The 72,089-nt window shown below is 35.1% G+C and overlaps 1 protein-coding gene across 7 annotated transcripts; it reads right to left on the reverse strand.

Moving 5' to 3' along the window:
* Positions 1-10,412: 10,412 nt before the first annotated feature.
* east (enhanced adult sensory threshold) lies at positions 10,413-36,990 on the reverse strand. 7 transcript variants are annotated; one of them, XM_073975946.1, is made up of 9 exons: positions 36,625-36,761; positions 35,036-35,656; positions 15,837-19,196; positions 15,386-15,713; positions 15,081-15,298; positions 14,780-15,008; positions 14,183-14,416; positions 13,515-14,118; positions 10,413-13,450 (listed from the first exon to the last, which is right to left on the reverse strand). In XM_073975946.1, exons 3-9 carry the CDS (start codon positions 19,068-19,070, stop codon positions 10,516-10,518), a joined length of 7,782 nt encoding a protein of 2,593 aa, XP_073832047.1. In that variant the 5' UTR covers positions 19,071-19,196; positions 35,036-35,656; positions 36,625-36,761; the 3' UTR covers positions 10,413-10,515. The 7 variants fall into 7 exon arrangements, with proteins under 7 accessions (XP_073832047.1, XP_073832041.1, XP_073832042.1 ...); XM_073975940.1 differs by lacking the exon at positions 36,625-36,761 and adding an exon at positions 36,899-36,990 and having other exon boundaries at positions 15,081-15,713; XM_073975941.1 differs by having other exon boundaries at positions 15,081-15,713; positions 36,695-36,807.
* Positions 36,991-72,089: the final 35,099 nt, after the last annotated feature.

Here is a 72,089-nt window from a genome sequence, read left to right on the forward strand (position 1 = left end):
TCTTGCGAAAGGATATTTCAGTTGCCGAAAAGATCATTTTGTGGCAACTGCTCTTTTCTCACAATTTCATAGAAAATAAAAGTTAAATTAACGATTTTTTTTTTAAATGGCCAAAAGCAAAATTTCCAAAAATTCATTTGTTGTAATAGAAAACTCTTGACTACGTCGCCACAACAAAATACAATAAAGTTAAGGGTTTATGGATAGCAACTCAACTGTAGTTGCGTTGCCAGAAAAGCAAATCGCACAATTAAAATAAGTGAAATGACATAAATTTTTGTCAAATTCTTTCAATATCGGTGTTTTGAACCTTCAGCTTTTAATCAATTCAACTGTAGTTGCGTTGCCAGAAGAGAAGATCATACAATAAAAATAAGTGAACCGACAGAAGTTTGTATCAAATTCATTCAATATCAGTGTTTTGAACCTGCAGATATTAATTTCATTGTAAAAAAAGTATGAGTTTCACTGCAGAAATGGAAGTTTCTATTATTAAATTTGCTGTCGGCAACGTAACTGCAGTTGGGTTGCCATCCATAATCGACCCCTTTATTTATCTAAAAGTTTCCTATTTTCTATATTTTAACTCCTCCAATTGATTGATATATTGATCAACTCGCTTTCAAATTACTGGCGAAAATTTTCTCACAAATTGCGAAATTTTTCCGCTTTCGAACATTGTTTGGAATAAGGTGAAAGACGGAATGCCAAAATTTACTGTGAAATGTTGTCCAGAATAAGGCGAAAAAATTCACGGGGAATTTTCGTTCAGAATAAGGCCGAATAATCGACCCCTAAATGAGAATTCCCTTTCTTGTGTTTACCAAACTAACGAAAAATCGTGTTGTTTGGAAACCGAAGTTGGTGGCTTTCCATAATGCAAATTATGGCTACGACTGATAATACAACTGAAGTTTGGTTGCAATACATAATCGAGGCATAAGTTTTGCATAACTTTGATCGCATGCTTACAGCACTTCTTGCTTTGAGCAATGCTTATGGGAGATTCATCTTTTTCCTGTGGGTATTCACGCATTTGAGAGCTTTTTCGTAGTCATAACAGATCAGATAGTTCTTCGCAATTATCAGCCCATGAGTAAGAAATTAATGAACAGATTTTACGCAACCTGTTCCCGTTTTCAGGTATCAGAATAAACAGCTAGAATGGCATGAGAGTTCCAGAAACGTATGTCGTCTCTCCAGCTTCCTATCTCCTTCATCTTCAGTTTTACCATTGTTAAAGGCTGCTTTCAGTTAAGCCTTATTGCTCATAAAATCCTGCAGAAACAAATTCTCGGTGTTTGGCGCGAAGAACCTAATGAACTTGGGTGTAGGCTAACCTTTATCTTCGAACATTTGCCGCAGTCGGATTGATACCGGCAAAAAGTATGCAACAATCGGATGACTTCCGAAACGTCAGTTGCTTTGTAATCGTGCATGAAACTAGAGGTTCTTAGATCGAGTTCCATACTAGAGTAATTTTATGCAATTGCGATCTAAGAACTCCTAGTTTCATTCTTGGATACAAAGCAACTGACGTTTCGGAAGTCGGCCTTCATCACTATTGATGGATTCCTGACTAACATGAAGTTGAATTTCATTGCTCTCAGTGGAAAGTTGGGAGCTTATAACAAAGCGTCTTGCAACGTCAGTTCTGTTTCTCTCGTTGATTGTTATCCCCCACTGACTATCTGTACTGCTGTCGAATGAACAATCGGGTATCGATGTGTTGGTAAGGACACAGTCGCTTCCATTACCCTCTTTCGCTTAGAGGGTTAATGGGGAAGTTCAATGTTTTGCTCCATATGGTTTTAAGGTCTATAGCAAAGTCCGTCCTTTGGCAGTGGACGGAATACATTTAAAGCATCCAATGGAGTGATTTTCAGCCACTGATTAGTTCGGCATTCAATGAAACAAAAAATTTCCCACGACTTCACTTTCACGACATTTATGAAAAAAGAAATTTAAAATTCCTAAAGATTTGAATAGAAAATAAATCTTAGTTTTTTTTTTGTTTTGATTTAAAATGAAAATATGTATTTTATTCTTTCATAATTTCATAAATTATTATTGTTAAACTAAGAAAATATGTTTCATTTTGGATTGATTTATTCTTTTTGTTTTTTGCTTTCCTTGAAACATAAACAACTAAAACTTGTTAAATATAAAATATATATGTATATGTATGTGTGGTGAATTTATTTTCTTTGTTCAATATATGTATGTAAATATGTATGTGTATGTTGTATTAACAAGAAAAAATTATTATTATAAAAACCTAAAATATATTGAAATAATAATTGTTTTATGTAATATTTATATAAATAAAATTGTAATGAAAACTTAAGCAAAAGAGTAGTAGGAGAAGTAAAAGGAAGAAGAAGATTAAACAAGTAACACTATGTAAAATATGTTTATATAATGTGATTTAATTCTATTCGATATACTATGAATAAGTATATCATGTATACATGTTACAGTTGTTGTTGTATAGAAATTAGTTATTTTTTCTTATTGTAATATTTAATAATAATAGATTAAATCATTGTATGATTTGTTCAAAGGTTTGTTGTTTTTTTTTTCTTTCATTTTGTTTGTTTTCTGTTTTAAATAAAGTAAATACATAAGTATATGTTAAATATATGTTGTTTTCATACTTAACCACTAATGACTATACTATGGAGGCCTTTTCTGTAACCTGCTAACATTGTTTTCAAAATATATGTATAATAACTATAAATATATGTATATATATGTATGTAGGTAAATTTACCAGTGTTTTTTTTAACATTTTACCACAAAACTTAGTTTGTTAGGTTAGGTATGTTTAAATGTTTGTTTTTTTACGCAGCCAAAACTATATAATTTATTTTTCCTTAAACAGATTGAAAAATTTCGAAAAAATCTCAATATTTTAATTTTGTTTGTGATTCACTTTTTTGTTTGTTTTTGTTGCTGTAATGTTAGGCACTGTTATTCCTTAAATTTAAGTTTTCTTAAAACCTTGTTGTTGTTTTGCTTTTGCAAGTTAATCTAAAAATTTAAGTATTGCTTATTTCTACAGGTTCATTTTAGATGAGGTTTTGTAATTAACAATGTTTTTTGTTTTTCTTTTGTTTCTGAATAATTCACTACATTTGTGTGAATTAAAGGTAATATTCTTTTGTGGTGAGCCTTATAAAATCAACTTGTTTGAAAATTATAAATAATATATTTAAATGTTAAAATAAACAAATATATAATTGGATGTGTTTTGCTTGCAGTTTGTTATTATGATTATTCCATCCTTTTTATGGGGTGTTAGTATTTCTTTTGCAAAGTTTAAAACTTAACCAAAAAGTCTTTTTTTATTTCCTGAAATGAAGAAAAAATGTTCATTAGTTAATGCAAATTTATATATTTAGAAGCAAATATTTATATCCCACATAGTGGGAGGGTATTATAAGTTGGTTTTGGACAAAAAGTTTGTAACGCATCGAAATAATGGTCGTAGACCCATACTTATATATACCAAAATGAATATCTCGACGAGCCGAGTCGATCTGTAATCACGCTACCGGTCGCAATTTTGATCGGATCGTCACGAAATTTTGGATGTTGATGGGGCTCCCGGGGGGAAGAAGCTTATTGATTTTGGTGATGGTCGGATAATAATATTCAGGGGTCGGAATGGGCAAAAAACATATTTGGAGAAAGAGTCAACTTTTTTTCCAAAGCGACTATAAGGGTATACCAAAAGCAAAACCTGACAATTAAAGTAGAAATATCACCTTTCTAACGATGTAAATTAGGTTGTCGTATGTGGTCAAACAACGAATATATCGAAATAGTCGCTAATGAAACCCAACTTCTTTGGTTGGAGACCTTCCAAAAGCAAAGCCTGACTATGAAAGTAGAACATCCCATCTTTACAATGATGTAAAGTTGTTGTTGTAGCAGCATTTAAACCTACGTAGAAGCATAGGTTTTATCCATCCGGTACGAAAGAACCCGCTGCCGTGGGATTGATGACGTAAAGTAAGTTGGCGTAGGTGGCCAAATAACGGAGATATCACAATAGTCGGTAATACATACCATTTTTCATTTTTTTTTTTTAAATTACACTGCAGGTCGCAATTTTAATTGGATCGTCATGAAATATTTGTGGTTAATGGGGGTCACTTTTCATTTTAATTTTAATTATAATGACGAGTATTACTGCTTTGGTTGGGGACCTTCCAAAAGCTATGACTATGAAAGTAGAAAATCCCATCTTTGTAATGATGCAAAGTCAAAAATTGAAAAATGACGATTTGACGATTTTTGCTCAAAAAATTACGATAGACTAATATGGCAATATTTGGGTTCGTTTTTGTTATGACAACAACAAAAATGTTTTTGAAAGCAATTTTAAAAGTTTATCTGTGATAAGTCCCACATATCCTTAAAGAATTCCACATTTTGTGAACAAAGATGAAAAGCAAAAATTGGATTCAGAATTTCGTCAACTAAGTTTTTTTTTTAAGTTTGATTAAATTTGTGAAAATAATGAAACGGATTCATTTCGTTTTAAGAATGCAATATTTGATTTGAAACGTGTTGATGTTTTATATATTTTTTTCCTATAATAACTAATTTGTACGGAAGATAATGGTATTAGCCCATTCCTCAACAAATGTTGTGCGTGTTTCCAACCAAGTAAATCTTAGTAAAACGAAATGTCGAAATTCCCTCAATAAGGATTCAATGGAGGGTGTACTTTATACCAAAGATTATTTGAAACTTAACAAAATAAATTGTTATGACACATTAATTCAAACCGACTTGTTGAAAATGATAAACTCAAATATTTATTTACAAAATGAATAATTTAATTAAAGTTGAAGTTTATTGAGACTTATATAACAATTAAAGAATTCGAAACGTTACAATGAAGAACTTAAAACTATTACGTATTATTTTAATAAAAATAAATGGTTATCAACTCGTAATTTAATTAAAGACGAAATGACTAATCAAATATTTATGTAAAAAATAAATTTTGTTTTTTCAAAATAGTCTGGCTTAATCCCATTGTTGTTGTTTTAATATTTTAAAACAACTATTTTATTAGTGGAAAAGATTTGGCATTGTTCGCCAAGGGGTAAGGCAGGGAATACTATAGTTTCGATCCACGCCACTGGATCTCATCAGTTCCCTTGTTTCTTGTTTGTGGATATTCTCCACCGAAATTATTTTTCAATAACTTCTTCAACAAGAAACTTTTTATACCCAAACATCAATCGTCAGCTCGAAGTATAAAGGTAAGCAAAGAAAAAAGTTCAATGAGAAGTTTTTCCTTGGCAACCTCATACAACTCCGACGAAGGTGTCTGCGAAAACAATTCAAACCTCTTCCACTTGTATGTGTCGTCGAATTTTGACGAATGCACACACCAAAATTTTGGTTGGTCTGCTTTACAGCAAAAACAACACACGTCGTGCCAGTGTCTTCAATTTGAAGCATTGTGGCGTTTTTTTTATTGGGATAGCGTTTGCAATTTTGTTTTTTCAAAATAGTCTGGCTTAATCCCATTGTTGTTGTTTTAATATTTTAAAACAACTATTTTATTAGTGGAAAAGATTTGGCATTGTTCGCCAAGGGGTAAGGCAGGGAATACTATAGTTTATAGTGCCAAATCTTTTCCACTAATAAAATAGTTGTTTTAAAATATTAAAACAACAACAATGGGATTAAGCCAGACTATTTTGAAAAAACAAAATTGCAAACGCTATCCCAATAAAAAAAAAAAAAAACGCCACAATGCTTCAAATTGAAGACACTGGCACGACGTGTGTTGTTTTTGCTGTAAAGCAGACCAACCAAAATTTTGGTGTGTGCATTCGTCAAAATTCGACGACACATACAAGTGGAAGAGGTTTGAATTGTTTTCGCAGACACCTTCGTCGGAGTTGTATGAGGTTGCCAAGGAAAAACTTCTCATTGAACTTTTTTCTTTGCTTACCTTTATACTTCGAGCTGACGATTGATGTTTGGGTATAAAAAGTTTCTTGTTGAAGAAGTTATTGAAAAATAATTTCGGTGGAGAATATCCACAAACAAGAAACAAGGGAACTGATGAGATCCAGTGGCGTGGATCGAAACTATAGTATTCCCTGCCTTACCCCTTGGCGAACAATGCCAAATCTTTTCCACTAATAAAATAGTTGTTTTAAAATATTAAAACAACAACAATGGGATTAAGCCAGACTATTTTGAAAAAACAAAATTGCAAACGCTATCCCAATAAAAAAACGCCACAATGCTTCAAAGTAAAAAATAAATAAATTTCTTGACTAACTTAAAACGTGTTTAATAAATTGAACATCTATTTTATGTTTCTTTTAATAAAAAATATATTTAAATATATCTAAATGTGCGTTTTTTAATTTTTTGATATTTTTTGACGATTTTATAAAATAGGTTTGACGATTGTCATTTTGACGATTTTCCATAAAAATAATATGGCAGCCCTGATTGAGTTTGGTGACGCTAGGATAATATTCAAGAGTCGGAAAGGGCAAAAAACTTATGTGGACAAAAATTCAAAGTTTTATTCTTATGCGAATATTTCCCCTTTATTATCACGCAAAATAAGTTGGCACTCATCGCACTTTTCCATTTTTTTATTTGAATTGTTCTGACGAGTACCTCAGCTTTGGTTTGACGCTTTTCAACAATGAAGACATTCTGAGCTATGAAATTTTCCGAATTGCGTTACCAAAATTGGTGAAATGCTTGTGATGTTGAAAAAAGACGCTGGGATATCCCAATTTCCAATTTATGGAACTTTATTTCCATGTCAGATATTTCTGCTTTAGCTGGCCGTATTCCAAGGAGAGAGCTTGGTAATGAACCTAAACCATCTGAGCTTTAAATTAATACAAAATGTGGCATTTATGGTAAAATATCAGAGTTACTGCAAAAGGCGCTAAGCTATCAAAATTTTAATGTTTGTTTTTACTTTTAATGAAAAATGCCTCTACTTCTATTTGGTGTATTAAAGACATGTAAAATGTTAATCAAGAAGACCAGCAAAGCTTTCATCGAATAAGATGGAAAAGGAAGATTGGCCTAATTGCACTTTATTCCTGTAAGAACTCCATAGGTCTCAAACCGCATTTAATACAATTGCTGTATAGGACAATGGTCTGTCCTACCTTGACCAATGGTGACAAGTCCTAAGTAATACTTCGAACCTGCCTAGGTTAGCTACTATGCAAATTATTGAAACATTAAAAAAAAAGTTTTTTAATTTGGCAGCACTGAAGAATCGTTTTCCCACCTTGTGATTGAGATTGCAAAATTGCAAGGAGACAATGCAAATGAATGAATCCATTGTGCTATGGAACTGTCACAATCATCAAAGTATCTTGGCGCATGTTGTTAATTAAATATATTGAAATATGAATGTTGAAATAAAACAATACCCTCAGTGACTTAATGAAAAGAGAGTTAAGAGAACTATTCGAAGTCTAAAATGTATCCGCAAACATGTCTCAATCTGCGCTTACGCCTAAATGCTTGAACTTTTGTGGGGGAGGAACCGGAAGAAGTGTACCTTTATAGTCCATCTTCAAATCTCACATAAGTTTAAAAAAACAAATAGAAGACTCTATTTTTGAGATCCACATTTTCAGCTTTACGGCAATGGACTTACCCACGATAAAATCATATTGTCGTAATATGAGCCGCTATGAATACCTGCTGTAAAAATTTCAAAACTATCCTAGACATGTCCCTAAAGTGCACATTTGCGAAAATTTTTATTTATTTAAAATGTTTATTATAATAACAATTTATACATAATTACAAAGCACTAGCAACTACCGGCTTAGCGAAACATTTTGAAATTTTGTGTGCGAGGTACCCGAAGGAGTGGACCGAGAAAAGGAAAATAGTTCTCAATTCCGCACAGAATTGTCGTTCGTGAATGGTTGATTTTTATTTATTGCGATGGGTAACGCACTTAAGTCTAATACAGAAAATCTTTCTTTAAAACTGCGACTACTTTTATTCAAGTTTCCTGAATGTTTTGTAAAGGCCTTAAAATGTTATCTAAGGACCCGTCCCCCATTCGTCAATCATAAGAAAGCTGATTGGCCAGGTTGCAGAGAGTTCACCAATCACCGCTTCAGAGAACTGCCCAATCCTTGTGATGTTCGGGTAGCGGAAAGGACGTTCCGAGACATCATCACTGCTACACCCGCTCGCCATATCCCTGCTGGCAGAATACCTGAAGTAAGACCAAACTTCTCAGCAGAGGCGACGGGATTATCAAATGAACGTGATGAGCTTCGCCGAACCAAACCCAATGACCCCAGAGTCAGGGAGCTGACACTGGAAGTTAACAGGCTGGTCGGCGAGCATAAGCGGAACAAGTGGTTAAATCATCTAAAGAGTTGCAACATTGGAGCCTGTATAGGTGAATTGTGGGCAACTCTCGAACCCTGGAAGAAGGGAAGATAGGACCTCAGTCACGTTTGGCGACGTTACGTTGACTTACCCGAAGAGTTGCGCAAGTTATTTCAATCGACAGTTTGTCGAGCACCCCGAGAGTGACAGGGCGAACAGAAGAGTATTACTTCGCATCAGATCTCTTCCTGCCGAGGAGGAACCACCACAGTTTACAATGGATGATGTTGCCAATGCCATCAGGAACGCTAAGTCATCCAAAGCGTTGGGCCCTGATGGAATCTTCATGGTACTGCTGAAGCAGCTGGATGAGCCAGGAGTGGAGTATCTCACTAAAGTTCTCAACTTGTCGCTATCCACCCTCACTGTTCCCGAAGTCTGGAAAATGGGCAGGGTGGTCCCACTACGGTAGCCCGGCAAGGATGCCAGCAAAAGTGAATCGTACAGACCGTATTCGCTTTTGTCGCCCGTAGCAAAGACCCTTGAGGCCTTAGTCCTCCCCAGTATCAGAAATAGCTATCAAGTTGCCGATCATCAGCATGGATTCCGTAAACAGCACAGCACGACAACTGCGCTGCACTCCATTACCACACATATTTCTCAAGGACTCAACCAGAGACGGCCGTGCGATAGAACAGTGATGGTGGCGCTTGACTTATCAAAAGCCTTTGATACAGTCAGGCCCTCCACGCTGTTTGAGGGCATTGAGCAGACAACCCTCCGGCCAAGCTTGAAACGTTGAATAGTCAATTATATGTGTGGACGCCAGTCGTACGTGGAATTCAGAAACAAGAAGTCCAAACCCCGTAGAGTGTAACAGGGAGTTTCCCAAGGTTGGGTGATATCTCCGGAACTGTTTAACCTCTACCTCTCCTGTATTCCGCCCACTCCAGACGGCATCGAGATCGTAACGTATGCGGATGATTGCACGATCCTGGCGTCGGGTACCTATCCTGATGACTTCTGTGTGAGACTGAACAACTATTTAACCGATCTTACCACCTTTTTCCATTCGAGGAATATGCAAAATCAACAGCCACTCTGTTCACCACATGGACAGCACAGTTTGGAAGATAATTGAATATCGTGGTCGACGGTAGCAGAATTCCGAACACAAACTGCCCCAAAATGTTAGGGGTCACATTCGACACTACTTTCACGTCGTGCGCGCTCGCCACAGCTATCTGCGACAAACTGAAAAGTAGGAACAAGGCCCTCAAGTCCCTAGCCGGCAGCACTTGGGGTGCAGATAAAGATCCCTTGTTGACCACATATAACGCGATAGGTCGGTCTGTGGTAAGCTATGCGGCGCCAGTCTGGTCCCCGAGATTATGTGATACGAATTGAAAAAAGATTCAAACTTGCCAGAATGCCGCCCTGAGAACAGCAACAGGGCGCCTCCTCAAATCTTCAGTGGACCATCTACATGAGGAGGCAAAGATTCTTCCAGCAAAGCAACACAATGAGATGCTTTCGTTGCAGTACCTGCTTGGATGTTACCGTGTTAGCCATCCCAATCACCATCTTGTGGGTAGGCCCGACACATTCAGGCAGATCAGGAAGGATATCCATTCTCTAGAGGGAGAGGTCCAACGATACAGGAGAGAATCCCTAGATCAACTAGCATATCGAGCAGGTTTAAATAGTATTCACACGAATGCAGTTGCCAAGGCCTTAAGCAAGATTGAACAAAAGAACGAACATACAAACATATTAACAAACACTGTTACAACAACAACAAGATGAAGCTGATGACATAGAAATTATATATCATCCCACCGTAAAGTTTTGCTGTGGACATTTTTCAGATAATAATTCATATAAGACGAATCTCAAAGAATTTTTTTGATAGTTCAACGGGTCCTATTTGCAAAATACTATTAGCATTGTTTTCATAAAAATAGATGCTTAGTAATCAAATATAAATAAAGCTAATCATAACAGATGATTAAAAATATGTTTTTGAGATACTTACTTCGTTTTACGACAATGGTTCTTGCAAGTCCTTATTTTCCCTTTTTGCTGTTTCCTGTCATATCTTCTACGACGCTTCTTTACTGCCCAATAACAATTTAATAATCATCACTCCTTTAATGAGGTGCCAGCAACATTGGCATTCGCTCCAGCCGTAGCCTGATTCATTAGCTTATGCTGTGGTATAACTGTAAGTGATTTTGGAATTTTTGATAGCAACAACTGTTGTTGTTGCTGCTGCTGTTGTTGTTGATGCTGTTTCATGATGTGATTAGAAGCAGCTAGTGAGGCGGGGTTACTGGGATGGTTTGGTTTAGCTAATAGTTGGGGGAGCTTTGGAATCATATTGGATGGGCCACCATTGCCACTGCCAGAATTATTAACACCTCCCCCACCACCGGCGACACCATTAAGCAAAAGCTGATTGGAATCTGGGAAATTATTCCACAACCAGGAAGTATTGTTCATGGTATTGGAGGCAGGGTTAATGTTACCAGTATTTGTTGCATTTGTTATGGCATTGGCTAACAATGGCATAATGGGGGCAGAGAAGTTGGCATTACTATTGATGGAGGCTTGCAAGGGTGGTATAGTTGAGATGGTGCTGGTGGGAGGCTGTTTTTGGGTCATAGATTGAAAGCGTGCAGCATTTTGTTGATTGTTAGCTTGACTGGTGTTGGCAACAGCGGCTGCAGCAACTTTCATAAAAGCTTGTTGCTGTTGTAACAATTGTAATTGTAACAATTGCTGTTGAGTCACTTGTTGTTGATGTTGTTGCTGCTGTTGCTGATGTTGATGCTGTTGTTGTTGTCTTTGTTGATTCAACGACGCAGTAGCTGAATTGAAATTCTTGTTCATGTTTTGCAGGTTTTTATTCTGTAAATGCTGTTGCATTTGTTGCTGTTGTTGTTGATGCAATTGCTGTTGTTGATGTTGTTGCTGCTGCTGTTGTTGATGCTGCTGATGTTGTTGTTGCTGCTGTTGTTGGTGCTGCTGCTGCTGTTGTTGTTGTTGCTGCTGCCTTGCTTCTTGCCTCTTTTTAGTTGCCTTCAACATTTGATCTCGCAACAATTTCTCTCGTCTTAAGATGCACATACGATTATAGTCGAATATGGATATAAGAAAAGGTTTACCTCCAGACTGCACTTGAACCAAAGCTGGCAATCTCCGGCCATCTGCTGTCTGGTAGAGTGGTCCATTTTTAAGCATGCTCAAATTCTCTTCTACCGGCATCAATGTAGGACGCCATGTTTTACTTTGCAACCGTTCTTGAGGTGTCAATGTATCGGGCAATACAACCACATTTGGTGGTGGCCTTGAAGATCCAGATTTATTTAATTGAGGCCGTTTATTTGTATTGTTGTTGTTATTATTACTTGGTCCAGGATTGGTGTTAGATGCCGACGGAGCAGGAACTGGTGCAGGTGGTGCAGCAGGCGCATTAACGGTTGCAGGAGCCGCTGTGGGTCCAGCAGATCGTCTTTGAAGGCTGACCAATTCAGGTGGAGAGCTAAGTAAAGATACTGTATTCTTATTTGCAGACGAAGTGTCCATCTGATTGCCCAATAATTTGTTAGCTACGTCTAATATCTTTTGTTGTTTTGATTCCATTGGTTGTGGAGGTGGTGGTGGGGCGGGGACATGAGATGAAGAATTGCTTATACTACCAGATTTGTTGGCTTGCTGGGAAGCAGATGATGTAGATGAATTGCTAATGGGTAAAATCTCAACGGCCTTATTAATGCCCAGCAAATTGCATTTCAAAATACTCCGACTATTACTAGGACCAGAATTTGCCGTGGAAGCTGCTAAGGCTACAGCTGCTGCAGCATTTGCTGCAGCTAGATTTGCTGTATTTGAATTCCCGCTATTGCTACTGTTGTTTCCTGATAGGCTGTCTTTAAGCAATGATTTCTGTGGTGATGGTGTAGGTGTCCGTTTATTACTTGATCCATCCTTTGGTCGTGCTGTAATTGTTACAGCATTGGTACTCAACTGTTTGGTGAGCTTGTCAACTGATAGACTTCTTGAACGAGAAAGCTGTTTATCTGGACTATTGTTAGCGCTGCACTGTAGCGAAGAAGAGGACTTTGACAGTTTTGAAACCTCTGTTATTTCAACATCATCATCGTCGTCATCTTCTTCGTTTATTTCAAAGGTGGGAATTTGTGGTTCAGGTTCTTTAGGTTTGTTACTTGTTCCCTTGATATTATTCGTAGAGGAATTATCCGTTGGAACAGCCTGTTGCAGTCCACCACAATGCCCCTTATCATAAGACGTCAGCCTTTGACGAACAGTTTGCGTATAAACGCTGGCATTGTTGGAGGCGCTGGCGGATAAAATCAAGTCACCATTTCGGAAATATTTCTCCAATAGAATCAAATGACGTAGAAAAGAGCTTTGATTGCCATAAGGCTTTTGCAACTCTTCCCAAAGTCGCCTTGTTGGCTCATCGTACTGCAAAAATGTTTGTACTCTGGTCCAGCCCTCGGGAGTTCTTTGACTGGTGCTACTGCCAAAGGGAACTTTGAATTGTAGACCTAAATCTTCTTCTCCTGGGAATAGTTCTCGCATTGAAATATTGGGATTTGCCCTCAAAACATTGGATATATCAGGGGAAGAGGATGAATTGTTGTTTGTGCCAACCGATTTGTCTGTGGGCAAGGCATTACTCTGCAGGATAGCTTTCAATTTAGACATTTCACTTGGTGAATTTTCAGCAGTATTTGATGCCGATGAATTGGAGGAGTCCATTAATGCGTTCTCAAATTCACGATCCATTGCTTCACTATTATTCTCACGAATACTGGCATTGCCTTTCGCCGATTCATTCTCACCGGAATGCGAAGAATTCAGCGGCGACAAGGGATCCTTTTGATTTAAGGAGCAATCATCTTCAGGCAGGGGAGATTTTTCATCTTTTTGCGGCGGTTGCTGCAATTCATTGTTTCCATTATTAGAAGAGGGACCATTACTATTTTCATCCTCATCAGCATCAGAGGCATCGTTGCTGCCATCATGGATGTTATGGAATTGTAACAGACTGAAAGGGAACACAATGTTTTAATTTTGATACGAGTTTCAAACAAATAGTATGCAATACTAACCGTTTACGGTAATTTTTTATAAATTCAGCCTTCTGCGATTTTGTTGAATCTGGAGGTTTCATAAGCAGGTTGGCAAAATAACGACATAATTTGCAAACTGCTGTACCAATGCCCAATTGAACGGGAATGCCCATTTCCGTCAAAGCCTTTTCCAGACGATCAGTATCCGAGGTGATGTGATACATGTGATTTTTGCCCAAACGACGTTTACATAAAACACAACCCGAACATTGTATAACAGTATCGTAATGTGTTTGACACAGCCAAATACAAGCCGAGTTTGTGGGAACTTCGAATTTCAGCAAAAACTTCTTAACGCTCTTACGTATGCATTTGCGACGCAAGGAATGAGCGGCTGGGTTTGAACATCCTGTAACCAAGCAACTATGTGAAGCGGCTGAGGCATAATGATCACCACCAGCAACTTCAGATTCATTTTGATCATAGTCCTGCGGATTGTCATTCGATTTCAAACCATTTGATGTTGATTCCAAGCCACCGGGAGCCGAAAGTCGTTTCTTATATGATGGTACATTTGCTCGACGATCCACATGACGGAAACAGGCATCACAAAGGCAATTGTCGACAGTAAGTTTTTCTTCATCTTAAAAAAATTGTGAAGTTTAAGAAAAAAATCTTTATGAATTTTATTTCTTTTGTATACATACTTGCCAATATTTTCTGTTGCCTTTCCATAGACTTGATTTGACCAACATGGCATGGTGTGTCGTAAAGACCAAATTTGCCACTACAATAAAAACACTGATCTTCACACAAACGTCCGGGATGAAATTTAAAGGACGATGCTTTCTCAGGTATGAGTATTTTTTCCTTGTCATCCTTTTTGGTGGAAATACCCGTTGTTGTGGACTGATGATCGTGTGATTCTGAATGGGAAGAATCTATATTGAGAAACGTATACCATGGAATTATAAACAAACACACACATAGATATTTACAAAACGAAGAGAAACACAGGATTTTGAAAACTACAGAGATTTAACCCAAAGAATACACCAAATGCGAAATAATAAAAATTAAATGAAAGAAATTTTATGTTGAATTTGTATTCATTCTCAACATATTCTTTGCACAACTTTGTTAGTGAAACCAAACAAAAAATTCGGATAAATGAACACAATCTTAGGACTCAACACCAAATTAGAGAAAAAAATATGCAACATAAGCTAGTACATGTACATAAATGGTAGTATTACATTATCACCCCAGGGTTATGCTTGAAACAAACACACTAAAATACACACCCATTTTTTGTGAATGGGCACTAAAACTGTTATGCTGATGATGGTTGGAGTGACGGTAATTGTATGATTTTCTAGCGTACGTAGAATTAGTATTGGAGAAGGAATTGCAACTAGTATTGTTAGTAGTAGTTTTACTGTTATTGTTAATTTGATTTAAAGCTAATCTAGTATTAGAGGTAGTAGTACAGGTTGTGGTTTTTGAATGTAATTTGTGAAGCGCACCTTCAGTCTGTAAATAAAGAAAGAACAAAATAAAAACACATTAAATGATTTCTTAAAAGAATGTCATCTTGGATATTACCTCATTTTGAATAGTATAATAGTTATCCTCGCCATGACCTTCACGGTCATGCTGGGAACGATCGCTATAACCGGAGCCATGACCTCGTCCCCGACTCTTTTGGAATGTCATTTTTAGTGATTGGCGTCTCTGTTGTTGTTCTTTGCTGGCGGCCGACGAAGACGATGAACCACCGGCGGCATTGGACTTTCGACCATTATTGCCACTAGTAGAACCACCTGTTGAATTACGATTAAGTTTGATGATTGTTTTCAATGTACCAGTATACTCGTGATGGGTTGATGCAGCATGAGATGAATTTTTACCATTTCTTTTGTTACTGTTCTGTTGTTGGCTAGCAGCTTTGTTGGCTTCGACAGCGGCTGCTGAACTTTGTATAACCTCGAGACGACGTTTTTCGGCAGCCTTGTGAGTCACCAAACCCAGGTTTTGTAAATGCAATTCTTTCTTCCTCAATGATTCTTCATCATCATTTTCGAAATCTAATGTCATCCAGGAATTGGTTGATTGGCCGGATTTCATGGATGTGGTATCGTCATCCTTTGAAATAGACATGGACTTAACATCTGTCGTTTCAGTGACATTACTAGTGTTGAGTGGTCCATCATCTGGCAGAATTGATTCAATGTGAACCTATAATTATAAAATCGTAGGTGAGACTCTATAGCACTTGACATACATAATAGTATTGTTTTCACAATGCTTCAATATGTTCCCCAAATTCTTCTCCATAACATATGAAGCAGAAAGACTTACCTCAGCTTCTATTTTTGGCTTATCTTCCGATTTTATCGGCAAAATCTTATCATCCTTCAAAGGTTCAGTCTTTTCAGTTGTATTCAATTTTTCTTCAATCTTACTAAACTCTTCAGCTTCGTCGAGTTTTTCCATTTTCTCCTCTTCCCCAACATCTTCGTTTATTTTATCATTCTCATTTATTTTGATATCGTCTAATAGCAATGAAGTACCCTCATCATCAAGTTTTAATTCCAAATCGGCGATATCTTCTACATCGTTGCAATTGATTTTATCATCATCAGCGGTGATTTTAATATCATTTATGACATCGTCGACATCCATGGATACTGTGTCCAAAGGTGATATTGCTGGTTCTGGCTTTTCCAGAACTTTTACCTCTACAACTGTTGGGTGTACTTCCTTTTCAGTCGCCACAGGTAAAGCTTCAACTGAATCCTTTCTTTCCTTTAAACTTTCTTTGAGACGTTCATCAGATTTCTTAAGTTCAGCATCAATTAATTTTTCTTTATGACGCTCATCAATTTTTCTCAATTCAGCATCAATTTTAGCCAACACATCCTTATTTTCATCAATGATATCATTGCATGAAACTTCGACATTTTCTTTGTCATCTATGACCAAATTATCGTTTGATGACTGCGATTCTTCAGTAAGCAGTAGAGGAGCACTTAACTCAGAGTCGTTTTTGTTGTCCAAAATTTCGGAGGTTGTTGTAGCCGGTACAACAACATCATCAATTTCGTGTGGAAGCTCTTCATCATTTTCGGCATCCTCTTCAATTTCATTGGTAATATCATCATTTACAGAGGCATTATTGTCCATTGAAATGGTTTCACTTTCCTCCACAGTTAGATCGTCTTCTTCAGGATCTTCCTCGGCCAAGAGAACAACGTTACTGTCGGATTTGGTTGCCACATTTATGACATCCTTGTTGTTATCATCAATATTTGTGACGGTATCGTTTGCCACGCTTTTAGTTGTCTTAGGGTCATCCTTTTCATTTTTAGTATCTTCTTTCTCAGGAGGCTCTACTAATTGTATTTCATCGTCCGCTTCTTGCTCTTCAACGTCGTCATCATCATCGTCGACAACAAGTGGTGTTAGTTTATCTTCAGAACTTTGGCTGTTTCCATCTTCTTGGCTAATGGATTTACGCTCATCAACGCTTTCCTCAAAACGTAATGTACCTTCCTTCATTGACTCATTGGAGTATGAGTCTTCTAGGACCTGGTCATCATTATCTTTTGAGGCCACCTTAGACGTAGTGGGTGTACTTGTGACGGTACAAGTAGTTGATGTACTGGCGTTAGCCTCAAGATTAACTACTTTCTGCACAATATTGCCCAACTTTGGGTCTTCCTCAATGCCCAAATTGTTTTCAAAAAATTTCGGTTTCTTGTAAAATTGTTTTACACTAATTTCAGACACACCTTCGCTGATCAAATCGGCTGGACTTAGAGAAGCTGCTTTTTCGGAGCCAGATGCAACCGATGGAGGAGAACTTGTTGCCACAGGGGTCAATATAATAGCAGTTTGTGCTTCATTATTTGTATTGTGTACCAATTCAGTGTCGACTGTAAGTGGAGCAGGCAATTCAACAGTGACAGCATCAATGTCCTTGGATTTATGTTCCACATCTTCAACAGGTTTAAATTCGTCATTTGGCTTGGCCGCCACAGCTTCCGTATTACCTTCATTGACGGAAATAAATTCTTCGGATTCTATATTCGGTTTTTCAATTTTGATTTGAGACAACACTATGTCATCTGTGTTGGTAGATGATGCCATACTATCTTTAGAATCTTCTTCGTCATCGGCATTAACTGTATTACCACTCTTGCTGTTTGTATTATTTGGTTGATTGACTTTGAGAAGACTTCTATTTTGAGATGCCACTCGTCTTCTTTTTGGTTCAGAAACGGTGCCACCGCTTGTTCTGGTTGGTGAACTTTGTTTAGTTTGCCTGGTGGCTCTGGTCGAAGGTGAAGCATTAGAACTGGTTGATGCAGAGATGGCAGCATTGGCGGTATTAGACTTACGTGAAGCCCAACGACTTTTACTTCTGGTACTGTTTGATGTGGATGCATTTGCTGTTACTGCACTCTCTGTAGTTGTTGATGATGTTGTGGTTTCAGTAGTCACAGAGGTGGAAGGAACATTCATTTCTTCCTCATCCAAAATTTCTTGTTTGATTTTTATGTTATCGAATGTTGTAGTGTCTTCATTGCTTTCGATACTGGCAGTGGTTGTTTGGGATGCTTGCATGGGCTCATCGCCATCTATTTCGGGATCTCGCACTTCAATTTTTATGTATTTCGGTCCAGGTTCTTCACTCGATGCCTTTGGGGCACTGGTTGCCGTCATTTCAGTATCAACGGAGCGTTTACGTTTTGTAGCTGCTGTGACTGGCTCGATTATGGGCAGTGGCATTTTAACACGACTGGAAGTGCGACCTCTACTACCACCACGTGTTGCCGGGGGTGTTTCCGAACGTGTGGTGACTCCTCCTGACGTCGTTGTTTGACGTTGCCGTGTAATACGGGATGAAGATGCTGTTAGGTTTTCTTGGCTGGCGGTCGATTTGCGTGTTAAACGGTTACTGGTAGTGTTGTTGGCAGAAGAAGTATCCTTTGTAGATTCCTTTTGTTCCTTAATATCTTTGTTATCTTTTGTGGTCTCTTTGGAGTCGCCGGAATCTTTCTTCTCTTGCTTTTCCTTAGACTTTTCTTCTTTGTCCTTTGTATCCACCACCAAATCAGTTTTCTTTTCCTCCTTTGATTCCTTTTCCTGTTGTTCTTTAGATTCTTTGTGATCTTTAATAGATTTCCTGCCTCTGATTATGTTTTGTTTTTTTCCTGCATGCGAAGAACTGCTTTCTTCACTTTCACTATTCGTTGGATCGGAGGGATCCAATGGCTCTTTTTTTATTACCACTGCTGAGCCTGGTGAAGGCAACAAGAGTGGAGAATTTCTTGTTACCCGTTGTTGAAATGTTTTGGTTTCAACTGAAGTATCGCTAGCACTTTTTTCTATTGATGCTGTGCTTCCTCCTGTTGATGTTTCCTGTTTAGATGATGTTGTTGTATTGGTCTGTGTATTTGTGGCGTTAAGTGTTTTTGTGTCCTGTGTTTTTGTTCCCGTTCCTGTTGATGCTGTCGTCGTTGGGGCATTTTCTGCCTTCGTCCCTTGAACTGTCGTCGAAGAAGCTGCCGTCGATTTCCGTGTTGACATGGTCCAAAAATTATATATGCGGTTTGCCCACAAAAATTGTATGAGATGTTCTCAAAGTATTCAATTACCGAAAATACTCGGATCAATAAAATACAAATTGGTCCCGATGTTTTCCCATTACGTCAACTGAAAGTAAAAAATATAAAGATGGGAATAAATATTAAGTAAAGTATTTTAGAAAAATACTTAAAGCAGATTAAAGATATTAAAAACTTAACTATATGTTACCAATAGTTTCCTGCCTTAAGGACACTACTGGTAGGAACTATTTAGCTCAGTAGTTATGACAGCTAACTTTGTAATTGTGCATTAAATACGTTTATTTGCTTGAATAGTTTGTAGTTCAAGCTCGAGTGTACCCAGCTAACAATTTTTTCCGAGGGCTCTGATATCAGATTTTTTCTGAGATTTTCTGATTTTTTTTTTTAGAAATGTGGCCGATTTCTCTAATATTTTCCTAGAAATTGGACCGATTTTCTATAAGTTTATTTTAAGAATCTCTGCACATTTTCTAAAGAATCTTAAGAATTGTCATTCCGAATTCGTTCCGATTTCTAATGGATTTTCTAAGCGAATTTTTTTTTCGGTTGATGTCGAAGAACAGAAATACTGATCTTAAAATTCGCATATACAAATTTACAATTTTTTAAATATAAATGCAACATATAATAATTCAAGCTAGTGTTGATAGCTTCGACTTACTTCTGCACATTGTTCTGCTGTTAATCATAAAATGATAACAACAGGCAAAATCATTCGAAAGTTTGAAATAATAATCTTCCATAAATAGTACATTAAAAGAAAATTGTCTCTGAGTGGGGGTTGTTCAGTACAGTACACGTGTTGTGTCAATATCAAAGGCGTCAGCGTCAGAATTGTTTCCGATTTTTTTCAGAAAATCTGAATTTTTCATCGAATTTTCCAGAATTTTCTTCCGAATTCGGACCGAATTCTGTCACAAAATCTAAATTTTTCTCCGAATTTCCAAGAATTTACTTCCGAATACGGACCGAATTCATCGCGAAACTCTAATACTTTTTAAGAATTTCCTTAGAAAATTCCTTCCGAATTCGGCATCAGAATCGGATATTTTTTCAGAAATTCTGTCCGAATTCGATACGAATTCGGAAAAAAAAATGTTAGCTGGGTAAATTCATTGATAGTAAAGCACAAATACACTCGCACCCATTTACATTCTATATTCATCAAAACAATATAACTCTAGGGTGTACATATAAAGATATATTGAAAGTTGGATGCTGCTAAGTCTGCTGTTGCATGCATTGTGAACAATAGATGGATGGTTGGAACTCAATATAAAAAAAAAAACGAACGAAGCATGTGTTTCTTCTAGTTGTTGCTTCTTTGCTTTTAGCTTTGCTTCGTTTTTGTCTTGCTTTTCATGAGTTAAAACAAACTCCTTGAAACCGGTTTTTGGTGTGAGAGTTTGTTGTCTATATTGTCACTCGGCCATGGAGTTTGTATTCTTTGGAGCTGATATTGCAAAGATGAAGAAAAAATGGTATGTTTGCAAAATGTTTGTGTGTGTGCGTGTGTTTTTAACCCAGCACTAATCGTCAAGCATATTGGCATATTTATTGTCGTATTCAATCGCGTATAAACGAAGTCAAGACTGTTGGTAAGAATCTTGTTTGTGGCCGAATGATTTTGTGGGCCAATTCTGCTTTGTTTCGGAATTTATGGCATAAAAAGGACTTACTGGAAATAAGAAGGAAGATGATGACAATTGACATAAGGATTACTTTCATCAAAAATAAAAACATTTTGGCAAATTTTGTATAGTAGATTTACTAGCGCTGATTAGAAGAGAGTTTTGATTTATGTTTGGCTAGAAAAAATATGGATTTTGGCCTTGTTGTGTTACATGTGATGAATTGTATACAGAAGAATTTGGTAAGTGGACAACATCTAGAAGTTGTAATGATACTGATTAGGGCAAATGTCGGAAAACTGTCAGTTGATATGGAAAAGAAGTGTTAAAGTACTACCAGGTAGAGTTTTAATTGCACTATACCTACTCCTGCAAGAACTATTTGGATAATGTCACATTCTTCAAAACTTAAACTTATCTGGTTTCATTGTTACAAAAATAAAACACAGCAAACTGGGTGATTGTTGCACATCGACCAATATATATTTTCTTCGCATGAGCATTAAAAATCACATCTAAGCGACCAACAATATATTACTGAATCTACGATAATTATAGCGCTGTACAATGTATGTTATGGCGCAATTTTATTTTTATAATGAAATAGTATTCTTCTAATAAGATTCAATCATGCCCAATTTGGGCTTTAAAACGGTATTAGACAGTGCTGAGACATAATTTAAGTAATTTTAGGGAACAAGTTAGTTATTATCCGTCTACATTATTTTCCTGAGATTTCGATATGGACACAGAAGGACCTCCAACATATCGTAAATCTTAACAATATTTGCAATTGTGAAGAGAATTAACTAAAAATAATTAACAAAAATAAGAAAGCAACGTGACAAATTAAAAAAATATAAGGCATGTCACAGAAACGAATTCCGATCGAAAGTGGAATTAATTCCGTATTTAGCTTCTTCAGAAAACGAAAAACGAAGAATTTTTTGGAATGAAACCACTTTTGATTTTGCAAAAGGAATTGTATTTTTATTTTTTTTTTAAATTTGCCACTTTAAAACACTTAGAAATAATAAAAATGTTGTTTTGTTAACAATTTCATATTTAAAATAAATAATGAAGTTTTCTGATTTTACAAAATCGATCGGAATCTGATGAAGCTAAAACAAAAACGATCGAAATGAAATTACGGAACTGAAACCATTCCGATCGGAATCTGTGACATGCCTGTATATATCGAAGATTTCAGAGCGAAAAATGTAGGGTCGTGTAAAGAAAATTTAGTACGAATAAGTTATCAAGTTGTTGATCAAAGCTCATCTTATGGAAATCTTCCTCTCGACAAAGTCGAGGAGTGTAATATTCGTCTTGCACATTCAGAAGTTAAGAACAACATGTAAGAATGGATTTAAGTTCTTTTTATACTAATCTCGAACTGTATTGGTGGCATTGAAGTAAATAGGAAAAATTTGTTTTCCTTCGTTATGAAAGTACTAAGCTCTTGTTCTACGTCAAGGCTTATTCCTGGGAGCAGAATATCTTAACTGATGATATTCAATTTATATTGACAACACACAATAACCAATTACAGCAATCTCGATTCGAAAATTTGCAAAAAAAAGCTTCGAAATACATAAAATTGGCCAAAATCGGTTCATAAAAGCTAGACCAAACACCGGATATATATGGATTTTTTTTTGCGAACAAGTTTTCTATCTTCTGGGAACACAAAATTCCAATTAACAACCAATTCGCTAGAAAATGTGACTAAATTCTTCAAAAAAACAGGTGGTACACTTATATGGGGAGTATATTAAAACGTAAATTGAAACAATTTTTTCCCAAAAAACTCATATATTTGGGGGGTTTTCAAAATTTTGGGAGTATGAACCGACAAAAGGAGGAATGGACCGACATAGACCATTATGGAAGTGGATTACCAGCCACTACATATGGTGCCATAGGAGGTTTTTTCACCTTTCGGGCTGTTTTCTCAAGAAGTATGGACTTGCCCCTGACAAAACTTTTACCGTCGTAATTGAGGCTTCGAATGCAAGTTGCTTCAACAAAAATCAAAGCGATTCGGGAGCAGGTCTTAAAATAAACTTATCCGATATTTTGTGTGGGAGGTACCCGAAGGAGTGGACAAATATAGTCCATACTCGAACCTGATCTATACCTGGTAGATATATTAGGATGTGTAAAGTATGGACCAAATCGGTCACTTCCTTCAAGAGTTATCGTGCGCACATTTTTGAACTTTTGTGGGGGAGGTACCTGAAGGAGTGGACCGATATGGCTTATCTGCGAACTTAAACTAAGTTTGCACAAAATATTACGAAGACCAAATTGTGGACCGAATCGGCAGATCCCGTCGAGAGTTATCTTGCGCTTCAACCACTACACACCGTGTCGTAGGGCTTTTTTTTGTAACTTTCTGGCTATTTTCTCAGGAAGTATGGACTTGCCCCTAATGAAACTTATACCGTTATATGGGGGGCAATGAATACAAGTTGCTACAACAAAAATCAAAGCGATTCGTGAACAGGCCCTAAACTGAACTTTTCCGAAATTTTGTGTGGGAGGACCCCGAAGGACTGATTGAGTCCATATTTGAACCTTATCTAAGTCTGGTAGAAATTTCACGATGTGCAAAGTATGGACCAAATCGGTTACTTCCTTCAAGAGTTATCATGCGCACAAATTTTCCGAACTTTTGTGAGGGAGGTACCGGAACTTAAACTAAGTTTGCACAAAATATTATTGGACCGAATCGGTTGATCTGTTCGAGAGTTATCGTGCGCTCCAGCCAGCCAGCAAAACAGACGGACGAACATGGCTAAATCAACTCCAAATTTTCTGAAAGACATTTCGTCCAAACATACTTGGGGTCTAAACCATTATTTCGGTGAGGCACATTTGGTACGTATAAAAGTGCATATACCCTCGTTAGCATAAATGCTAAGGGTATAATAAAAAATCAAATCGGTAGAACCATTCTTAGGTGGAAAGTTTTATGAAGACGTAGACCTATGCCGACAAATTTCTGGTGGAAAGTTATATACCATCAGACCAAATACTCAATTTCAGCCATTTCGGCGTGATATTGACACAACCTTCAAAATACTTTGGAGGTAACGTTCTATGAAGGCTATATAAAAACGTGGACCAAAATAAAAAATTTTCTATACCAAACATCTTAGGAGTAATATATACTTTTATATCAAATTATAAAGCTCTATTTTAAATATTGGGAAGTGTATCTAGTGCACTTGCAAAACTGCTCCAGTGTCTACCTATTTATAATACGAGGTCTGATAAAAAACGGTTTTCTAAAATTCAGTTTTGGCTAAAGGAAAAAGTCATAGGAGGACAAGTCCCGCGAATTCGGTGGTTGAGGCATGATAACGGTTTTGTTTTTGGCCAAAAACTCACGCTCAAGCATCGATATGTGAGCTGGAACGTTATCATACGTTAGTATGATACGATTTTGCGTTTCTACTAAATGCTCCGCGCATAACTTCCTTATTGAACGTACGATCAATGGCAAGAACTCATGATGACATGCCACTTTCTACCAGCGTTTCATAAATTGTCTTCTTTTGGGTATGATAACGGTTTATTGACCAGTGTATAACTTTTCAAATTGTATTCTAAACATCTTCTGCTAACTTGTCTTAGGCCTGTATCGGAAATAAGAGCCCCAACTTATTCTTGGAAGTTCCTATTCGCATTATTTTTAAAGCTTCCCCAACGTGTTTAGTCAAAATGTGCCGATTGCCTCAAAGGGTTTACACCAGGATGTATTTTGTTTACCAATTGTCGGTTGTTTAACTTTTTTATTATACGGCAAACATAAGACCGGTTGATGCTAAACCACTTTCCGAATGAATATTTTACAATTTAAATTTTTATAGATGGGGAAAAAGTTTGATTTGAGGGTATTATGATATTTTCCCCAGACCATGCGAAGAGTGGTAGGAGATGGCAACCCTGTTAGGATAACAAATGCAAATTCTTCCCAAAATGACACTAACATGCCCTCAGAAAACAAATTTATGTTAAAAGTACAGCTAATTAAAACCGATAACACTAAATTTTTAATGATATTCCGTTGTTGCTTTTGTTTTGCCCTCCCCATTCTCAAGGATCAGTCAATCCCATCCAACTACAAAGTACAGAAACAACTTGTTAAAAGCTCTCTGTACATAACAAAGAACAAGTGGACACAAAATATTACATTTACATCCTTACATCCTTGATTCGTTGCCTTTGATATGCGCAACACTGTATATAACAGACAGTGTAAAAACAACAGAAAAAATGCGAAAATCCGGTTTTTTTTATCATCATGAAAAACTAAATAAATGAATAATTTCTTTCTGTGTCCCAATTTACATTAAGCAATTTTACTTGCGGCAATTACCAGTTTGTTAGAGAGAGGTGAGGCAAATGGAACCCCTTCACCTCTTACCACTCTCTCTCTCTCTACGACATACTGTAAATTGTCACAAGCAACATTTCCTAATGTAATTTATAACTTAGTAAAACAATGATTTATATGTTGATAGTACTGCAGACATTGCTGTAACAATAACCAATCCGTTAGCACATTGGGAATCTCTGCAATACGTATACGCACCAGTGCACAATTTTCCGCCACACTGTGTGGTGTGCAGTGGTGGTGAAAAAACTTCTAAACATTTTCACACATTTTTTCTGGTATAGATAAAAAACAAGAATCAGAACACTTTCACATTCGCACAAACTCAAATATTAAGGGTTAAAGTTTGAAAAAACATTCAACAATTCATTGTTGATTTGAAAGGTCAGGTCTATCAACAGATGCTTTTGTTACTGTGTTTGTGTGTGAAAATGAAGTATGAAAATGAGAAAATGAAAAACACAATAACAAATAAATAGGGTAAGTCGTCTGCGGAGTGTTGAGGATTTCCCAGCATCCATTGTTGGCTTGTAAGAATTTTGTGTAAGGGTATTTTATACTAATTTTTAAGGACAATAAAGTAATTATTGTCGTTGGCAGGAACATTGAAGCGGAAAAATAGTCAAAGACAAAAGTGGATACAGAAATGGTAAAGGTATGTGCAGTAGGGCTATAACCAAAAAAATACCACCACATAGCCGTGTAGAGCATGGAAAACTATTATGAAACACGGTGTCAATTTTTCTCTATCGCGAAAAAAGTTTCCGCACCAAATGCATTGAAGTTCTGCAATGCATTTTTTAATTTTATCTGTCATAACAACATATTTGCTTTTCATTAAAATTTTTATTTTTTTGTAATCTAATTCAAAATCATTATCAAAGCGTTCTGGACCAATTTCTTCTCAAATCGCGCCATTTCGGACCATATTAGGATTTTTTGACACTATTGCAATTTTTGGTTTTTCTTTATAAACTCGTGAATTTTATGTTTATATTTTTTTAACCTATCGGATCAGGGAATATGGGGTCATTTGAAACGAATTCGCGAAAGTTACAGGCTGTTTTTGTTGACTTTGCTTGTGAGAATCGTATTTGTTTTCTACAAAAATACAACACCAGTACCATGTGGGGAATTTTGTCCTAATAATGAAAACGCGTTTCTAAGACCGAATCTGTGAAAAAAGTTCCCGCGCCGGCCGTGATTACTAAAACCCTTTTGATATTTTTTCTACTTAAAATTTTAAATTTGCTTTGTTTGAATAAATATTTATAGAAAAAAATACAATTCTCACAGGCAAAGTCAACAAAAACAGCCTGTAACTTGCGCGAATTAGTTGCAAATGACTCCATATTCTCTTGTCCGATAGGTTAAAAAAATATAAACATAAAATTCACGAGTTTATAAAGAAAAACCAAAAATTGCAATAGTGTCAAAAAATCCTAATATGGTCGGAAATGGCGCGATTTTAGAACAAATTGGTCCAGAACGCTTTGATAATGGTTTTAAATTAGATTACAAAAAAATAAAAATTTTAATGAAAAGCAAATATGTTGTTATGACAGATAAAATTTAAAAATGCATTACAGAACTTCAATGCATTTGGTGCGGAAACTTTTTTCGCGGTAGAGAAAAATTGACACTGTATTTCATAATAGTTTTTCATACTCTACACTAGGGCTATAACCAAAAAAATACCACCACATAGCCGTGTAGAGCATGAAAAACTATTATGAAATACGGTGTCAATTTTTCTCTACCGCGAAAAAAGTTTCCGCACCAAATGCATTGAAGTTCTGTAATGCATTTTTTAATTTTATCTGTCATAACAACATATTTGCTTTTCATTAAAATTTTTATTTTTTTGTAATCTAATTTAAAATCATTATCAAAGCGTTCTGGACCAATTTCTTCTCAAATCGCGCCATTTCGGACCACATTAGGATTTTTTGACACTATTGCAATTTTTGGTTTTTCTTTATAAACTCGTGAATTTTATGTTAATATTTTTTTAACCTATCGGACAAGGGAATATGGGGTCATTTGAAACGAATTCGCGAAAGTTACAGGCTGTTTTTGTTGACATTGCCTGTGAGTATCGTATTTGTTTTCTACAAAAGTACAACACCAATACCATGTGGAAAATTTTGTCCTAATAATGAAAACGCGTTCCTAAGACCGATTCTGTGAAAAATATTCCCGCACCGGCCGTGATTACTAAAACCCTTTTGATATTTTTTCTACTTAAAATTTTAAATTTGCTTTGTTTGAATAAATATTTATAGAAAAAAATACAATTCTCACAGGCAAAGTCAACAAAAACAGCCTGTAACTTTCGCGAATTAGTTGCAAATGACTCCATATTCTCTTGTCCGATAGGTTAAAAAAATATAAACATAAAATTCACGAGTTTATAAAGAAAAACCAAAAATTGCAGTAGTGTCAAAAAACCCTAATATGGTCCGAAATGGCGCGATTTGAGAACAAATTGGTCCAGAACGCTTTGATAATGATTTTAAATTAGATTACAAAAAAATAAAAATTTTAATGAAAAGCAAATATGTTGTTATGACAGATAAAATTAAAAAATGCATTACAGAACTTCAATGCATTTGGTGCGGAAACTTTTTTCGCGGTAGAGAAAAATTGACACCGTATTTCATAATAGTTTTTCATGCTCTACACGGCTATGTGGTGGTATTTTTGATATTTGCAAAAAAGTGCAAAAAGTTATATCCCTACTCTACACGGCTATGTGGTGGTATTTTTGATATTTGCAAAAAAGTACAAAAAGTTATATCCCTAATGTGCAGGTAGTTTAATATTGTTCAGAATTCATACTTCAAAACTTTTGGCAAAATACACTTTTTATACCCTTAACCTTTAGGCTAACGATGGTATATAGTATATACACTTTTATACGGCACAAATGTACCTCATTGAGAAAATGCTTTTAGTCGAATCAATTTAGCTATTTTCGATTTAGCTAAGGGATTAACCTATTTGGTAAAAATTGCCCTTTTTAATATTTTGTCTAAACATAGTTTATGTTCCGGTAACTCCCTCCCCAACAAATGTAAAAATTTTTCGTTAAAACGCTGCTTTCCTATTTGGTAGAAAATTTGTTTCTCGTAATATTATATCCAGACATACGTATGTACAGTGCTGCTCAAAACATTTGCAACTGGAATGACTAGTTCATATTTTATATAGTTCTGAGGTAGTTTGTGGATTTGAAATGCCAATATATTTGTAGACTGATTGTTTATTGAATCCTTTTTAAAGATTTAAAAATTAATTTGCAAAAATTTCACTTATTTTACAAAAATATTCAAAACAAAGCTCGAACTCACTTTTGGTTCTGCTCAAAACATTTGCAACTGAGAAAATTTGATTCAAAATTTGAAGAAATTATTTTTGTTTTGATATTATATTGTGAATTAAACATTTTATTTATTATCTGGAGACATCGTAAAGGAAACCAGTTAACTAAATAAATTAATATATCCTTTGGAATCCTGTGCTCTAAGGATAATTGTAAAATACCAAGGTTTTATACGATATTTAATAGTCTAGAGTCCAGATTTGAGTCCCGGAACCTCCTATATGAATTTAGATTACTATAGCTGATTGGGTTCGATAAGAACTTAAGCATATTTTCAAAAAATTACTAGTTTTACGTGTTTATATATGCGTTTAAATGCGGTATTATGGCAAAACATTCTGTTATACGACAATTCTGGCGTGTAAATGGTGAGATTTTGACATGCTACCTGTCCGGATAGTTCTTGGATCTGATAAATATCTCGACCTCATGTATCCTGTACCATTTCCGTCCATCAAAATACCTCCAGGGCAATATAAAACACCTACTACATTTTGGGTCAACTTTTTCGTGTAAGGGGACAAATTCTATTATCTTTCGTTCTGGTGAACAATCAAATTTTTTCAAGTCATATAACTTAAATATTGATTTATATCGAGGAGAAGTACTAGGTTTTAGTACTCCAAAAACATAACCACAAATTTTTTGCATCATTTCTATGAAAAATTCCACGTTTGTTGGAAATTACTGTTTTCCCAAAATTTGCCTATTTTGGTATACCGGTGTGCATGGTATGTATCGCAGGTGTTTGTATTGATTTATCGGTGTCAAGCCTTTTTTTAACATCTGTTGATGACCTCTGTGGGATCTGCTTAATAATTCGTATAATTATTTAATCATCCCCTGCAGTATATGTTGTTGTCCTTGCAACTCCTTCCTATCTTATGGCGATTTTAGTTCTTTTTACGCGGTATACAGCTCTGTTTAAGATATTGTGATGTTCCTATGTTTCTTTTTGGACCTCGTTGGATCCATGATTTTCAAAAATTACCATTTTAGCAAAGCGTTGATAAAAATTTCTGGTCATAATTTAAGTTTTTCTTAAAAATTTAGACATGTCTTGTTTTCGACATACTTGTCTATCAAAAGTCAACATATGTGCGATAAAATTTACTCCTCATGAAAGCTTGTTGTCCCCTTCTTCTGATTAAAAACAATTTGATGCCAATCAATACAAAAAAACTCGTAAAAAATTAGCTAATAGATATTCGTACCACGGAGTTGCAAATGTTTTGAGCAGGCTAAAACATGTGTTCCTCCGATATTTCACACATTTTTTAAACATAAGTGTTCATAACTGAAAAATCCTTTTTAAATCTTGAAAATATGGTCAATAAATAATCAAATAACAAAAACAAACATATTTCAAAACTCAAAATGTCCCTATAAATACACTCAATGTGATATAGGCATCCGAGTTGCAAATGTTTTGAGCAGCACTGTATATCAGATTTGATATGGACTATTTCGGCCCACTCCATACGGCATCTCTCACACAACATTTTACAAAAGTACAGTTTAGTATCCTGCTGGCACCAACTGATGAACACGAAGAAGAACTCCTATATCGGACAACAAATTCGGATACATATCTCACAAAAGATCAACATTTTTGCTTAAGTGCAGTTTAAGAGATGCTTGAAAAACGTTTTTAAATTTTGGCTTATCTTTCCTTTACCGACCGTTCGTAGATAATTGTAAAAAATACTCCACAGAAAGTGATTTTTATTCTGATTCCAACGGTGTTGCGGAAAAGTATACTTTCCGAGATATAGACTAGAAAGTCCTATAAAAGACCGGCAGAAGGTCCGCTATATTATGTAAAATTAGGATTTAAAAGAGAGTTTTGTTCGCCTAGACAAAATGTTCACCTGTCCATAGGAGAAAGTCTTGAACTTCGGCCGAATGCCGGCTATTAAAAAATTTACGACTTAAACGATATTCTTTAGTTTTTTTCTACGAAGGGTCGGTAAGCAAATTTGCTCCGAAATTTTTTCTGAAGATACTCCTTGTTTTTCGTGAGCTTCCAGCTAACTGATAACGGACTCACATTGGTCCAACCTTTGCACATCGCAAATTAAAATAAGTTCACAAAAGTTTAAAACGTGCGCATAAGTGCATTTCTAGGGAAGCTCGAGGATTGGAATTATGATAGTCCTTGTGATTCTGATTACAACGATATAATTTTTTTTCGCGGGCAAATCCATGATTCCTGCTTGACGTTTAGTATTAGAAAATTCATTGGGGTTCAAATGTCAATTCTATAGAGTATACATCAAATAAAATCCACTGGATTTATGAAAAGGATTTTGGTTGTCCATAAATGAAAGTCTCAATTCATACACGCTGAGTATATCTTTGTCGGCAAAGACCACTGATACATTTATTACTTGTTTCATTTTGTTTTCTAACTCCATTTCATTTTGATTTAAGGTAGATGAAAGGAAGTAGAGGTAGGGGATTCTTATGTGCCTCCCTTTATTATGCCATCCTGATAATCTATAGAAGTTGTAGACTTGCCGAGTTGACTTGCCCGAGTTTAAAAACCACGACATTGTGTGAACGAAAAAATCTGATGTTGTCTGAACTTCCTCCACATCATGCTGCACTTATTTTCTTTAACGCTGTACTAATTTAAGGCGAATACAAGTTGGTTTTCAAAGGCTTCTCAGCTATCTTGCCTTTCAAATCCTTCACTAGACCGGCGGAATACTGATCGGCTTATTTAATCTACAGCCGATCAAACCGAATCCGCGACCAGTGGCCGTAAAGAGGATGATATCTTCTGAGGAACAGAAGCAAGCTGCGAAGAAGTCGACTTCGTCATACTTTGAAGGGCAATGGGAAGACCAGCATGGGAGAGATAAAAGTCCCCTCAATTGGCAGTTTAACACAACACAAACCATGGGACAAGTCGGACTTATGCGCGGTTTTGTACTTCCCCCACATAAAAAATACAGTGTCGGTCACAAAATTAGCACACCCCACTACCATCATTTATTTTGCCTAAAAAGACCTTCAAAATTAGTTGAATTTAATAAAGTATTTTGTATTAATATATTCTCAGTAGTATACCTAAAAAACACAGCGCAATATATAAACTGAAACATAACTGTTAATTTGAATAACCTCAAAAAATGTAAACAATGCCCTAGATTTACTGGATAACATAATTAGCACACCCTCAAAGAAAACACTAATTTTGCGATAATTTTCAGTATTTTTATCCATATTCAGTTTTAAATCCTTTTCGTTTGGAAATAAGTTCCAATCTGATGGTTTTGTTCTCCACCAGTCACCGAAATTTCAGTGACAGAAGCGAATTATATGGGGAACAAGGACGGATCCCAAGGACTGATAAAAATTTAACATTTTTATTGTTTCTACCGAACTTTGCAGATGTACACAAATTGATTGAGATATGCAATTCATAGTGATATTTTTAAAACATCGTAATCTTCTTCAACTTAGTAGTTCTACGAATAGTGAAGTGTACCCACCAGCAGTATGGATCAGTAAAGTCTGTTTAACACATATTTTGTCATTAGAAACACTGTAATGTGATGTTTCAAACTATTGATTTTGTGATCCGTCTTAACTTAATGTTAATGATACGTCCTGCTGTGTATCACGAAAAATCTGTGTTCTTGTTTATGGGACCTATGCCTATTTCAATCAATTTCAAAACATAAGGCGAACAGAAGACATTTAAGAGAGACAGCAATATAATATTTTACTCGGAGCTCAAAACGATTAAATTTAAAATCAATAATCCAGAAAACATTTATCTTGGATAGTATATTCCTACTTTCAGGGATTTTAATCAAATTCAGCAAACCTCAAAATCCTTTATGGTCAGAAAGGGGTTATACCTTTAAACATACCCAAGTGCTACGTGTCTAGTGCTTAGCTGGCAGTTTTGTAATGATAGGTCCTTGGTGTTATTCAGACATGTAATTTTGAATTACAAATGATGTTATAAGGTTGAAATTTATTGATCTTCTCTCTGTAAACCCCTTCCAAATCGATCATTTTCCTGAAAGAATTATCAACCTTAAACACTTTTTGAAAAGTTGTTATACTTTATATTTAAATTTCGGTAATCGGTTAACAATTCCAATAATTTCAGATCCAATTGTACATCTGTTTTGAAGTTTGGACGATATTGGGATTTTGAGATTCGCGGTGATAAATTATTTTTTATTTCAAAAAATGATTTGTTCAATAAGTTTTGAATAAGAATTAACTTCAATATAAATTAATTTTTGTATACTAATTGAATTAAATTAAACATCTTAGGGTGTGCTAATTATATGTCCTCTTGATAGTTTGTGTGTCTTCACAAAACTTTTATTTTTAAAGAAACCGCTGTTAATACTATTCACTTATATCATTAAATCTGTTAAGTACATTATAGACAAGGATTTTGTTTACGAAAATATTTCAAATTGCCCTAAAAAAAACTCTTAGCTGAATGAAATCATTTTACCCCAAAGGGGTGTGCTAATTCTGTGACCGACACTGTATATTTCTGTGTTCAGGACAACAAACTTTATCTGCGGCACAAAAAAAAAAAAAAAAAAAAAATACAGTTAGCCTGTAAATCCGTCTTTTGCCAAACAATTGGGTTTATTTTGAACGTAAATTCCACGTGATTTCTTCTTTCTTCTTTAAGTTGAAACGGCGGAAAGACAAAACTCGCTGAGAATTTTCGTGCAAAATAACCCCCATTGTGTGCCTTACCCTGTGCGACATTGCTCAAGCTTGTTGTAATCCACACCCACCAAATATCCCTTTCTTTATAGAGCAGAGAAACCCAAGAGAAAATTACCAGCAATCGTGTAAGAGGCTCAGAAATTGACAAGTGTACCCTACATACCTATAAAGTATAACCTAAGCACAACCTATCACAATAAATAAATTAGAAAGTGACTAGGAGTGACACTTTTTGTAAATAAATAAGCTATAACTCAGAGCCACTGTTAAGTTCTTTTGGTTGACCGGGCTTCGATCGGTAAAAAAGGATGGTCTACTAAGTATATGGACAGAGTCTAACACCTGATATGCAATAAAAACTTCCTACCTATATTCATACGTTCTGGTGGACTTCGGCAGGAAATGTAAAAGTACTTATATCGTTGAAATCACGAAGTCAATGGCTTCTCAATGATATACAAAATGTCTTGGTCGGATTTGAAAAAAGATACAAAAAACACGTGTACTTACGACCGATATCTGAAGAAATATGGACTCAATGGGTTAACTATGTTAAACATGTTTGGCGGGGGATTATTATCAGATTTGAGCCAAGGACAAAATACATCAGAATATAATCATAAGGTTTACGCTATCAAAGCTGTGATCAACATTTGACCAGTAATAACTAGCCGAAGGTTGGAGACAAATATCTAGCTTCGAAAAATCGTATCAATAAGTCTCATCCTGCTGCTTGCTTTGCAATGTTGAGTTTACACACTAACGTCGGATCGGGATAACATTCATCTGTCACAGGTAGGTATTTTCTCCCTAATCATAAATATATAACTTTTATGGGGGAAGTCCATACTTCCTCAGATATGGATCTTGTGAAAATTTCCTTGTTTATAACTTCGGCATTTTTGAACGGATACCAATGTAAACAACAATGTTATATAAAATACAACAACAGTAAACTTGGATCTAAACAGCCTGCATTTGGTCGCGGCTTTAAATCTTTCTCCTATAGACAGGACCAATCTCGGCCAAGGGAACAACATTTTGTTTAGTTTTGTTTTTGTAAGTAGCCGGTCGTGTTATGACTTTCTCCTTGGACATGAGCAAATCTCGGGAACGGGAACAAATTTTCTTTTAATTAATACATTATTCCCTAAATGTAAGATCACATTAGGCAAATATTTGATCCAGCGACCGGCAGTGTGCGCTTACTGAGAGCAAGTAAGCATAATTTTCAATGCATTATTTACGCTCACTTACTCTAAGCGCACACTGCCGGTCACTGGAGCAAATATTTGCCTAATGTGACCTTACCTTTCGGAACCTAAGACGCCCGTATATCGGTCGATTCGAGCTTAGTGCGTAATCACAACTAAAGCCTTGAAATACATTTTGAATTTTAAAGTTAATACCGGAGCAGGTTGAATGTTTGGACTAGTTCCGGTAGGCCTTGCAGTGCTGATTACGCCAATATATATGTATATCACGGTCAGAAAGTCCAAATCTCTTAGTTTTTTTAATATAAGTTTAGTTTAAATGGTCAATGGTTTATATATACATACATATATGCCTAAATTCCAAACTTAGTCCTTCTGACCATACACACTCCTACTTACAAACAGCCATATGCAGTTATTACATCCAATAAGAATTGCAGCAGCATTCACATGTACACCTCTATAATAACAACAAAGTATAACATATGGATGCAATTGCATAACCTTTGACAGCTACCAATATAGGACAAATGTTTACATCTAAGTACAATCTTGGGAGGCTAACACACTTACCACTTTCTCAATAGAAGAGATGCCAGTTAATATCCTTTTAAAAATGCAAAAATAATTGTGATCCTGAATTAGTTGTTTAAAGGAGCATGAGATTTCCTAGAGTTTCGGTTTTTTCCTGCAACACAAAATTGCGATTCTCTTCTCCCCAACACTGGCCGTAGCTTAGAGATTTACGCTACCGTAAATGAAGAATTGTCAAAGGGGAAAATAATAAAACAAATATGAAAATCACACACAACAAACAATAACTGTTAGGTAGGTGTGCAATTGACATTTATTGTAATAACAACGACGAATTGACGGCGACGCGGACTCTGTTGCTACTAATGTCAGTTGACAATTTGCTGCTACTGCAATATTGTTGCTGTTGCTGCTACCGATGATGGTGACATTAGCGTGCTTACTGATGCTTTGTCTTGTTTCTGGCAAATTTCCTTTTTGATCTAGTTTTTTGTTTTGTTTTAAGTATGTTTTTTCGTTTCTTTTAATGTTATCTTCATAAAGTTTGGCTTGTGGTTTTTTTATTAGATGTTTCTTCTTGCCCAGTTAATTTGCATAAAATTTTGCATTTATTTTCACTTTAGAAATTATAATTTCGTCTTATAAATATGCAAATAATATCTAGGGGATAAATAAAATTACAAATATTTATAATTAAACACTGTTATATTGCAATTAAACATTAATACAAATAAACAATTTTCACAAATTTTCATCTGTTGGTTATGGTAAAACATTAAACTCGGTAAACAGCCTCTTTCAAATAGCACTGAATTTAGGAGAGAGAGGCTGAATGGCAAATTGAACAATATTATTAAAAGAGAGTGAGAGAGGGGTGAACGAGAGCAGAGTGTATTTGATGCTGTTTTCTGTTTACCGCAATAACATGACAGCCATGTTCTTTTAAGAACACAACAATTGATTGTCAAGTTAAAAAGGCAGCGAAAAATAATAAATAACAAACACCAATAACTAAAAAAGCGTCCACGGCTACGAAAGCAGCGACAAAGAAGAATATCATCAACTTTTTCTTCTTTTTATTTAATGTGAAAAGGAAACGTAACAAAAACGGAAATTAACGATGTCTTCAATCGGTCGGCTGAACGCGTAAATGGCGACCAATATCAAAAAAGAAAACACGAACGAAACAAGTATAAAGAGGAAATATACAATAAACGAGCGAACGTAACCAAAGAAACTCTGTAAATAAAATGCACAAACACGCACACAAACATAACACGGCCGACTTGAAGAAAACCCGATAAATGATAAGGCAAAAATAATATAAAATGCTAAGCAAGACATGCCAACGACAAACGCTTGCAAATTACAAAAAAACACAAAAGAAAATTCATATGAAAGTTAATTTGTTTTTAATGAAAATTTTCCATTTCCATCTCACTGCTGCTGGTAACTCCAGTGCCACCATTTAGCCAACCAGACTAACACAAATTGAAAATTGCAAGCAAACGAAACCCGACACAAAAATAAGAGATTTTTTGCAAATTATTTTTTTTCATAATTTTTAACGAATTTAATTACAAGTTTTTATTTTTTGGCTTTTCACATAAAAGTAAAGAGAAATTTACCATCTCATAATAAAAAAGAAACCAAGGAAAAACAAATTAAATGAAATTTCCAACTAAAATTTTCACTTGCTTTGGAAAATATGCACGTCGCGTTGTCGTTAACTCGCGTATAAAACAAAATCTGTCAAATTGTGTGTGGAAACACAACACACAACATAATAAAACAGAAAGCAAACGTCGTATGGGGAAAGAATACCAATACCGCTCTCCCTCACTCTCTTTGCTAATAATGTTGCATTAACAGAGCCATGTTAACACTCTTAAATCTACTAACATTTCTCTTCTGTCTTTGGTCTCTCGCTGCTTTGGAATTGATGGTTCTCAAAATCATTTGTTGTTTTTGTGTGTGTTTTGTTTCTTTTCTTCACAAAAACAAACTATTACTATTCCTTTTTCCTGATAAATTCTATTTAGAGGACTCATTGGTTTTTTTTGTTAAATTCAATGGAAATTTGAATATAAAACATGGGAAAATGATTAAATTGAATTGTAAATGAAATAGTCTCCAATTATTTTCCACATAATATGCTCATATGGTGCATCCTTGTTAATACCCCACCCCACCCACTGTATCCACAAGTATTTTGCCCCGTGCTCTTCTTCCTTAACGTGGCCGGTCATTAATCATTCTTGCCTTATTGCCTAACGAAAACCTTTTTCCATTTTTGTGTTAGTATCCTGTTTTAGGCATTCAAGGACATCTGCTTAGCTATTGCAATGTATCGTGAGTGTGTGACTTGCCATTTTCGTTACATTTGGAATTAAATTAAATTTTATGCAATTGTTTCTTTTGTGAGAAGACAGACTGACTTTGGCGTAACAATTGCTTGTTTTATTTGTTTTATTAATGTTTTTTTTTGCTTCTTTTACAAACACTATCGTTGGCGTCTTCGTCGTCATTTTTTCTTTTCTTCTTTGAAAAAAATCTTCTTCGGCAACAACTTCGGCTATTCGGGTCGTCTTCGTGTTCTGCTGCTGCTGCGGCGGCGGCGGCTTTTGTCTCATTGTTTTTATTGCTTATTTTTTTCTTTGCTCGTTGAAATTAAGTTGGCTTAAAACGAAAACGAGGTCATTTGACATTCGTAGTCGTCATCATTGTCGTCGTCGTACTATTATAACACAAACAAATGTTTGTTGTTGCTGTTGCTCTGCCGGCTATTTCATTTTGTTTTATAATGGCGATGTTTGATTTTGATCACAAGGTAAAGTGAAAGAATGAAGAAGGCCCCCATAATTTTACATTTTCTTCGCTTTTGCTTGCTTGCATTGCTTGTGTCTGTCGTTCTTGTCGTTCTACTGGATGAAAGTAATCGATTGTCAACGAACGTATCAATAAAACGACATCAATAGGGCAAATCAAGTTTAATTTGTAATCAATGGAATTTTATTTATGAATTTAAGAGAAAGTTGAATACCTAGTTATGCATGGATGGGGTGGATGGGGTTATGGTGGGTCTTAAGGATAACTCGTTTTTTATATTGATGGGGAATTCGTTCTTATTTAATTTGCATATCTTAACTACATACATCAAATCACAGCGCATTATTTTATATGGGTAGTTTTCAGAATAGTAAATTTCAAGAGATGGAAAATGGTTAAATACCTAAATTGTAGCTCTGTTTCAGAACTAAAATGTTTTTACAATTTTTACAACTTTTACACATTTTGCGTTCCCGTACACAAAATTTATATGAAAATCGTTTACGACTTTTACAAGTTTTACGACTTTTACCACTTTATAAAGTACGGGAACAAGCCATGTATACATCTAATTAGTTACTAATAACACTGTGCGACAAAAAAAAAAAATACAAGGAAAATCGAGTAGATTATGAAAGTAGAGCTAAAAATATGAGACACGTGTATCGGCGTTTTTAAAGTTTACGTCGGAAAGTAGCCAAAATAGGCGGGGCAAGATCCGCCCATTTTTAATTTCTTCGAAATATTCGAATTAAGATATCATGGAATCCTTGCATTTCAGGTATATAGTGTCTTTGGCAACTTTACTCAGGAGGATATGGGGAATATTTTTGCGGTTCATCAAAGGGGTCTTCTTTTTGTCCTTTTTTTGAAAATCTTTCAAAAACTCCTTCAAAATGTGATCGTATCAAATCCAAATATTCTACAAAATTGTTCGCCATAAAATTTTACTATAGGTCTCAGAATACACCAAATCTGTAACTCTTGTCTAATCGCCAGGAATCTCTAAAAATTAAAACACGTTTTCGGGTTAAAGTCGGACTTCATCTGAGCTTATTCAAAATTGTCCCACAAAACATAATTTTAGAGAGATGATGTCAGAGACAAAAATATTCTTCATTAAATTTCACTATGGGTCACCAAAGAAATGAAATGTCTATTTACATTTTTTTGCATGAAAATATTAGTATAAATTTTGCTGAAAAAACATGAAAATATTTCCCAATTTTTTTGATGAAAAATTTTTTCTTCTTTTTTCGAGTTGATACATGGAAGTAATATAAAACTTGGTTATAGGTGAAAAGTGTCAAAGGATGAAAAATTCTACACAAAATGTCACTATGAGTTTCAAAATAAACCATATATCTATGTATACTATTTCCTTAAAAAATTAGATTACAATTTTATATATATTAGGATGAAATTATATGTTTTAATTTTGGACTGTTAATTTTACATAATTCCATACTGAATCAAAATCTAGCAAAATCCTTTACTTTTTGGGAATATTGTTAAAGAAAGAAATTTTCCAAATGAAATTTTATTATGAGTCTCTGAATAAAAGAAATCTGTAACCATAGCATATAACATTGTTTTTGATACATAGGTTTTAGAGCCATATTTTCCAATTTTCATACAGATTGTCGTTGTGATTAAAAAATTTAAATATCTTATTGATGGTTTTTCGTTATAAATTCATACAGAAGATGTTGTGTGTTCATTTTAAATAGCTTTTAAAACATTTGTGGTGAATATATATTTGAAAAATATAGAAAACCCAGATCGGACCTGCCAAAATTGCGTATTTTTAATACTTTTAACTTAAATTACGTATTTAGGATAAGCCATTAGTTGCTTATCAACATCTTCTGTTTGAATTTATAACGAAAAACCATCTTTAAGATATTTATATTTTTTAATCACAACGACAATCTGGTAAAAAATTGTAAAATACGGCCCTAAGCCCTACACCAAAAACAAGGGCTTCTAAGAATGTTATACGTTATGGTTACAGATTTCTTTTATTCAGAGACTCACAATGAAATTTCTTTTGGAACATTTCTTTCTTTAACAATATTCCCAAAAAGTAAAGGATATTGCTAGATTTTGATCCAGTATGGAATTATGTAAAATTAGCAGAACAAAATTAAAACATATAATTTCATCCTAATATATATTAATTTGTAATCTAATTTTTTAAGGAAATAGTATACACAGATATATGGTTTATTTTGAAACTCATAGTGAAATTTTGTGTTGAATTTTTCATCCTTTGACACATTTCACCTATAACCAAGTTTTATATTACTTCCATGTATCAACTCGAAAAAAGTAGGAAAAATTTTTCATCCAAAAATTGGGAAATATTTTCATGTTTTTTCAGCAAAATTGATACTGATATTTTCATGCTATAAAATGTAAATAGACATTTCATTTCTTTGGTGACCCATAGTGAAATTTAATGAAGAATATTTTTGTCTCTGACATCATCTCTCTAAAATTATGTTTTGTGGGACAATTTTGAATAAACTCAGATGAAGTCAGATATTAACCCGAAAACGTGTTTTTCATTTTTAGAGATTCCTGGCGATTAGACAAGAGTTACAGATTTGGTGTATTCTGAGACCTATAGTAAAATTTTATGGCGAACAATTTTGTAGAATATTTGGATTTGATACGATCACATTTTTAAGGAGGTTTTGAAAGATTTTCAAAAAAAGAACAAAAAAGACCCCTTTGATGAACCGCATGAGGGTTACAATTTTTGTCAAAAATATTCCCCATACCCTCCTGAGTAAAGTTGGCAAAGACACTATATACCTGAAATGCAAGGATTCCATGATATCTTAATTCGAATATTTCGAAGAAATTAAAAATGGGCGGATCTTGCCCCGCCTATTTTGGTTACTTTCCGACGTAAACTTTAAAAACGACGATACACGTGTCTCATATTTTTAGCTCTGCTTTCATAATCCATTCGATTTTTCCCATCATTTTGAAAAAAATTGAATTTTGTTGCACAGTGTAACAGGAAAATAACCAGTAGTGCGATTCTCTAACACATTTTTTGAGTTACCGACAAAAATCGGTAAAATTAAAATGCTTATAAGTTCGGTAATTAACGATATTTTTCGGTAAGTTAGCGACCAAAAGAAAGTAGTCGTAAACTTCTACCGATAACAACAGTGTTGTCAACTTTTATTTTACTTTATTTTACCGACATTTGTCGATAACTCAAAAAATGAGTTATAGAATCGCACTACAGAATATTTAATGTACGTACACATAGCCCAGAAAGTCTGCGTTCACCTTACTACTTTTCAAAAATGATACTAAAACATTAATAAATGGATAAATGAGAACAGTTTTTCTTTCATAAATATTTTATTCGCACTCTTCAGTACCAGAATAAAAAGAAAAATTCCAGAAAATATATGTATTACTATTACGAAGATAACGGTATAAAAGTGTTACAACTGCTAAATTAGAGCCCCAAAAAGTCTGCGTTCACTTTGAATGTTGTAATAATACAGTTAGTTTTTTTAATTTTTTTGCAGTCTTCTCCCATTTTTAATCAATATTGCCCCAACTGGTCATTTTATGAGCTCGTTTGCACAAATAACTTAAAAAAGTAAATTATTTCAAGAATGGAAAACAAGGGCAGAGAAATTAGCATTGATAAAAGGAAAATTCTAGGTAAATAATGAAAAAGGCCATCGAAATATTGGTGAAACTGTGGTTAGAACAATTAGTCCATACAGAGAGTGATAATTAACTAAAAACAAACGGGCATTTTTAAGTCAAAGCCCTGATCTGGACGGTCACAGCACAGATTTGGACAGTCAAAAATATTATCAGAAAGGGAGAAGCGTAACATAATTACTATAGTTAAAACAAACCGTCCGATAACTACTCTGAAAATTGTTGAAAATGTGATAGTGGCAACCAAAAAAGTGTTTATGCAGAAACCGCCAGAAAAGTACTGCATAAAGCTGGATATCACGGTAGAGTCGCACGGCGAAAGCCATACATATCACTAGTGGACAGGCAGAAGCGTATTGAATTTGCTAATGAATACATAACAAGTAAGAAAACGTTAAGTTCGGCCGGACCGAACTTTTTATACCCTCCACCAAAATTAAATTGAAAGAGAATGGAATAATTAGTTTCCTTTCATCTACGAAAGTACTGACCTCCGCCTAATTACAAAATTTCAACCATTTTGGTGGGATAATGAAGCTAAAAACTTCAAAATACCGAATATCGGGAGGTACCGTTCTATGGGGGCTACATGAAGGCGTGGACTTATACCAACAAATTTCAGGTGAAACGACTTTTTATATCCTCAGCGAAGACGAATTACCAAATTTCAACCATTTTGGTGGGATAATGAAGCTAAAAACTTCAAAATACGGAATATCGGGAGGTACCGTTCTATGGTTGCTATATGAAGGCGTGAACCTATACCAACAAATTTCAGGTGGAAAGTTCTATACACCCAACGATAACTAAATACTAAATTTCAGCCATTTTGGTGGGATAATGAAGCTAAAACTTCAAAATACCGAATATCGGGAGGTACTTTTCTATGCAGATTATATTAAGGCGTGGACCTATACCAACAAATTTTAGGTGGAACGTTTTATATCCTCAACGAAGACTAATTACCAAATTTCAACCATTTTGATGGGACAATGAAGCTAACACCTTCAAAATACCGAATATCGGGAGGTACCGTTCTATGGGGGCTATATGAAGGCGTCGACCTATACCAACAAATTTCAGGTGGAAAGTTCTATACAACCAACGATAACTAAATACCAAATTTCAGCCATTTTGGTGGGATAATGAAGCTAAAACCTCCAAAATACCGAATATCGGGAGGTACCGTTCTATGGGGGCTATATGAATGCGTGGAGCGATATATCCCATTTTCAATACCAACCAATAAAAACTTCTGTACCAAATATTGACTCTCTATCTTTAAAATTGCGAGCTATATCTTGATTTCAACAGACAGACGGGCGGACATCAATAATATATATATTTTATAGGGTCTCCGACGAATACTTCGATGTGTTACAAACGGAATGACAAATTTAATTATACCCTCAGCTTCCGGAGTGTGCCAACTTCTATTTATTGAATCGAAAATGGACAAGTATGGTTACCTAAACATCATGACACATAATTTGAACCAAAATGCAGAAGAACTTGGCTTAGGTACGAAATTTTGGTTGCAAAAAGATAACGTTTCAAAGCATACCGCTGAGATTGTAAGGCTTTGGCTTCTATATAATGTCCAGATCTGCGCTTTGACGTAAAAATTCCGGATTGTTTATAGATAATTATCAATATCTGTATGAACTAATATATTCTATCCACAGTTTCACCAATATTTCGATAGCTTTTTCCATAATTTACCTAGAATTTTCCTTTTATCAATGCTAATTTCTTTGCCCTTGTTTTCCTTTCTTGAAATAATTTATTTTTTTAAGTTATGTCCGCAAACGAACTCACAGAATGATCAGTTGCGACAATATTTATTAAAAATAAGAGAAAACTGCAAAAATTAAAAAAAAAAATAACGGTACTATTACAACATACAAAGTGAACGCAGACTTTTTGGGGCTCTAATTTAGCAGTTGTAACACCTTTATAGTGTTATCTTCGTAATAGTGATATATTTTCTGGAATTTTTCTTTTTATTCTGGTACTAAAGAGTGCCAATAACATATTTATAAAAGAAAAACTGTTCTCATTTACCCACTTTTTAATGTTTTAGTATCATTTTTGAAAAGTATTAAGGTGATCGCAGACTTTCTGGGCTATGGGTACATACAGTCAATCAAAAAAGTCTACATACACCCTATAAATCTCGAGTTTTAAGGGTAAGTAAACATTTTTATGAAAGTCCAAGTACATACATACATATGTAGTTCTATTTCATATCCCTAATAAACAATATTACATACAACAAAAATATATTTCATAATACGATAACGGTAAATTCTATAAAAATTGAAAAATTTATAGGGAAAAGTGTACATACACCCCAATGAAATACTAAGATTACCGTAAAATTTATGGAATAAGCAGTACAAATTTTACATTTTATTGCTTTATCGAATGTCTCTGGTTGTTTATGATATCTGTTCGGCAAAATAGGAACGTATTTGTGAATTAATTGCAGTAATTTTAGGTCATATTCTGCGTATATCTCGTTAAGGCGGACTCTTGAAGATTTCTTTGAGTTTTTCAGTCTGGTAGTTTATGACACCTCAGGAAATACAGTGGGACTAATTATTTTGACATCCTAGAGCGCTTTGAAGTTGTTCTTATGGATAATATATGCTCCTTCACAGCATTCCAAGGGTCAAATTACAAGCAAGAACCTTGGAATTACCTTGTTATAAAGTCTGATATAATTTTTGGACCTTAAGGTAGAAACACAATGAATTACGCCGCTGTTACACGCTCAGTTTCATGTAATAGACTAAAGGCCATGTACTAACTAATTAAAATGAATTAGGCAGCATTTGAATTAGGTAGTACTTGGCATTTAATCTTTTACATGAAACTGAGAGTGAAAAAAGCGGCGTATTTCATTCTGTTTACACCTTTAACTCATTCAGAAATGTACAACATTATTCCACAAACCCACTCCTAAAGTTTCCAAAGGATCAAAACAAAAGCACCACCAAAGAATAAATGAAATTTACACTGTTAACTAGTATGCTGTCGTATTATGATCGCTAGGGTCACTTAAAGCGCTATAAATGTCGGATACTTTTACATTGCTGATTCAATGGATGCTCGAGGATTGTACCAGACCTTATTACAAGGTAGTTCGAAGGCTTCTGCATGTAATTTGACCCTTGGAATGTTGTGAAAACTATAAAATTTATGAGAAAACTCAGGAATTCGTATATTCATGAGCATATATTTTCCACAAGAAAAACTTCATATAGCTTTTGGATCCCAAAATTATTAGTCCCACTGTATTTTCTGGGGTTTCATAAACTACTAGACTGAAAAACTCAAAGAAATCTGCAAGGGTCCGCCTTAACGAGATATACGCGAAGTCTGACATTAAATAACGGCAATTAATCCACAAATATGTTCCTATTTTGACTAAGAGATGTCATGGACAACCAGAGGCATTCGCTAAAGAAAAAAATGTAAAATTTGTATTGCTTATTCCATAGATTTTACGGTAATCTCAATATTTCATTTGGGTGTACGTACACTTTTTCCCTATTAATTTTTTAATTTTTATAGAATTTACCGTTATTCGTATTATGGAATGTATTTTTGTTGCATGTAATATTGTTTATTAGGGATATGAGATAGAACTATGTACTTGGATTTTGATAAAAATGCTTCCTTACCCTTAAAACCCGAGATTTATAGGGTGCATGTAGACTTTTTTGGTTGACTGTACATACATACACATAGCCCAGAAAGTCTGCGTTCATCTTACTACATACTTTTCAAAAATGATACTAATACATCATTAGACAGCGGAATCCTATGCAAATGCATATGGTGAGGATGGTCGTAGAGAAAATCTGATTAGACAGAAACTCGTTTTATTACAAAATAAAACGAATTAGGCCCAGAAATTTTTGCACATCGCGCATATTTTGACAAATTTTCATTTTCATGAAGGTTGTGGCCTCAATATCCCACCGATATGTTTGAAATTTTGCATTTTGTCTCCGTTGTGGGTATAAAACTTTCCACCTGGAATTTGTCGGTATAGGTCCAAGTCTTCACATAGCCCCCATAGAACGGTACCTCCGGATTTCTGGTATTTTGAAATTTGTGCCCTCAATATCCCTACGAATTGGATGAAATTTAGTATTAAGTCTTCGTTGGGGGTATAAAACAATCCACCTGAAATTTATCGGTATAGTTCCACGTCGTCATGTAGCCCCCATAGAATTGTACCTCCCAATTTTCGGTATTTTGAAGGTTGTGTCCTCCTACCGATATGTCTGAAATTTGGCATTTTGTCTTCGTTGTGGGTATAAAACTTTCCACCTGAAATTTGTCGGTATAGGTCCACGTTTTCATATAGCCTCCATAGAACGGTACCTGCGGATTTTTGGTATTTTGAAGGTTGTGCCCTCATTATCCCTCCGAAATGGCTGAAATTTGGTATTAAGTCTTCCTTGGGGGTAAAAAACTTTCCACCTAAAATTTGTCGGTTTAGGTTCAGGCCTTCATATAGCCCCCATAGAACGCTACCTTCCGATTTTCGGTATTTTGAAGGTTGTGGCTGTGGTTATACATTTCTCTATTTTATTGACTTGTCTGAAGAGAATTTTTTGTACCTCTTATTGAAATATTTGTTGCAAAAGAAAATATGTAAATAAATTTTGCATATGCAAAAATTTATGCATTTTGCATAATTTTGCATATGTCATATGTTTCGATTGCAATGTAATCAGGAGCCAAAAATATGCCCAGTCCCCAAATTTGACATGAATCAGACCAAAAATAGGGTTTGCATAAAATTCCGCTGTCTAGACATCATAAATGGATAAATGAGAACAGTTTTTCTTTCATAAATATTTTATTCGCACTCTTTAGTACAAGAATAAAAAGAAAAATTCCAGAAAATACATTACTATTACAAAGATAACGGTATAAAAGTGCCAACACTGCTAAATTAGACCCCATAAAAAGTCTGCGTTCACTTTGTATGTTGTAATAGTACCGTTAGTTCTTTTGAAATTTTTGCAGTTTTCTCCCATTTTTAATCAATATTGTCACAAATAACTTAAAAAAAGTAAATTATTTCAAGAATGGAAAGCAAGGACAAAGAAACTAGCATTGATAACCCTGCGTTTACACATGACAGGACAGTTGAAGTCATGTATTGATTGTCAAAAACCCAAAACTTGCCTGTGTGTTGTCGGCGTCCAGACAACTGCAAAAACTGTTGTAAAATTATGAATAAAAAATCATCAATTCCTTTTCGTTTTCAGTTCACATATTTTGTTTTTGTGCATATTCTTTTGTTTTTAGCACATTTGAATTATCATCTCACTTCTTTTAAAAAAAATTTCAAAAATTTTTTAACCCGAGTGTCTCTGAACCAATGATGGACAGAAGGAAGACAGCCGACAAATGTATGTATGTGTTAGTAAATCAGAGTTGTATTTGAATACAACCTGTCTGGTGTAAACGCCTAGTTAAAGGAAAATTCTAGGTAAATTATGGAAAAAGCTATCGAAATATTGGTGAAACTGTGGATAGAACATATTAGTTCATACATACATATATTGATAATTAACTATAAACAAACAGCATTTTTTACTTCAGCGCTGTTCCAGCTTTTTTTCCAAAAAAGTTGAAGTAATTTTATTGCAAACATACAGAACATGCTTTCGTCCGAAATTATGACTTGATTCCGTAATTCTGGAGGCTTGTATATGTATTCATTAGCAAATTCAATACGCTTCTGCCTGTTCACTTGTGATATGTATGTATGTATGGCTTTCGCAGTGCGACTCTACCGTGATAACCAGCTGTATGCAGTACTTTTCTGGCGGTTTCTGCACAAATACTTTTTTGGATGCCATTTTCACATTTTCAACAATTTTGGAAGTAGTTATCGGGCGGTTTGTTTTAACTATATTAATTATGTTACGCTCCTCCTGTTCTGATAATATGTTTGGCCGTCCAGATCTGGGCTTTGACTTAAAAATTCCGGTTTGTTTTTAGTTAATTATCACTCTCTGTATGGACTAATACAGTTTCACCAATATTTCGATAGCTTTTTCCATAATTTACTCGTACCTAGAACTTTCCTTTTATCAATGCTAGTTTCTTTGCCCTTGCTTTCCATTCTTGAAATAATTTACTTTTTTAAGTTATGTGTGCAAAAGAGCTCACAGAATGATCAATTGCAGCAATATTGATTAAAAATGGGAGACAACTGCAAACAAATTCAAAAGAACTAACGGTACTTTTACAACATAAAAAGTGGGGCTCTAATTTAGCAGTTGTGACACTTTTGTACCGTTATCTTCGTAATAGTAATGTCAAGTTTACACTTGCGCTCTAAAATCCACTGGATTTCACGATATCCTGAAATACACCCCGGTGTTTACACTTATTTTTTTGTTGATTTCAAACATATCACACTAATCAAGGTAGATGCATAGGCGCAGCTGATCGAACATGAATTTTCAAAACAAGTTGTTGTAAATTGAATTAGTCATCAAAAATATACGACGATATAGAACTTTACAACTTTATTTCGAAAATTATCGTAAACTTATCTACATATATATCGTATTAATTGTGTATAGCACTAACAAATGAAAATATAAAAAATGATTTTATCGTTGAGACATCATAATAATAAATTTTGATAGATAAAAGTTGTGTTCAGAACTTGAAAAATATTACTACTTGTAGCAGTTTTCCCGTTTAGTGCTAAAAATGCGTTACCGTACTAAGAAATGTAGCAAGACTTGCACTACTCTTTAAACCAAAAAAAGCGCCGAATAACACCCTATTCTCCTGTTTTCTGCCATACAATTTTGGCATAGTAGAAACTAGCAACATGTTCATCTGAATACGATAGCTGATACGTTGATTTTGACATTTTTACTGGAGTTTTTGCAATTTCTGCCATTTTTCCGTTCTAGTATTTTTTTTTAGAAATTTGTATGGGGAAGCAATTTTTGACAATTCGCTCTTTTTTTTCCAACATTACCATTAAAAAAGTACGGGAAACAATGAAAAATAGCATTGTAACAAAGTAATTTAATATTTTTTCACATTATTTACAAATGTTGATACTAAAATTTTTTTGTTGCAGCAATTGACCATCTACCTTGTTTATTGTGATACGTGAAAAGTGTTGCAACTTTTGGTACTTTTTCAGTCACAAACAGGGTCGTATATCATGTGTACTGTGATTTCGATGTTGATTTCGCTGAAATCACGAAATGAGATGATTTCATTTTTGTATGCGAAATCATGATAAATTTTGCTTGATTCCGCGCGAAATCACGAAACGCCTTCGAAATCACGAAAAGACGCCGAATGTAAACCAAACATAATATATTTTATGGAATATTTATTTTTATTCTTGTACTAAAGAGTACGAATAAGATATTTATGTAAGAAAAACTGTTTTCATTTACCCATTTATGTAATGTTTTAGTATCATTTTTGAAAAGTAGTAAGGTGAACGCAGACTTTCTGGGCTATGTGTATGTAGTTGTACATACACCCCAAGGAAATATGGATATTACCGTAAAATTTATGAATAAGCAATAAAAAGTTTACATTTTATGGTTTGATCGGATGTCTCTGATTGTCTATGATAGGTATCTTTCAAACAAAAAAACATACAGTCAGAAAATAAAGTCTCCTATAACACTGTGCAACACTGAAAATGCAAACAGCTTTTAATGGGCATTTTCTGAAAGTACACAATGAGATTACAAAAGCCTTAGTTGGGTTTCGTGTTGTTAGATCGGGTTTGGATTTTATAGCCTCATCAAAAACGGGCTAAAAGGACCTCTTTTTCAACTGATCGGGCCTTGATGTAGTTTAAGCTGTACTTCATATCATAAAAACATAATTCAAACAATGTTCATAATACATACACAAAAAACAGGATATTAACAGTTTAGGTTTTTTCCTTGACCTCTCAGCTAAATAAAAATTAATGGACCAACAATTTTCCAATTCAGTTCTGATTAGTTAGGCGGATGTTTAAATAGGGATGGATACAAAAGCAAAACGGCATAAGCATTTTGACACGTCATAATTATGTTACTTTTGATCGTACTTTTTGGCACCAACATTATTTTTTTAGCTAAATTATTGACATTTAAGTAAAAATGTAATTGACAGTCATAGATTTTTAATAAAAATAGGGAATGTAGGTGTCAAAAGTTGCAACCATATATAAAATGGCAGTTTCGGTAATAACGGTAACTAATCATCAGATATTGCTGCAGTTATCTGTTTATTTTTTAACAAATTAATATCAAACTACTGAAAACGACATAAATATGCACGATGTAGGCAGAAAATGTTAAATTGCATACGTTGCTCTCCGGTAATGGGTACTTTACACGATATGTTTTTTACATATGAGTTGTCACTTTGCATATACATTCATTGTGGCAGACCATATTGTGGACATATAAAAATATGTATATTTGAACATAATTCATCTTAAAAAATACCTTGCGCGAAGTTTGAGGCAAAACAGCGCCGAAAACTTGGGTATCTTTGTAAAATAAATGTCCTTCCTTGAACTCTGGCATCTGAAAATATGAGAGACTCCCTAATGGTTAAATATATTTTGCACATTCCCATCATTAAAAACTTAGTATCCGATTCTAGTCATTTTTGGTATTTTTTCAGCAAATATAATAATCCAAACCGATTTCGCATATTTGGTCACCAAAATGCCAAAAAAAAAAAACGAAAAAACATGTGGGACGATTTTAAAGGAATAAATGTTGCATACATAATCAAACATGATGGGATCTCTGGTGTAGTTGAAGGGTACATGACAGTAGTGTGGCTCGGATATATAGTTTTTATGGGTTCAAAGATGCAAGAACAATATCTTCAACACGTACTAACACGATATTATAGGCCCTAGTTAACAAAAATAGGGCTTATGTATCCGTACCCCTTTACTGTCATGCACTCCTCCTGGACATATAGGAGACTTCAAATGTTAGAGTATATTTACCAAATTCCCATCATTAAAAGCTTCGTAGGCATTTCTCGAAATTTTTGATGTTTTGTTTTTTTTTAGAAAATATTCTCACTTTCGCCTCCTCCCTTATTATAAACATCATAATGGAGAACAAAACTCACGTTCGTGAGAAAAGTATCTATCATAAATGTCAAAAAAAGTGAGAATGTGAGGCAATTTTCTCTCACTACAGAAATCGAGGTGAGTTGAAGAAAAAAATGTAATTTGAATATTTTTTATAGAAAAAAATCGACAAAAGCGAATATTTTGCATTTGTAATGATAACCAATTGTATTTATTAAGGCCTGCGTACATAAGCTGCTTTGCCTGGTTGCCTTGCTTTCCTACTTCATTTTTGACATAATAGAAATAAAAGAATAAAGGAGGCCGAGCAAATTTCGAACTGGGTTGCCCTTTTCTTTTTTATTCTTTTATCAGAAGCTAGCGAGGCAGCTTATGTACGTAGGCCTTTAGTGTTTTATGTTGAAAGTAACAAATAATAAGTATGTAATTAAAACAAGTGAGCAAAGGCTATAGTCGGGATGGGGCCGACCATGTGATACCCTACACCACTACCCCTGTGCATAAGCTTTTCACTGCTAAACATTTCTTTTAGGGAATATAATCCGACTACCACCAAAAATAATATGTCTCTTTCTCTCTGGGACCCCCATAAGCAACCAAAATTTCGTGACCATCCGAGCAAAATTACGACCTGTAGCTTGATTGCAAAAAATGGAAGAATTGGATGCATTACCGACCATTGTAGTATCTCTCTTCTTTGACCACCTTCGCCAACATGCTTTACACCAATGTAAAGGTAATATTTTCTTCTTCCATTGACAGGCTTTGCCGTTGGAATACCCCTACTAGAAGCCGATATATTCAGAAAGAATAAAACTTTGAATTTGTCTCCAAATGAGTTTTTCCCCATTCCGAACCCTAAATATTATCCGACTATCACCAGAATCAATAGGCTTCTTCCTCTGTGGGTCCCCCATCTATCCCCAAAATTTCGTCACCATCCGATCAAAATTCCAACTTGTAGCGTGATTACAAAAAATGGAAACATTGGGTTTATTACTGAATTTTGCAATATCTCGGTTTGCTCACTTACGCCAACATACTTTGCATCAATATAAACGAGATCTTTTCTTCTACCATTGACGGGTATTCCTTTTGGAATACTCCTACCAGAAGCGGAGATATTCGCATAAGAAAAAAACGTTGACTTTTCTCCACATAAGCTTTTCGCTTATGCCGACTCCTGAATATTATCCGACCATCACCAAACTAAATAGGCTTCTTCCTCTGTAAGACCCGCATCCACTCCCAAAAAATTCGTGACGATCCGATCAAAATTGCGACCTGTAGCGTGACTACAAGCAAATCAGAAAATAGGATGCATTACCGACTATTAAGATATCTCCGTGATTTGAGCAGCTACGACAACCTACTTTACATCGTTGTAAAGGTGATATTTTCTACTTTCCTTGCCAGGTTTTGCTTTTGATATACCTCTTAAAAAAAGAGATATTGGCTTTGAAATAAAACGTAGACCTTTTCTCTTAATAAGTTTTTGCCCATTCCGACCCCTGAATATTATCCGACCATCATTAAAATCAGTAGGCTTCTTCCTCTGTGGGACTCCCATTAACCCCAAAAATTTCGTGACGATCCGATCAAAATTGCGACCTGTAGCGTGATTACAAAAAAATCGGAAAATGGGATGCATTATTGACTATTGCCATATCTCTGCTATTTGACCACCTACGACAACCTACTTTACATCGTTGTAAAGGTGATATTTTGTAGTTTCCTTGCCTAGTTTTGCTTTTGATATACCTCTTAAACAAACAGAGATATTGGCTTTGAAATAAAATGTTGACTTTTCTCCAAATAAGTGTTTGCCCATTCCGACCCCTAAATATTATCCGACCATCACCAAAATCAATAGGCTTCTTCACCTGTGAGACCCCCATTAACCCTCAAATTTTCGTGACGATCCGATCAAAATTGCGACCTGCAGCGTGATTTCCAAAAAATAGAAAAATGGGATGTATTACCGACTATTGCGATATCTTCGTCATTTGGTTACCTACGCCGACCTAGTTTGTATCATTGTTAAGTCGGGATCTTCTACTTTCATAGTCAGGCTTTGCTTTTGGAAAGTTTACAACTAAAGCTGTGATATTCGTCAATATAATTAAAATTGCAATAATGAAAATTGGGGTTTTATTTGCTACTATTGTGATATCTTCGTTGTTTGATCACCTACGAGCACCTGCTTTACATCATTAAAAAGGTGATATTTTCTACTTTAATTGTCAGGTTTTGCTTTTGGTATACCCCATATAGAAGCTGAGATATTCGCTTTGGAAAAAAACGTTATCTTTTTATCCACCTAAGTTTTTTGCCCTTTCCGACACCTAAATATTATCCGACCATCACCAAAATCAATAGGCTTCTTCCCCTCCGGGACCCCCATCAACATCCAAAATTTCGTGACGATCCGATCAAAATTGCGACCTGTAGCGTGATTACAAGGTTTAGATGGACAGACGGACAGACGGACAGACGGACGGACGGACTGACGGACGGACACACATAGCCAGATCGACTCACCTCGTCGAGACATTCATTTTGGTATATATAAGTATGGGTCTACGACCACTATTTCGATGCGTTACAAACTTTTTGGCCAAAACCAACTTATAATACCCTCCCCACATAGTGGTGTAGGGTATAAAAATTAAGTAACAGTGTTTTATTTATAAATACACTTAAAAGTAGAAAATAATTTTGATGATGGAATCTCTCAAATAAAACGCTTGCATTTAAATTAAAACTTGTGATAATATTGAACGGCAAGCGTTTTATTTGAGAGATTCCATCATCAAAATTATTTTCTACTTTTAAGTGTATTTATAAATAAAACACTGTTACTTAATTTTTTTAATTACATACTTATTTTCTAGTTTTTAGTGCATTTAAAAATAGAACACAGAAACTTATTAATTTTATAATTATTTTTAATTTTTTTGTAAATACATTTTTTTTAAGATTTTCAATTTTATTTGTATATACTTGAGATTATAAATGATATCGACGACTCCAAACAATAGTATGCTAAGTCGACTTATCATGTTTTCAAGTTCTTTACATTTTTATATTTAACGTCCTTTAATTTAAATTCTGTCAAATTTTGGTAATAATCGGACAATCCGAACAGAAGTTATAAACAAATATTTACTTAGCATAGTACTGAAGGTCAAAGAAATTTCCAAACTTTTAGAGATTGTCCTGCAAAACTCACTGTTCAGAATTAGCAAACTATTATGTGGAGGTGTCGAACGTCCTTTAACTTAAATTCTGTCAAATGTTGGTAATGATCGGTCAATCCGAACAGAAGTTATAAACAAATATTGACTTATCATAGTCTTGAAGTTCAAAAAAATTTCCACACTTTGAGAGCTTCTCTTGCAAAACACACTTTTTAGACTTAGCATACTATTATTTGGAGGTGTCGATATTTAATGATGGTGCCCATATAGCGGTACCACCCGATTTATGTTGTTTTGAGGATTTTGTCTTCGAGTTCCCAGTTGTACAGAAACGTCCCCACCAAAATTGTGTACATGGGTCAGATTTTGAAATAAGTATTTATTTTTTGACCGTTTGTGTGCTTGTGTGTGTGGATGTGTGTAGTAGTGAACAAGTTAGACTGAATATGGAAAGGCAAGTTGAGAAGGGGAAGTTCGGAGAAGGTTGTTTGGAATTTCGGAGGGGGGTGGAAGTTCCTAACATCCACCTTCACAACACCACCCCTTCGAACAACCTACACCGATCTTCCGAACAACCTCATCAAAACTTCCGAAAAATCTCCTCCGGACAACCTCATCCGAACTTTCAAACAAACTCCTCGGAACTTTCGAACAACATTCACTTTAACTCCTAACTCCTAACAACTTACACCGAACCACCGAAAAACCACCGCCGAACTACCTCCTCCGAACTTTCCCCTCTCAACATGCTCTTTCACCCCATAACCAATTTAGGCCGAAATGACTGAAATTGGGTGGTACCATTTATAGGGGCTATATCAAAACCTGGACCTATGTCCACAATTTTTGGTGGAGAAGTTGGGAACTCGAAATCAAAGTTACAGCAATTTCGGCCCAAAAATTAAGACAAACACTTGAAATCGGGTGGAGCCGTAATATGGGGGCTATACCAACACCTGGACCTATGTCCATAATTTTTAATGGGTACGTTTCTGTACCTAGTTGTCAAAAAGCAGCCAATACGGGCTTAAAATGACGATAATATACCTTAAATCGAGTGGTACCGCTGGATGGGAGCTACAGGAAAAAATGGACCCATACTGATCTTGGTTTTATATTCATGTATTGTCATCCAAATCTGAAAAGTGTACAAAGTTTTAGTTCGATTGGTCAACTACAACTGTGTGAAAAATGAGTTACCAGATTTGAAAAGCAAATTAGATAAAAAACTGTAAAACAGTGTAAAAATTGACCAATATTGGTTTTGATTTCATATTCATGTATTGTCATTCATATCTGAAAAGTGTGCAAAGTTTTAGTTCGCTTGGTCAATTACAACTGTCTTAAAAATGAGTTACCCGATTTGAAAAGCATGTAAAATTGAACGCTGTACAACACTGTAAAAATGGACCAATATTGGTTTTGATTTCATATTCATGTATTGTCATCCAAATCTAAAAAGTTTGCAAAGTTTTAGTTCGATTGGTCAACTGCAACTGTGTGGGAAATGAGTTACCAGATTTGAAAAGCAAAATACCGGTAATCGGGTGGTACCCTTATATGGGAGCTATAGGAAAAAATGGACCCATATTGATTTTGGTTTCATATTCACGTATTGTCATCTAAATCTGAAAAGTGTGCAAAGTTTTACTTCGATTGGTCAACTGCAACCGCTTTAAAAATCAGTTACCAGATTTGAAAAGGGGGTTAAGTTGGACACCGTAAAAACACTGTAAAAATGGTCCAATATTGGTTTTGATTTCATATTCATGTATTGTCATCCAATTCTGAAATGTGTGCAAATTTTAAGTTCGATTGGTCAACTGCAACTGTGTGAAAAATTAGTTACCAGATTTGAAAAGCAAATTAGATAAAACACTGTAAAACAGTGTAAAAATGGACCAATATTGGTTTTGATTTCATATTCGTGTATTGTCTTCCAAATTTGAGAAGTGTGCAAAGTTTTAGTTCGATTGGTCAACTGCAACCGTGTTAAAAATGAGTTACCAGATTTGAACTAAACACACACCAAGGCAAGTTAAATAAAACACTGTAATAATAATAAAATAAGTATGTAATTAAAAAAATTAAGTAACAGTGTTTTATTTATAAATGCACTTAAAAGTAGAAAATAATTTTGATGATGGAATCTCTCAAATAAAACGCTTGCATTTAAATTAAAACTTATGATAATATTGAACGGCAAGCGTTTTATTTGAGAGATTCCATCATCAAAATTATTTTCTACTTTTAAGTGCATTTATAAATAAAACACTGTTACTTAATTTTTTTAATTACATACTTATTTTCTACTTTTTAGTGCATTTAAAAAATATAACACTGAAACTTATTAATTTTATAATTAATTTTAATTTTTTTGTAAATACATTTTTTTAAGATTTTCAATTTTATTTGTATATACTTGAGATTATAAATGATATTTAATGATGGTGCCCAAATAGCGGTACCACCCGATTTAAGTTGTTTTGAGGATTTTGTCTTCGAGTTCCCAGTTGTACAGAATCGTCCCCACCAAAATTGTGTACATGGGTCAGATTTTGAAATACGTATTTATTTTTTGACCGTTTGTGTGCTTGTGTGTGTGGATGTGTGTAGTAGTGAACAAGTTAGACTGAATGTGGAAAAGGCAAGTTGAGAAGGGGAAGTTCGGAGAAGGTTGTTTGGAAGTTGGGGGGGGGGGGGGGGGGTTGGAAGTTCCTAACATCCACCATCATAACTCCACCCCTTCGAACAACCTCCACCGATCTTCCGAACAACCTCATCCAAACTTCCGAAAAATCTCCTCCGGACAACCTCATCCGAACTTTCAAACAAACTCCTCGGAACTTCCGAACAACATTCACTTTAACTCCTAACAACTTACACCGAACCACCGAAAAACCACCGCTGAACTACCTCCTCCGAAATTTCCCCTCTCATCATGCTCTTTAAATTTTCAACGGAACCCCATAACCAATTTAGGCCGAAAATGTAGATACAAACTTTAAAATGCCTAAAATTGGGTGGTACCATTTATAGGGGCTATATCAAAACCTGGACCTATGTCCACAATTTTTGGTGGAGAAGTTGGGAACTCGAAATCAAAGTTACAGCAATTTCGGCCCAAAAATTAAGACAAAAACACTTGAAATCGGGTGGAGCCGTAATATGGTGGCTATACCAACACCTGGACCTATGTCACAATTTTTGGTGGAGAAATTTCTGTACCACTGGGATCTCCAAATGGCAAGTTCGGTATAAAAATGAAGATAAAATCCATAAAACACTTGAAATCGGGCGGTACCGCTATATGGGGGCTATACCAAAACCTGGACCTATGTCCATAATTTTTAGTGGGTACGTTTCTGTACCTAGTTGTCAAAAAGCAGCCATTACGGGCTTAAAATGACGATAAAATACCTTAAATCGAGTGGTACCGCTGAATGGGAGCTACAGGAAAAAATGGACCCATATTGATTTTGGTTTCATATTCATGTATTGTCATCTAAAACTGAAAAGTGTACAAAGTTTTAGTTCGATTGGTCAACTACAACTGTGTGAAAAATGAGTTACCAGATTTGAAAAGCAAATTAGATAAAAAACTGTAAAACAGTGTAAAAATGGACCAATATTGGTTTTGATTTCATATTCATATATTGTCATTCATATCTGAAAAGTGTGCAAAGTTTTAGTTCGCTTGGTCAATTACAACTGTCTTAAAAATGAGTTACCCGATTTGAAAAGCATGTAAAATTGAACACTGTACAACACTGTAAAAATGGACCAATATTGGTTTTGATTTCGTATACATGTATTGTCATCCAAATCTAAAAAGTTTGCAAAGTTTTAGTTCGATTGGTCAATTGCAACTGTGTGGGAAATGAGTTACCAGATTTGAAAAGCAAAATACCGGTAATCGGGTGGTACCCTTATATGGGAGCTATAGGAAAAAATGGACCCATATTGATTTTGGTTTCATATTCACGTATTGTCATCTAAATCTGAAAAGTGTGCAAAGTTTTACTTCGATTGGTCAACTGCAACCGCTTTAAAAATCAGTTACCAGATTTGAAAAGGGGGTTAAGTTAGACACCGTAAAAACACTGTAAGAATGGTCCAATATTGGTTTTGATTTCATATTCATGTATTGTCATCCAATTCTGAAATGTGTGCAAATTTTAAGTTCGATTGGTCAACTGCAACTGTGTGAAAAATTAGTTACCAGATTTGAAAAGCAAATTAGATAAAACACTGTAAAACAGTGTAAATATGGACCAATATTTGTTTTGATTTCATATTCGTGTATTGTCTTCCAAATCTGAGAAGTGTGCAAAGTTTTAGTTCGATTGGTCAACTGCAACCGTGTTAAAAATGAGTTACCAGATTTGAACTAAACACACACCAAAGCAAGTTAAATAAAACACTGTAAAAACAAATTCTTTTGGCAGCTATACATGTATATACAATCGAGTATGGTGAAATTTGGAGGCGGAGTTGAAGTTGGCCAACATTTTTCAGGCATGGGGGCATGGGAAGTGGTTCAGAATCATAGGATATCAACAGAAATGGAAGAGGACCCAATCAGGAGCAATCCCTTTCTGCAATTGTTGTTCCACGATAGAACAATGTACATACATATTACTTAATACGCACACATATGTAGCTACTTACAAACATTGCGGCAACTCAAGGTGATAAGTGACATATCGAAGGTGCCTTTGAATTGTTCTTTGTTCGCTAAGATTCCCAGCAAAATATTCTATGCCAAAGTTGCTTTTCAAGCATGGGTGAATGTGACATTAATTTTTTACCACCTTCGCCCATCTATATATATAAAATTGAAATTTGTTTGTTTGTTTGTTTGTTTGTTTGTGCCTTATAGACTCGAAAACCGCTGAACAGATCTTACTGAAATGTTTAGGGTACATTGCTACATGGCCTGGAATGAAAATAGGCTATATCATTTTTTGAAATTTCGCGTTGATCTGGAGATATAGCATCAAAACCGGAGGTACCTCCAAAAAATTTAGATTTTGTATGCAAATATCTTTAGAACTTTTACAGATACAATCTCCAAATTTTGTATGCGTGACAGAATTTGATGTAGAAATACATTTACCAAATTACATTCAAATCGGTTCAGATTTGGATATAGCTCCCACATACATATATTTTCGGCCGATTTCCTTATTTTATGTACCAAACATGCTATTTATGTCCAATTTCGATGAAATTTGGAATGTATGACGGAACTTGGTCTGGAAATAAACGTGCCAAATTATATCAAAATCGGTTCAGATTAGGATATAGCTCCCATACACATATATTTTCGGCCGACTTCCTTATTTTATGCACCAAACACGCTATATATGTCCAACTTCGCTGAAATTTTGAATTTCTCACGGAATTTGTTCTAAAAATAAATGTGCCAGATTATATTGAGATTGGTTCAGATTTGGATATAGCTCCCATACACATATATTTTCGGCCGATTTCCTTATTTTATGCACCAAACACGCTATATATGTCCAATTTCGCTGAAATTTGTAGGGTCTGACGAAATTTGTTCTAGAAATAAACGTGCTAAATTATATAGAGATCGGTTCAGATTTGAATATAGCTCCCATATATATTTTCGCCGATTTCCTGTATCTTATGCACCAAACAAGCTATATATGTCCAATTTCGCTGAAATTTGAAATGTGTAACGGAATTTGGTCTAGACATAAATGTGCCGAATTATATCGAAATCGGTTCAGATTTAGATATATCTCCCATATATATTTTCGGCCGATTTTCCGCATTTGATGCACCAAACACGCTATATACGTCCAATTTCGCTGAAATTTGGAATGTGTAACGGAATTTGGTCTAGGCATAAATGTGCCGAATTATATCGAAAACGGTTCAGATTTGGATATAGCTCCAATATATATTTTCGGCCGATTTTCCACATTTATGCACCAAACCCGCTGTATATGTTCAATTTCGCTGAAATTTGGGGGGTCTGACGGAATTTGTTCCAGAAATAAATGTGTTAACATATATAGAGATCGGTTCAGATTTGAATATTGCTCCCATATATATTTTCGGCCGATTTTCTGTAGTTTATACACCAAGCACGCTATATATGTCCAATTTGGCTGAAATTTAGAATGTGTTACAGAACTTGGTCTAGAAATAAATGTGCCAAATTGTATCGAAATCGGTTCAGATTTGGATATAGCTCCTGTATATATTTTCGGCCGATTTCCTGTATTTTATGAACCAAACTCGCTATTTATGTCCAATTTCTGCGAAATTTGGAATGCGTAAGGGGATTTGGTCTAGATATAAATGTGCCAAATCATATCGAAATCGGTTCAGATTTGGATATTGCTCCTATTTATATTTTAGGTCGATTTTCTGTATTTGATGCTCTAAACACGCTATATGTGGATGTCTGACGGAATTTGTTTCAAATATAAATGTGCCAAATTATATCGAGACCGGTTCAGATTTGGACACACTACATATGTCCAATTTCACTGAAATTTAGAAAGCGTGACACAATTCGTTCTAAAAATAAATGGGACAAATTATGCCGAAATCGGTTCAGATTAGAATACAGCTACCCATATATATTTTCGGTCGATTTCATGTTTTCAAATTTTGAAGACTTAACAGTCAGTAAAAGTCATCATTATTTACAGAAGTACTTATAGTCGGGAAGGAATTGACAAAGGCTACAGCTATTAAGTATCATGTCTTTGAGAGACTTCTTAAGATTTATGTTTTATTATGATATATCTAAATCATTAGGAATACGTATAGGCGGAAAGGCTTTCGGAGGAGTGTTACCTCCTCAAACATACAAAAATACCATAGTAGCGCCATAACAACCCTGAATAGGTATATAACGCCTTCATATCTCCTATATTTATTCGTTAAAATATTAAAAACGTTAAAATAATTCTGGCATTCCATTATAGTTTGTCGTAGTCGGGGCAGCAAAGCGCACCGGGTTCAGCTAGTCTATATATATAAAATAGAAAAATGTTTGTATGTTTGTTTGTTTGTTTGTTTGAAATTTATAGACTCAAAAACCGCTGAACCGATCTTGCTGAAATTTTCAGGGTATATTACTACATCGCCTGAAAGTAACATAGGCCATAAAAAGTTTCGAAATTCCGCTCTGATCCGGAGATATAGCATCAGAATCGGAGGTACCTCCAAAAAATGTAAACTTTGTATGCAAATATCTATAGAACGGTTACAGATACAGACTCCAAATTTAAAATGTGTGATGGATTTTAGCCTAAAAATAAATGTGCCAAAATATATCGAAATCGGTCCAGATTTGGATAAAGCTCCCATATATATTTTCGTCCGATTTCAAGTATTTGATGTACCAAACACGCTATATATGTCCGATTTCCATGAAATTTGGAATGCGTGACGGAACGTGGCTTATAACAAAATGTACCAAACTATATCGAAATCGGTTCAGATTTGGATATAGATCCCATATATAATTTCGTCCGATTTCAAGTATTTGATATTCCAAACACGCTACAAATGTCCGATTTCAATGAAATTTGGAATGTGGGACGAATTTTGGCCTATCACTAAATGTTCCGAAATATATCGAAATAAGTTCAGATTTGGATATAGCTCCCATATATATTTTCGTCCGATTTCAAGTATTTGATGTACCAAACACGCTACATATGTCCGATTCTAATGAAATTTGGAATGTGTGACGGAATTTGGCCTATAAGTAAATGTACCAAACTATATCGAAATTGGTTCAGATTTGGATATAGCTCCCATATATATTTTTGTCCGATTTCAAGTATTTGATGTACCAAACACGCTATATATGTCCGATTTCAATGACATTTGGAATGTGTGATAGAATTGGCCTATAACTAAATGCGCCAAAATATATCGAAATCGGTTCAGTTTTGGATATAACTCCCATATGGATTTTCGTACGATTTTAAGTATTTGATGTACTAAACACGCTATATATGCCCGATTCCAATGAAATTTGGAATGTGTGACGGAATTCGGCCTATCACTAAATGTGCCAAAAAATATCGAAATCGGTTCAGATTTGGATATAACTCCCATATATATTTTCGTCCGATTTCAAGTATTTGATGCATCAAAAACGCTATATATGTCCGATTTCAATGAAATTTATAATGTGTGACGGAATTTGGCCTATAAATAAATGTTCCAAAATATATCGAAATCGGTTCAAATGTGGATATAGCTCCCATATATAGTTTTGACCGATTTGAGGTATTTGATGCACGAAACCCGTTATATGTGCCCGATTTCAATAAAATTTGGAATGTGTGACGGAATTTGGCCTATAAATAAATGTTCCAAAATATATCGAAATCGGTTAAGATTTGAATATAGCTTCCATATATATTTTTGATCGATTTGAGGTATTTGATGCACAAACACGCTATATGAGCCCGATTTCAATGAAATTTGGAATGTGTGACGGAATCTATATATATAAAATTTAAATTTGTTTGTACGTTTGTTGGTTTGTTTGTGCCTTATAGACTCGAAAACCGCTGAACCGATCTTACTGAAATTTTTAGGGTACATTGCTACATGGCCTGGAATGAAAATAGCCTATATCATTTTTTGAAATTTCGCATTGATCTGGAGATATAGCATCAAAACCGGAGGTACCTCCAAAAAATGTAGATTTTGTATGCAAATATCATTAGAACTGTTACAGATACAATCTCCAAATTTTGTTTGTGTGGCGGAATTTGATGCAGAAATAAATTTATCAAATAATATTCAAATCGGTTCAGATTTGGATACAGCTCCTTATATATTTTCGGCCGATTTCCTGTAATTTATGCACCAAAGTCGCTATATATGTCCAATTTTGTTGAAAATGGAATGCGTAACGGAATTTGGTCTAGACATAAATGTGCCAAATCATATCGAAATCGGTTCAAATTTGGATATTGCTCCTACATGTATTTTCGGCCGATTTTCTATATCTGATGCTTCAAACACGCCATATGTGTCCAATGTCGCTGAAATTTGGAATGTGTAACGGAATTTGGTCTAGACATAAATGTGCGAAATTATATCCAAATCGGTTAAGATTTGCATATAGCTCTCATATATATTTTCGGACGATTTCCTGTATTTTATGCACAAAACACGCTATGTATATTCAAATTCAATGAAATTTGGAATGTGAGACGGGATTTGGTCTAAAAACAAATTTGACAAATTATATCGAGATCGGTTCATATAGTAATATAGCTCCCATATATATTTTCGGTCGATTTCATGTTTTTGTTACGTATGTTCAATTTCAATGAAAATTTGAAGACTTAGCGGTCAGCAGAAGTCATCATTATTTACAACAGTACTTATAGTTTGGAAGGAATTGACCAAGGCTACAGGTATTAAGTATCATATCTTCGAGAGACTTCTTAAGATATATGTTTTATGATGATATATCTAAATCATTTGTAATACTTATAGGCAGAAATGCTTTCGGAGGAGTGTTACCTCCTGAAACATACAAAAATACCATAGTTGCTCCATAACAACCCTGAATAGGTATATAACGCCTTCATATCTCCTATATTTATTCGTTAAAATATTAAAAACCTTAATGTAATTATGGCATTCCATTATATTTTATCGTAGTCGGGCAGCAAAGCGCACCGGGTTCAGCTAGTTCTTTTTACAAGACCATGACCCCCCCAAAGATCCAAATCATTCTGGATGGCATCTTCAATAACCCAGTGGAATGGTATCTTTGGCATGTCATATGCCACGAAATTGAAGAAGCCAAAATAGGAAGGATTAAATTCATAAAGTAACATATGGAATAAAAATTGAATATTTATCAAATATTATTATAAATAAAATCATTATTATTATTATGACATGTTTATAAACGTGCAACATATTATAAACTTAGTCTATTTACAAAGATTCTCCATTAATTTCTATCATTTGCTATATATTTTAATTGATCGATTGATAAATTGGTTTCTGTTGTTAGTGTACTTCTCCATGTTGTTTTCGGCCTGCCTCTATTGCGTCGTCCTTGGGGATTCCAATGGAGACCTGAGTGGGAAATATCAGTTTCGCTTTTTCTTAGAGTGTGGCCCAGCCAGCCATATTTCCTTTGAGTGATTTTATTTCCTGTTGATTTGTTATATTCCAGGGACGTTCGTTAGATAGAGTCATCTGTTTATAAATACTTGAAGTTTATTGGTTATTGTGGTATTGGTAAGCCATGTCTCGGATCCATACAGTAGCGTAGATTTCACGCAAGAATTGAAGAATAAAATCATAACAAAAAGAAATTGTATTTAAAATTAATGAAATTGGTTCAAATGCTGAAGAAAGGAATTTTACGAATTGTACTTAGCTTTCATAGAATAGGTACTAATGCTGGAGAAAAGATCGGATGTTTCACGTATTGCATTTATTTACAATTCTTGCTGAATATGGGATCTTTCACAACTTCATTTGAACCAATGCAAAAGAACCAGTGAAATATTAGCATCGCATGGAAGAACTTCCACAAAATTTAGCTTGGCTTCCTTTGTAATCCTTAGAGTTTGAAAGACCCAAAATTTTAACCAAATATGTTGATCCGTTCGAGATTTATCGTGCACTCCAACTACGACACATGGTATTATATGGGTTGTTTGCAGTTTTCGTGCTGATTTCTGAGGATATATGGACTGCTCCTGAAAAAAATTATATCGTCGTAATGGGGGTAGTGAATACAAGTGGCTGCAACAAAAATCAAAGCGATTCGAGAGCAGGCCTTAAACTGCACTTAAGCAAAATTTTGTGTGGGAGGTACCCGAAAGAGTGAACCAATAGGGTCCATATTGGAACCTCATCTATGTTTGGTAGAAATGTCACGATGTGCAAAGTATGGGCTAATTCGGTTACTCCCTTCAAGAGTTATCGTGCGGACAATATTTCCGAACATTTTTGAACTTTTGTGGGGGAGGTACCTGAAGGAGTGGACCGATATGGCCCATCTTCGAACTTAAATCAAATCTGGACAAAATATTTCGATACCCAAAATTTGAACCGTTATCGTGCGCACCAGCCAGCCAGACGGACAGACAGACAGACAGACAGACAGACAGACAGACGGACGGACATTGATAGATCGACTCAAAATTGTCTGAAACGGATATCGTACAAACATACTTGGGGTCTAAAACCATTATTTCGATGAGGCACATTTTTGGCCGTATCAAAGTGTAAATACCCTCTTTAGCCTAAAGGCTGAGGGTATAAAAATGCGAAGATTCTGATTGGACCAAAATTCATTTCAAAGAAATCTAAATTCAATGGCAGGGTCATATTTTGTATTTATTTTGCATATTTTGCATATGCAAAAAATATGCAAAATATGCAAAAAATATGCAGAATATGCAAAATATGCAAACAGTTTTTGACCGAAAATCGTCATAAAAGTCGTAAAATTAACAATTAAAGTTGGAAAAAATCATCAAAGCAGCTTCAAAGTTTCCTAAATTAAGATTGTTGACCTTTTAACGTCGCTTTTTTAGCAGATTATTATGCTATTGAGACCCCTTACCACAGTGTGGATATTGTAATACCATTTTTTTATTATTAACCTATTTATGTAAAATTCCATATTTTCTTTGTCTTAATTTGTTGCTAACCAGACTAATGGTTTAAACTCAAAGGGAAAATATCGATGTCGGATTTTTTATTCCGCACTCCCCTAAAGTGTTTAGTTTGGTTAGATTTTAAGATTGTTAAAGTTTGAGCATGTTAACACATGCCACTGGGGCCTCGTAATTACAAAAAATCTCGATTTTTTGGCTATTTGACGACTTCAGCAACCCATATCTATGAAACGGTTAAATTTATTTGCCCGTGTTATGCATTAAATTAAATGCCATACCATTCTTAATTATTTTTGCCGAAAAACAAAATACGTACGAATTCAAGATAATAAAGCTAATGTCCTGAATGTGGCCTTAGGCTGAAAATGGAGTCTATTGGGAAAAAAACCCTTATTACAGTGTTTTATTTAACTTGTTTTGGTGTCTGTTTAGTTCAAATCTAGTAACTTATTTTCAACACAGTTGTAGTTGACCAATCGAACTAAAACTTTGCACTTTTCAGACTTGGATGAAAATACATGAATATGAAACCGATACCAATATGGGTCCATTTTTTCTAATATCCCCCATATAGCGGTACCACCCGATTTAAAGCATTTTAAGGATTCTGTTTTAATTTTTAGGCCGAATTGGCTATAACTTGGCATCTGGGGTTCCCAAAGGTACAGAAACTTCCTCACCAAAAATGTTGGACCAAGGTTAAGGTTTTGGTATAGCCCCTATATAACGGTACAACCTGATTTCAGGGACTGACATAATGTGATTTTGGAGCCATTTGGGTAAAGATGACTTCTTGGTGATGAACTCGACTCCTTACTCTGCTATGTCGTTCACAACTTTCAAATTGTTTACCATCCTTTACGCTTCCTGGTAATTGATGTTCTGTGGTCAAGATGCAGGATCTTTTTCAAGAAATTCGGAGTTAATACTTAATCTCTTGAACAACAAGTAAGTATCCCCTGTAATTACGTCTGGTAGACTTTTTCTGGGAATTTCCGCAGTTGTTCTTGGTTTGGACTAAGATACCACAGATGATTTATCATTTTGTTATTTCCTTTATCTGATATTTGTTTCGTGTTTTAATAAATCTTCAATGCGGTTTAGGTCTTATTTTGGACCTAACAAATATTTCTGAATTTCGTTTTCACTATTTTTTTGTATTAAACTCTAATCCTTTTCAACCTCTTGATTATGTTTACCCAATACATCCTATATTATATCTATATAAACATTATCTTGTTCGTTTTGCAAAATCAATAACCCACACTCTCATTTATAACACTCAGTTGTTTAATACAAAATAAATAAACAAAATAAAAAAATGTTCTGGGCGCATTAAACCAGGCTCGAAAGATGAAAACACAAAGTGCTTCTACGACCTCTTGTCCTCGTGTGCTGCCAAACTTGCAGTCAAAAATCCCTCTCAACAATACTTCTAATAAGTCTGTACGCAGGTACAGAAGCTCTCGACCTAACATCTGCTCAAGCTGGTAAGACCCCATTATTCTAGGCATTCGTACACAGCTAAGTCTTGTTTCTGCCCTGAGCTACTGCCAGTTTCAGGAACGCCCAGGAGTTGTTCTTTACCCCCATACCAGATGTTACCAGATCAGCAACCCGTTCTTTCTGCACTGTTTCGAGAATACCTGGTAATAGTTGTCCATGCCAGTGCACGCAAATAGCCTTGCTTTGGGGTATCTTAACCCTTCCTTGAAGTTGTTGCGAGTATTTTTCACTGTTTACTCTCCGGAATAAACGGATAAAGCTTCTAAAGATCTTATATTTCTTGGGGTCCTCTCCTCTACTGTAGATAAAATGATACGACTAACATTCCTATAGGACACTTTAAAGGGGTCCAGCAGCAATGACAATTTCATGGTTAGGAGTTCTTGTTGAAGCCGCGCTTGATTATTTTCGGGACAGATGGTTCTTCAGATTCTACGAAGCGTTTAGCATCAAAAGAAGACATAGACCTCATTGAAAATCTATTAAAATACGAAAACATAGACAGAAAAAGGAAATAACAAAATGATAAATCACCTGTGGTATCTTAGTCCTGAACTTGTTGGCTTGGCATTGTTTGATCCGACAGTGCAAAACACCGTAAAGAGTCAAATGGTGACAAAAATCTTAACAAAGCGAAGATTGAAACTTCTCCGGAAATATTCGACCCAAACTTACAAAATAACAACTGTTCGAAATTCATAAAAAAACAAGTAAAAAAGTATCAGTCGGCTTTGCCGACAGAGATATACCCTCAGCCTGGGCAAATTGAAACACTTTTTTCACAAAAAACGTATGTGTTTAGGGTGTTTCAAAATGTTGGTCGTATGAACCGACAAAAATGTTGATTAGGATTAAAGTTCAAAATTTTTGCGGAAAAGGTACTTAAACGAATGGACCGACATAGACCATGGGGGTGCCATAGGGGGTTTTTACAACCTTCGGGCTGTTTTCTCAGGAAGTATGGACTTGCCCCTGAAACAACTTTTACCATCGTAATTGAGGCAGCGAATGTAAGTTGCTTCAACAAAAATCAAAGTGATTCAATAGCAGGTTTTAAAGTGAACTTATCCAAAATTTTGTGTGGGAGGTACGGGATGGAGTGGACAAATATAGTCCATATTCGAACCTGATCTATATCTGGTAGATATTATGAGAATGTGTAAAGTATGGACCAAATCGGACACTCCCATCAAGAGTTATCGTGCGCACAATTTTTCCGAATATTTTTGGACCTATATGGCCCATCTTCGAGCTTAAATCGAATCTGGACAAAATAATTCGATACCCAAAATTTGAACCGAATCGATTGATCCGTTCGAGAGTTATCGTGCGCACCAGCCAGCCGGACAGACAGACGGACGGACATTGCTAGATCTACTCAAAATTGTCTGAAACGGATATCGTACAAACATACTTGGGGTCTAAAACCATTATTTCGATGTGGCACATTTTTCGTCGTATCAAAGTGTAAATACCCTCTTTAGCCTAAAGCCTGAGGGTATAATCACATTTACTCCGAGTCGAGCTCACCACAGATTTCTACCAATTAATTACAAAGGACGAACAACTAAAACAATGTGTTCTCCAAGTAGTCGGCTGTACCCAAATAGACTCCATTTTCGCCCTAAGGCGTACGTAGTCACGTCAATCGGGACACTGGCTTTCTATGTCGAATTCTTACGCATTTTGTTTTTGAACATAAAATGAACAGAATGGCCCTTAAGTTAATGCATAATATGGGCAAATAGCTTTAACCGTTTCGCAGATATGGGTCGCCGAGAGAGAAGAGATTTTCATATCTTCGAGGCTCCAGTAGCACGTGTTAACTTATTCCAATGGTGCTCAATTGGCAATCTTAATCTTAAATCTATCTAAAATCTAATCTAAGTAAACAGTTTAGGCGGAAAATTTGAGTCCGATCGGGTAAGAAATAAAAAACATGCAAAAATTCGATGTCTATTGATAACAAATATTTTTCGTTTTAGATACATATATTAATTTAATTTAAAATAAAGTAGTGTTCTACAAAAAAAAAAAAAAAAAAAAACAAGTAAAAAGTCGTTAAGTTCGGCCGGGCCGAACTTTTTATACCCTCCACCATAAAATAGTCTTAATTAAAATGGAATAATTAGGGTCCTTTCACAATTTTAGTTGGAACAACTTTTCGACAATGGATAGACTCCTACTGCCTCCCACTTTTGTTTAAAGATGAAAGATGAAAGCACTTGTTGTGTGTATATTAAAAACACCGAAGGACAGATGCGCCGTGAGTCGAACTTCCGCGTTATGGCGTGATGAAGTTTTGGCAAGAGACCCTGTAAGCCATCATGAATTAGCATTATATCTTTGTTTGTTGTTTTTGTAGAGCACTTAAGTAACAGTGAACAAAGATATAACGCTAATTCCTGATGGTCCACAGGGTCTCTAACAAAAATTTCATCACGCCATAACGCGGAAGTTCGACTCACGGCGGATCTGTCACCAAGGCCTTTCTTCCCCAAGAGGAATTTTCCGTGCCCCAGACTTTCATCTCCATTTTGTTGCACAGTGTTATCTAATCTAATCTAAAAAAATGTGTTCAGCTAGGTGAAAGGTACCACCTACGGGGCTATATCAAAGAGTCAACCTATCTTTAAATTTTTTGGCGGAAAAGTTGTATAGCTGCAGGGAACTTCAAGAGTCAAATTGAGGGTAGTTTCATCAAAACAATGTAGACCCTCAAAAATGGACCAATGTTGACGAATTTTAGTGAAGAAATTTCATGACCACTGAAAATTCCCGAAAATCGGGAGGTACAGTTATATGGGGGGATATACCAAAACATGGACCTATATTGACGATTATTTTTGAATAGACAAAATTGTAGCTAAAATTCTCAAAAAACGATCATTACAGCTAGTTCGGTTAAAAATTTCAGCTAAAATTCTCAAAATACCGAAAATCGGGATATACCGTTATATGGGGGCTATACCAAAACATGGACCTGTTTTGACGATGTTTCGTTGGAGATGTTTTATGACCACTGAGAACTTTAAACGTCAAATTACAGCTATTTCGGTAAAAAAACTGTAGCTAAAATTCTCGGGAGGTACCGATATATGGGGGCTATACCAAAACATGGACCTATGTTTAAGATGTTTCGTGGAGATGCTTCATGACCACTGAGAACCTCAAATGTCAAATTACAGCTAGTTCGGTTAAAAATTGTAGCTAAAATTCTCAAAATACCGAAAATCGGGAGGTACCCTTATATGGGGGCTATACCAAAACATGGACCTATGTTCACGATGTTTGGTGGAGATATTTCATGACCACTGAGAACCTCAAATGTCAAATTACAGCTAGTTCGGTTAAAAATTGTAGCTAAAATTCTCAAAATACCGAAAATCGGGAGGTACCCTTATATGGGGGCTATACCAAAACATGGACCTATGTTGACGATGTTTGGTGGAGATATTTCATGACCACTGAGAACCTCAAATGGCAAATTACAGCTAGTTCGGTTAAAAATTGTAGCTAAAATTTTCAAAATACCGAAAATCGGGAGGTACTGATATATGGGGGCTATACCAAAACATGGACCTATGTTGACGATGTTTCGTGGAGATGTTTCATGACCACTGAGAACCTCAAGTGTCAAATTGCAGATAGTTCGGTTAAAAATTGTCGCTAAAATTCTCAAAATACCGAAAATCGGGAGGTACCGTTATATGGGGACTATACCAAAACATGAACCTATGCTCATATCCTTTGGGATATAAGTTTGTTGATCACTAGGAACCCTAAGTGCCAAATTATAGCTAATTCGGTCTGCAAATGTGCTTTCCTACAATTCGTTCGCAGTTTCCAGTCTGAGTATAAATTTAGCGGTTAAAATCGTCTGAAATGGTTAACTACTTAACAGAATGTTGTTATGATATCGTAACAACAGAGCTTAACTCCATCTATTGACAAATGTTAACAACTGAGTTTTCCAATCTTAATGAATTTACATCTTTGTTTTTTCTCCCCTCTCTTGTCATTTGTGATAGGTCGAGCAGTGAACTGCAACTCACTCGTGAGAAGCTTCCTACGCGTGATCGCTATGATTGTGTGAAAAAAAGAAACAAATTGCGTCACAAAAAAAGCCAAAACTGAGGTGAGAATCATGTATACATGTATCAGAGGGTCCATGACAGTAACGGGGTGCGGACAAATGTCTTTTATGGGTTCTGGGGTTCTGGTATATGAGAACAACTTCTTGCACTCATATTGACACGATATTAAAGACCATAGTGTATGGGGATGGGGCTAATACCAAAGGTGTATGTAATATATGGACGGGGATCTGAAGCATTCGCCCATATTTATGAATAACATGTTGCTTTATGTTCCTCCTATATATAAAGAATCACTAATTATGGTCTCTAGATCTCAAATCCATTATGTACGTACAGAAAGTTAAATAGAGGTCAACTTTATACCAAGATTACCCGAAAGCAGTACCACGGGTCCAATGGGGAATTATCATCGGATTTCACCAAAGCACATTGGACTCTCGAATGTGATGAAAAGAAGTTCAAATGTCAATTTGAAGGCATACCAAGTTGAACAAATAAAAAATTCTTACGTTTACTATGGTGTATGCAATTTTTTGACTCGTAAAGTTGTGAGTTATTTTTGTTAAATCCCCATTTATTCTGTAATAATACTTTTGAATGTCCTACTCGTAATATTTTGCTGGATTTTAATTCACCACTAAATACCTGAAACAATTTTATGTTACCTTTTCTTAAGTCGATTATATTTTTCTTGCATCGCTAATTAGTTGGGATCTGCAAGTGACTATATAGAATTTTAAAGGACTATATGCAACCAGTATCTGACTTGAGGCATGCATTTATTTCATCTGTTGGAATAGTATAACTGGAAGTGTTTGTCTGAAATCTAAACGTGAATTTCTTCGGAAATCTAAAGCTTCTAGGGAATTTTTATGTGCCATTGTACAATCGTTCCAGATGATAACTTCTTCTTCAAATGAATGTCCAGTGGCAACGTAAGGACCGACTGTGTCGTCC

Source organism: Musca autumnalis, unplaced genomic scaffold (assembly GCF_047663935.1).
Source record: "Musca autumnalis isolate F117 unplaced genomic scaffold, ASM4766393v1 scaffold_3, whole genome shotgun sequence".
Taxonomy (NCBI): Eukaryota; Metazoa; Arthropoda; class Insecta; order Diptera; family Muscidae; genus Musca; species Musca autumnalis.

Coding starts and splice junctions, on each gene's coding strand:
- east (XM_073975944.1), bottom strand. CDS start 19,070: ATGTCAACACGGAAATCGACGGCAGCTTCTTCGACGACAGTTCAAGGG. Junction 15,009..15,080: donor ATTATACTATTCAAAATGAG/GTAATATCCAAG, acceptor CTTTATTTACAG/ACTGAAGGTGCGCTTCACAA. Junction 14,119..14,182: donor GCAACAGAAAATATTGGCAA/GTATGTATACAA, acceptor AATTTTTTTAAG/ATGAAGAAAAACTTACTGTC.